The following is a 67,133-nucleotide window of genomic DNA, read 5'->3' on the forward strand; positions in this document are numbered from 1 at the left end:
CCCTTCATCCATCTATCTTCCCACCCAACCACCCACCTACCTTCCCATCCATCCACCAACTTGGCCACCCACCCACCCACCCCACCATCTACCATTCCATCCATCCATCCATCCTCCCACCCATCCATCCATCTACCCAACAATCCACCCACCCACCCACCCATCCATCCATCCATCCATCCATCCATCCATCCATCCATCCATCCATCCATCCATCCATCCATCCATCCATCCATCCTCCCATCCATCCATCCATCTACCCAACAACCCACACAACCACCCATCCATCCACCCACCCACCCACCCATCCACCCATCCCCTCCATCCCTCCTTCCTTCCTTCCTTCCTTCCACCCATCCACCCATCCATCCACCCACCCCCCACCCCCATCCCTCCACCCCCCCATGCACCCCCGTCCCCCCCACCTTTCCCCACCCCACCCTGGGGGTGCCCCCGTCGTGGCGCAGTCCCCGCGGTGCCACCAGCACGCACCACGGCTCCTCGGGACGCTTTATGACCGGCTGTGCCATGCCGCGAACACACTCGGGCGCCTTTTGCCATCTGCTGCTGGCATTAAAAAATTAAATTTCCATCTGCTTTCGCACACCAGCCTCTCGGGGGGGGGCGAAGGGGGCTTCTTGGCCAAGCTGCTCCCCAAAAAGCGTCGTCCCCGGGGTGATTTTGGGGTCTCCGGTGCCCCCCTGAGTGCTCAGCGCCGGCTGCAGGGTGGCGACGTCCCCCCGGTGGCTCTCCGGGTGTCCCGGGACAGCGTGGCCCCCGTGGGCGTGGGGGGCGTGACGATGATGGAGGGCACGTGTAGGTGTTTGTCGCCCGCTGCCGGGACCCCCCCGGCGCCGTTCCCGCTGCTCACGCACGTCTTCAAGCCTAGGGGAGGGGACAGCATGGTTGGCTCAACCCTATACGAGCCACCGGAGAATCCCCGCATCCCGTTTCCCCATTTGCCCACCCGCCCCGCTGGATGCAGATCGCTTTAATCTGATTTTTTCTTTTTTTTTTAATCATGAGCAAAGCCCCAGCCCCGCGCCCGGCAGCCAGGTTTTAACTCCTCTCCGAAGCAGGAAAACGCCCGGCGGGGACAAGCCACTGATATTTTTAATCTCTTTTTAATTAAGGATAAAGCCCTGCCTTATGTAAGGGAGCCGGGGAGGGGATTGAGGGAGGGGGGGGGATATTTTATTGCGGGCTCCGAGCCTGCCTGTTGGAGCCGAGGCTGGTTTGGGGAGTGAGGGGGTGTTTTGGGGCTGCGCCCCCATGGTTTTGACCCTGTTTTGGGGTGTTTTGGTGACCCTCAGCCCCTCTTTGCAGCCACCCTAAGGTTAGGGGGGGGTCTCTGGGGTCCCCTGCACCAGGCTGCCTGGCGTCCCCAAAATGGGGAGGGGGCACACGGGTGCTGAGGCTTCGTCCTGCTTTGGGGAGGGGTTAAATAGGCAGAAAACAGAGAGGGGTTTTGGGGGAAAACTTTATCCACCATGGATGGAGACACCAGGGTGGGGACCCCATGGATGAGGACCCCATGGACAGGGACCCCGTGGGTGATGTGTCCCCTCTCCTCCAGGGCTCTGAGGGCTCATTTTGGGGTGAAACATCACCGGGGACACCCTCGGAGCCCCGCTGTGACAACGGGGCCACTGCTTCCCAAATCTCCCTTGGTGCCACCCTGGACCAGGCAGGGGATGCGCCCCCACGGGTGCTGGTGCCATGGGGTCAGGAGGCGGCCACCACCCCCTGCCCGTCCCTGCAGCCCCTTTGGGCCATGCCACAGGTCCCCAAAACCACATCCCAGCCTCTGCCGGGCGGCACCAGGAGTCCCACATCCCCCTCTCTGAACCAGAGCTGAGAAAAGTGAAGTTTGGTGCAAAAAAAAAAGTGAAGTTTGGCGAGCTGCCCCGTGCTGGGCGCTGCCCCCGAGCACCCCGACCCCGAGCATCCTTCCCACGGCCCCACCTCCGAGCAAACCCCAAACCCAGGAAAACAACAGCGAGCTCAGGACCATGCCCCAAATCCTCCAGGGCTGGAAAAAAAACTCCGGAGTCCCCTCGCAGGAGCTGCAGCATCCCCAGCTCAGAGCCCAAGCCCCGTGCTTTGTCCTTTAGGAGCCAGCAAAGCCCCTTCGTGCGCGGCCTCCCCAGCCCTCCCCGCGCTCAGGGGACCCTCCCGGACCCACCTTTGAGGCAGGACAACTTGAGCCCCATGTTCTCATCCTCTTGGCGGGGCCTCGCCGCGGCGCACGGCTCTCCGGCCCCGCTGCCGGCCCCGGCTGCGAAAAAAAGAGAGGCGAGGGCTGCAGGAAAAACGCTCGAGGGGGGGGGAAACCGGGGCTGGAGACGCCTCGAGGAGGAGGAAGGAGCAGGAGGAAGGAGCGGGAGGAACGTGGGCACCCTCTGCGCCGAGGTGCGCGTGTGGAAACGTAAATAAAGAGAAATGTTGAGCGCGGCGAGCTGCCGGGGCACAACAGGAAGCCCGGGCGCTCGGCGGAGAAACCACGAGCTGATGTCACGGCCGCTGGCTGACTCAATCTCGGCCGCCGAGTTTCGGGAGGAACTTTTTGGGGTGGGAGGAGAAGGAGCCTGGAGCCCCACGTGGTGCCCTGCCCGCTGGGGGTGACCCCCGGTTCGCCGCGCGCACGCACCGCGAGGGTTTTGGAGAGGTGTGAGCAGGATTGGGATGGGGATTGGGGTGTTTTTAGGGAAAGTCTGAACCCACGTGCCAAAAATTGAGGGATGTCCAGCTGCAAAATGTGTGCCTGGGGCTGGGTGCGGGGATGCTGCACGGTGCTGAGTGCCACGGGGCGAGGGAGCGCAGGATCCCAACCTCACCAAACGCCTCGGTGCCACCACGGGGGTCCTGCGGCACCCCGAGAGCTCTGAGGAAAATTCGGGTGGGAAAAGCCTGCAGCTGGAGGGAACGGGGACGGCCCCCGAATGGGATGTAGAAGCAAGGTGTGAGGGTGCAAAAAAAAAGGACAGAGACTGAAATTTCTGAGCTGTCAGGCACCGCTTTTACAATTACCCTTGGCAAAATCCCTTCCCTGGGAAATCTGCATCGTGGCAGGGCCAGGATAGGAGCTGGCGAGGAGCAGCAGGAGCTCCTTGTAGGGTCCCAGCTGCCCACCCCAAAACCCAGCCTGGCAGTGGGGGCAGGCAGAGGGCTCCTGGTGCCAGCTCCAGCTCCCAGCCCGCTGCCAGGACGCCGGGGTGAGCGCCCTGAACGCCTCCTCCTCGCCGCCCTCGCCTGCATTAAAAGCAGCCCCAGGCTTTTGCATATCCACCTCCTCCAGCACCACACGGCCCCAAGCAGCCCCTTTGGAGAGCAATGAGCCTTTCACACCCAGGGTTTTGGGGGAATCCCATCAGGCTCCCCACGCTGAGCCCTCCTGGGCTTTCGCTCTGACCGATGCGCACCCCGGAGAGCGGAGAGGGGAAGTGAGCGGCTCTGCCCCGCTTTCTGCTGCTCGTTTGACACCAAACAGGCGCACACGGGGCCGATTTCCTCAGCTGCTGCAGGGCTCCCACCTCAAGGGCTCGGGCGGGCCCTGCAGCGCCGGGCGCGGGGGCTGAGACCTTTGCAATCCGCGGCTCGGTTTTACCCCAGAAAAAAAAGAAAAAAAAAGGCCAAACAAACTGGTTTATAAAATTTCCAGCCCGTTCAGCTGCAGAGATGAAGATCCAGAGGGCAGGGCCCTGCAGGCTCCAGCTTTCCACCTCCCTCTCCAGGCTCAGCATCCCTCGGGGATCCCATCCTCACCAGGATCCCATCCTCACCGGGAGGCCACCCACCCCAGCTCCGGTTTCAGCACACAAATGGAGCTGGAGCAGCAAAACCCCCCCTTTTATCCACCTTGCTGCCCCTCTGCAACCACCTGCTCGTGCTGCTGGGCGAGAACAAACAGCCCCAAACCCAGGAGCCCTGGATTTAGCCCAGCCTGGAGCAGTTTTAACTCCGTTTGGAGCTAAAACTGCACCAAGAGAGCGACTGAAAGCGACGGCCAGAAATAACAGCGGGCTGCGCTAGCTGTGGTTAGCTCTGCGGGCTGCTGCACGGCTCCGGCTGGCGTGGTGATGCCTGACACCCAGCACAGCATCCTGCGTCCCTTCCCCTCCTCCCCGCGGGGCTGGAAGACGACGGCACCCGTGGGCGAGCTCCCGGGGCTGGGCACGGGGCAGGGACCCCTTGGCACGGAGGAGAAAGCCCCACGGCCATCCCGGGGGCTCCTCGGTGGTGCCACGGGGCAGGGAAATGGGAAGGGGATGGGGTCAGCGAGGAGCTGGCTGCTTGGTGGGGAAAGAAAAGGGTCTGGGGTCTCGCTGGGGTCTCCTGGAGACCCAGGGCAGGCAAACGAGACGCTGGGTGTGGGAAGGGAGGAGGAGGAGGAGACGAGGAAGAGGAAGGCTTGGGGAAATCGGAGCAGCCCCAGCAGATGGAACAGCACACGGCCCCCAAGGGGGCACGGCAGCAGCCCCCGGGAGCGAGCGGGAGGCGAGCGGGGAGGCGAGCACCTACCTTGGGCACAAAGCCAGGGGGTGCCGGGCTCCCCGGCCACCAGCACATCCAGGACCCAGCGGGCAGCTCCGAGGCCTGGGCTGGGAACTGCCTGGGAGCCCTGCCCGCTGCTCGCCGGGCTCCAGGTTAATCTCAGCCCAGCTTTCCCTTTTATCCCCTCGTACAACCTCTATACGTTTGTTGTTTTTTTTTTTTTTTTTTCAATTAGGTCCCTCTCTCTCTTAAGCTCCAGAGTGCATTTCTAGGAAGGGCTGCGTTGTTTCTCCAGCCTGGCACCGCTCCCTCCGCCTAAAGCGCTGCCGTGATGCAGCTCGGGGGCGTTCGGGGAGCTCCCCGTCACCCCCAGCCCACCCAAATTTAGGGTTTTAGGGGCAGCGTGCCCTGCTCTTCTCCCCGCACCCACACCCAAGCCCTCTGCCAAGAAACCTGCAGGTGAGGGCGGATTTGGGGCCCTGGCTGCCCAGCCCCACGAGGAGGAATTTCGCCTCCTGCGCGGTGCTGCTGTGGAAAACCCCAGCCCGCGGCCAGCAGCCTGCCCCCGGCCTCCCCGAGGACGCAAACCCGAGCCAAAACCAAAGCAGATAGGCAGGCAGGGCGCGCTCTCGGAGAAGGCTGGGTGAAAACATGGTCTAAAACCAGGAGCAAAAAAAAAAAAAAAAAAAAAAAAAGCAATGAAAATCGATGGAGCCCTCGGCTTGGCACGGCGCAATCGCTGCCGGCTCCAGGAAGGGCGAGTGCAGGGCTCCTGGAGGAGCACACGGGGATTTTGAGGATGCTCGGCTCTACCCCGGGGGGCTGAATGGAAGCAGGAACCCAAATTGCAGCTCGGCAGCAGCAGGCTGAGCGCCTTTTTCCCCCGAGGACATCTCCTGAGCTGCAGTGAGCCGCGAGGCCGGGCGGCTCCTGGGCTCCTCCATTAGCAGCCCCGCGCTCTTTCCGCCTGGGTAATGCCTCCTCGGCCACGCATCTCCGGGCGTTTGCACCAGGAGCAGCAGCAGAGTGCAGCGATTAGGCCAGCAGCCAGAAAGAAAAGTGAGAGCCGGGGCTGCTTCCTGCATCCCTGCCCCTTGGAGGAGGAATTTAGGGGGCAGCGGGCACCTCTCCGAAGAAATTTGGGGGGCAGCACATGTGGAGCTGCTGTGCCCGTGGACATCTGCTCCAGGTGAGGAGGTTGTGGTCCTGCCAGCTGAGCTGCTCGCCTGTTCCAGCCCTTTTCAGCCCCAGGACAGGCTGCATGTGGCTGGGCTCTGCTGGTTTTAAGCTGGTGTGGGCTGGGAAGCATCCCAGGAGCAGCTCCGCTGGCACGGGAGCCAGCTCCGGTGGCATTGTTTCGCTCGCTGAATTAAGAAAAAAAATCCTCCCGTACAAAACCCAACAATGAGCTCAGAGAATACAACGTGGATACTGCGCCAGGAGCAGATATTTCACTTTTGAGCATCCCCAAACCTGCTGATGAGGCAGACACCACATCCCCATCTGTCCTCTGCATAAACTGGGGGAGCAGAAAGCGCTCCCACTGCAGATCCACCCCCAGAAACCTGCTGCTTTTCCTAGCAGCTCTGAAACGCTCTCACTTCTGGGTGAAATTTCTCATTTCTGGGTGAAAATAGCACCGCCAGGCCCCCAGGCTGTTCCCTTCTGGGTGTCTGGAGCTGGTCTCTGCGTGGTTTTTGACCCGGCATCCAAATGCTGGAAGCGTCCAGCCTCTCCCTTCTCCCCTTTGCGACCGAAGGATTCGAGGTGAGCACCGTGGGGGCCCAGCCAAGCACAACCTACACCCCCCCACGCAGAAACCCAAGTACTCTGCGCTGCTATTTTCAGACACTTCTGAAATATCGGGGTTGAGAGTAGAAAAAACCACACTGGACGTGACGTCTTTTCGATTGCTTTAGGTCCCATGAATGAGGTAAATTGCTGGGGGTCGGCTGCCCGGGCAGGTAAATGCTAAATCCCCAAATCTGAGTTAAATGGGGAAGGAAAAAATAAAAGTTTACACCTCTAGCTGCTAACCAAACAAAAAGGTGGCTCCAGGACAGCCTTCCCCAAGCTTTCTTCCCCCAGAAGATTTAAAAGGAGTTACCTTGGGTTCCTCTGAAGAGGCAGCTGATCTGCCAGCCAGCGTTTGTGCCTGCGGGCAGGGTCTGTACAGCAGCAGGAAGAGAAAAAAAAAAACCCAGTGGCTTCCTTATTTTTTTTCACGGGAGCCTCCGGGACTCCAGGTGCCTCGCCTTTATGAAATTATTGCTTTTTGTCCAGCCTTCAATGCAAACAGGACAGGTGAGATAAGATCTGAGCTCCGCAGCGCTCGTCCTTCGTGCTTAAAGCTCGCCTGGGCCTTGGCTGGGGGCAAAAGGCTCGCGGGGTCCCATTTAAAAGCAAGAAGATGGAGACAAAGCGTTAAAATCTGCCTCCCTCCCGGCAAGGCATCCCAATTTTTAGCCACAGGCACAGTTTCCACGTCTGGTTACAGGCTGAGGAGTGCATTTGTGGCTCAGGAGTCACCGGCCTGGGCTCAGCACCTCGCAGGGCTTGGCTAACACCTGTCCCTGCGGCAGCTGCCGAGGTGTTGGCACAAAGCACGAGCCCTCTTCCTGCAACAGGGTGCGCAGTTTGCTCCAAACACCACGCTGCTGAAGCAGTTTCCAGGATATAAAGATGTTAATATTTGAATACAGCCTTGGACGTGTTGTGTGACACACCGAAACGTGCTCCTCTCACCGCTTGTGAGCTCAATTTGTGTTTTCATGCAGCAAGTGAAAACATTTTCCTTTCCTGCGAGCGCATCTGACTCATGCTTCAGAGGCTGCTGACTGCGTGCCAACGCCTCTGGTAATGCCCAGCACACCTTAGCGGAGTAGGAAGACACAAAACCACTCAGGCCAAACCTTTTTCTCCCCCTTGGACATTTCTCTCTCCCTCACCACTTCCAAAATAGGACTTGGACCTTGGGACCTTCATTGTAAAAATATCTTTAGGAAGAAAGAAAAATCTAGAGAATCCAGAATCTCCACCACCAGCTGGTGACTAAGACTGTTTCCTTCCATTAGAAGCAGCTAGTGGTAAGAAGTGTTAAATGTCTTAATGGATTTGGAGGATAAATATTAAATTCATTGTTAAGTTGTTACAGAAATGCAGTGAAAAGCAGGCACAGGTCAGGTACAGTGCCTGTGGCGCACCTGATAAAAAATAGTACAGATAATAAAAATAACCTAAGAGGAAACAGAGCTACAAAGCTTCCTCATTGACAACTACGCTTATTCTTAGAAACAAATGGAAGTTAGAAAGGCAAAAGCTGGGCTAAGTGCAATCTAGAGTCCTCGACACAGCGTACTCAGACGTACTTGGATATTCACCTTCAAATTTAGGCTTACTTCAATGAATACCACGTGAACCAGATGAAAATTAGAGCTGTTTAAAAATAGACAACAAAAATCCATAATACGATCATATTTCGTGCTCTTTTTTGTAGTCTCCAACTGTTTTAGTACTTCCATTCAAAATCATTATTCCATTATTTTTTTTAAAGCATTATGCGAACATCTGATTTTACTTTGTGTTTAATTTTCTCAGTCAGTGACTGCGGTTGTATGCCTCAGGACAGCAGGAAAATCATTGTAGCATTTGAAAATGCAGCTTTAACATATTTTCTGTGGCTGTGCCATACATAACCACTGCAAACCAGGTGACAGGTGCATGGAAAAAGTCATCTTCAGCAGTTTGCACTTGCTGTACTGATACAATGCCATTTCCAAGCCACGAAAAAAACAGAACAAAACAGTTGGCCTTAGATTTTGTTTATGTATTTGACCTCAAAATACCCCATCTGAGGACAAAACCCATCTTTTGAAAGTTATTCTCAGAAATCTTTTAAAAATCATTCTCTCTAAGGAGTACAAAAGCTTAGTCAAAACTTTTAATATGAACACCGGGGGATAAGCAGAAGTAGTTCTGGTTTTGAAGGAACAGCAACATTCACTACACCGGGGAAGGCATCCACAGGGACAGCTGTACCTGACGGCGTGCAGCTCTTCTAAGGAATCTCAGGAAAAGGATTCAACAGCTTACGGACACGTCACCCGTGGCAACGCGCCGCACCACTCTTTTAATCAGCCAGCTTTCCACACAAGGTACTGAATATTACTCTATTTACATTCAAAAATATCATTTTTATGTCTTCAGTACATAGTGGGAACGCCCGTAAGTTAGTCAGTAGGAATCCCTCTAACACAGGTGGAGGACGGCTTTGTTGATCTCCGGATTTGTCCAGTCATTCCGGATGTCATCCAGGTGATTATCAAAATCTACAAGTGTTTCGTAGGACTTGCTGTCCAAGAGCGACGCAGCGATTCTCTGGGCTTCGTTCCAATCTTCGCAGAAATCGCTAGGATGGCAAAACAACCAGGAATTAATAACGATCACAAAGAAACCCCCACCACCTCCTCCATTTGGGAGGATAAAGCACACTCTCTGCAACGCAATCATGGCTAGGAGGCACACGGCTGCCTGGCCTCAGCAGCTGGCTGCTCTCTCCCTCCGTCTCCTCACCCTCCACCCCTTTTTCTCCCTCCCTCTCACTACAACGCAGGCCTCAAAGCACAAAGCCCTTCTCCTCCCCACCTCAACACAAACCAACGCTGCCGTTTACTCACACGTGTGGGTCTTTGCACCTCCACTTGTTCTCATGGAGCTCGTACACGTGGATGGCCGGTTCTACGCACTCCATCGTGAACTTGGTGTTATCAACCTGGCGTGCAGCAGGAAAACACTCTCGTAAGCCTCCCCCGAGTAAAGAGATGAAATTGAAAGCAAGGTTTGACAAGCAGGACACCTTAAAGTGATTCGTGCACCGGTCTGCTTTCATATGTGGCAGATTCTCCAGGTTTAAGCCACCAAGACTCTTTGGCAAGGACACAGAGCTCAATTTGTTTCATGAAAGACAAGAATTTAAGTCACTGGAAGGGGTCCTAAATAGGGAACACACTAACTGTGCTCAAACCCCATAATCAGAGAAGGTCTCCACTTCCTTTGAGGTGACAGCGAGCTAGCCACAGCCACTTACTGAGAACTACACGGGCCACAAGTCACTGTACCTCTTCCCCAAAGCACTTGTGGGGAAAGAGCAAAGTGGTTACTTCACTGCAGAACACTCAGAGCTGCACGTAAGTGGTTAGCCCAGCACCACAACCCCACTGTCAACAATACATAGAAAAAAAGAACACTTTACCATAATGAGCGCCGTGTCGTTAAAGCCCTCTGCGATTCTGGAGGCCACCTTTTCAGCCACCTGGTTCGGACTGCAGCGGAAGGTAAAGGGAATTGTGTTATTTGAACCGTGACGCCTCAGCCTGCAGCGGCAGGAAATGTGCTCGAGGAGCTGTGAGAATTACACGGCACGCTTCTAAACAGGAACAAGGTATCGAGCTGATGCTCCACTTGATTGAAGGCAGATGGCCAAGAAAGCCTCAGCTCCTCTCTTGCATGTGACCTGAAGCTCAGCTATGCTGAGGCAATGCATTTCTGAGCAGCAAAGTGCTCGTTGCAGGCTGCGTGCAGATTTTGTTACCTCCCACCTCCTTCCACCAGCCCAAGAACCACAGCCTCCTGCGCCCCAGCAGGCATTTAAAAAAGAAACTTCATCTGAGCCTGTGTTTGAATTCCCTCACTGGCCAGCTTCTCTACAGAACTGGATAATCTTCTAAAGAAAAGCCTTTACTGTTTCAAAGATGGCAATCTCTACGTGGTGCCAGAGTTATCTTCAACAAATGAAGTCTGGCTTTAAAAGAAACAAGCCCACGACAGTCCTTCAAACCCCGAAGGGAACAAACTGCCTCTTCTCCTTCAAAAACGTCACCAGCAGATCTGCATTTCCCTTGTAAGGAAAGGGCAACGTCCGCATCCCCGCCAGATACCCAAGCAATCCCAAGTGCTAGTTAAAAAATATACTTGAGGCTCCAAGATAGGCATCAGCAAAGGAGCTGGAACGGAGCAGAATGCTTTAAACAACTTGTTCAGAGTTATTTTAAATGCAACATGACGCGCTCTCATGAGTCCTGATACTGGATTTGTCTGATAGAGGGGCAAATATCTGATACATGCATCTAGAACTAGACTGCAGCTCCACACGAAGTTTATAATAAACACAGCTGTTTGTTTGGTGATTTGAGTTAGCTAGCAGGGGGGGAGGGAAAAGAAGGAGGTAAAAAAAAAGAAAAAAGAAAAAAGAGACTATTCCCAGGGAGAATAATAAGTGAAGAGGATCTCTGCTTGACTGACACCCTCTTCCATTTCAAGACTGCACCTTTACCGTGTCAGAAAGTGATTCAGAACGACAACCACAACCGAAACCAGAGACGGTTCAGCAGTTTAGTAAGAATTAGGTCACTTCTAAGACCTTCCAAAAAGATACGGGGAGTTGTTTGGGTTTATGAGATATTCACAGCGCCAGCAGACGCTGGCTATTGCCCTGACAGCCGCAGTTACACCGGCACCACGAGGACAAGAAGCACGCAGCTGGCAGGGCGGAGCAGCACGCAGGTTTTCTGCCCGTGATTGCCCTTGGCAGAGCACAAAGTGCAGCGCAAGAGAGTGAGCGGGAGGGAATGTGGCCCCAACACACCTGGCGTCTTTCACACGCTCGTTCGCCTGGTAGTAGCCAGCGATCACGTAGCTGTTCTCCTTGCACCACGAGTCAATCTGGAAAAGGAATGGGAACAATTAAGCCTGGGAAAGAAAAAAAAGAAAAAAAAAACACAGAAATAAGGAAATCCCCTATGGGGAGCAACTGGCAAAGACATCTCTGTGTGCACACAGACAGCTCGATGTACCTGGGCAGAGAAATGAAGCTGAACCTTTGGGGAATGACATAAAATTAACCCATTTCTTGCTCTTTTGCTCCATTTATCCCAGCCCAAATTTGAGCGACAGGACTGAGCCTGGGAGAGGAGCCCAGGTCCCACCTCTTTGTGGATGTTTTGCAGCACTTGGGGGCACAGCGTGAGCGTCATTTACCTAATGAGCAAACAAAGCTCCAAGTGAGAGGTAAAGTGGGCAGAAAAAAGGTTGTGGGCAGAAAAAGGTCGCGGCTTTTACCAGTTTTTCAACTCCCTCTGGTGCAAAAAAGCTTTTGCAACCCAAGTGTTTCTCTGAGAGGTCGCCTGCAGCAGCAATTAACCACCCAAGCCCCGGGGAGGACTTTCCACGCTTTAAAACCTTCCAGCCCAAACCCAACGCCCTGCTAAAAACACGCCCCAGCTCGGCCACCAGATCAGGGCTTGATAAAGGAGCTGCTGCTGTGCTTCTCTGCCCCCAGACGTGGCTGTGTTTTGGGAACAGGGACACGAGGGGATTCCTGATAACCCAGCACAGCAACAAGAAGGGAGAAGGCAGCTGGAACTTTCCTGGGCTGTCCCTAGAGAGCAGGCATCAGAAAAACCTCAAGGGCTGCATCGAAATGGATCCAAAAATGCATCCGTGGCATCCTGCAAGTGAAATCAATCGCAGCTTGAGGAATAATTACAGCATTAGGCTGCAGAAAAACAAAAGCCACGTAAATAATCCCCCTTCTACGAGGGATGACACGGATTTACGTGGTAAAAAAAAAAGCTACGTAGCCCTGCTAAAGCTGCGGGCCAACTGCTGTTTCAGTTACAACGCCATTTGGGGGCTTTTGGACTCTGATTTTAATTGGTAGTGGGGTGAAAGCTTGGCATTAAGGCCAAAAGCCCAGACAAGCAATAATAATGATGAAGAAATAACAATAATAAAGAAACGATTGTTTTAAAAATAATAAAATAGTCTTAGTTTTTGCTGCCTATTGAAAATGGTCTTAAAAAAACCACTATGCTTCAGTTCTGAGCTCCCTAAGTGACTTGGGGAGGATAAAAATAAAAGCTCCTGCGTCTGAGGCTGCCCTTACGGACCCCTCGCTGCCTTCAGGAGGTGCCACGGGTCAGTTTGGAAGCAAACACTGTGCTCCGCTGCATTATTTTCTGATGAAATACAGAGACTTTTGGTCCCTTGTGGTGTTCTGGGATAATTCAGGTCAGAGATGAGGAGGCAAAAGGCCTCGGGATCTTCTCAAACACTTCCAGGCATCCTAAAAGCATCAAAAATGCCTGCGGACTCCAACCTGTCTCAGCAGGTCCTAATGAACGTGGGCAGTGTCGCAGCGTTCCCCATCTTTGCCTTTTTCCACCCAAACCAAGGAGCACCGACAGAGCAGCGCCGTTTCTCTGGTCCCGCCTCGGATGCCCAGCGGGTGCAGGCAGCAGGGTTTATTCCCCAAAACACCCCGGGGAACCTCAGCCAAATCCCGCTGCCACTGGGCCGGCCGAAAGTGACCCACCCAGGGGCTGAGGACCCCCCCAGCAGCCCCCCTCTCCCCCTCAGCACTCCAGTTAAGGGTTTAGCCCCCCCCTACTCTCCCAGCACCCCAGCCAGGAGCTAAGAACCCCATCCTGCACCCCACTACCCCCCTCCTTAACCCCCTTACCCCCCCCCAGAAGCCCAGCCAGAAGCTAGGGCCCTCCTCCTACATCCCCCTACCCCCTCCAACAACCCCCTTACCCCCTCCAGCAGCCAAATCAGGTGCTGAGGACTCCCTCCTGCACCCCCCTACCCCCTCAGCAGCCTAACCAAAGCCTGACCCCCCCCTTTACCACCCTTTAACCCCCCCCAACCCTCCTGTACCAGGCTGAGGGCCCCTTCCTGCACCCCTCTACCCCCCACATCATCCCCCTTATCCCTCCAACAGCCCAACAAGTGCCTAACCCCCCCCCCTTAGCCCCCCCAAAACCCCCATACCAGGCTAATGACCCCCTCCTACACCCCCCTACCCCCTCAGCAGCCCAGCCAGGGCCTGAAACCCCCTTTAACCCACCAAAACCCCCCGTACCAGGCTCATGACCCCTTTTTACACCCCCCTACCCCCCCAGCAACCCAACCAGGCCCTGAAACTCCCCTTTAACCCCTCCTTTACCTCCCCCAACCCCCCAGTACCAGGCTAATGACCCCTTCTTACACCCCCCTATCCCCTCAGCAGCCTGACCAGGGCCTGAAACCCCCCTTTAACCCTCCCAAACTCCCCTTTATCCCCCCCAACGCCCCTGTACCGGGCTCATAACCCTTTTGTACACTCCCTTACCCACCCCAGCAACCCAACCAGGGCAGAAACCCCCCCATAACCCCTCTTTACCCCCTCCAGGTCCCCCGTATCAGGCTGATCACCCCTTCCTACACCCCCCTACCCCCACAACAGCCCAACCAGGGCCTGAAAACCCCCCATAACCCCCCTTAACTTCCCCTAACCCCCCAATACCATGCTAATGACCCCCTCCTACACCCCCCTATCCCCTCAGCAGCCTGACCAGGCCCTAAAACCCCCTTATAACCCTCCCAAACCCCCCTTTAACCCCCCAAAACCCCCCGTACCGGGCTCATGACCCCTTTTTACACCCCCTTACCCCCTCAGCAACCCAACCAGGCCCTAAAACCCCCCTTTAACCCTCCCAAACTCCCCTTTTTTCCCCCCAACGCCCCTGTACCGGGCTCATAGCCCTTTCGTACACCCCGTTACCCCCCCCAGCGACCCAACCAGGGCCTGAAACCCCCCTTAACTCCCCTTTAACCCCCCCAAGCCCCACTTTAACCCCCCTAACCCCCCCTTAACCCCCCCTACCAGGCTGAGGGCCACCTCCAACATCGGCGCCAGCGCCAGGGTGCCGTGAAAGAGGGGCACGCAGTCGACGAAGAGGGCCGGGCCGGCGGCCTGCTCCCTGGCGGGCCGGGAGGCGGCGGGGGGGGGCCTCTCGGCCACGAGCAGCCCGTTGACGGCGCAGTGCGGGTACTTGGCGCCGTGCAGCACCATCTTGCAGTAGGCCTGCGTGCTCAGCCTCATCCTGACGGGGCGGCCTCCTCCGCCGCCAAGCGCGCCGCCGCCGCCAAGCGCGCCCCGCCGCCGGGTCCGCCGAGCTGTCGTAAAAGGGCGTAAAGGGTGAGGGGGGACGGTTTGGATGGTGCCGTCTCTATGGTTCTGCGGCCGGCCCGGCGTGCATTGCGCTTCCGGTCCCGCGGCTCCTTCCGGTGGCGGCCCGGCGTAGAGGACGGTCGGCAGGTCGGAGGGGCGGCCGGGCTGGGGGGGGCCGCGGGCAGCGGGAGGGGGCCTGGGAGGGACCGGGAGGGACCGAAAGGGACCGAAAGGGACCGGGGGGACACGGGGAGGTCGTAGGGAGCCGCTCGGGGCCGCCCCGGGTGGGGCCACCCCGGTGACCGCTTGTGGGGGGAGGGGGTTGGGGGGGGGGTTGGGGATGGGTCTGCGGCTGAGGGGAGTGCTGGGGGGGTGACGTCATGTTGGCGTGACGTCACGTTGGGGTGACGTCACGCACTGAGGTTGTGGGTAAGGGTGAAGGGGGGTGCTGGGGGGAGCCGGGGGGGATCGGGGGGTGTGGGGGGGGAACGGGAATCCTGGTGGGGGGTGGGTGCGGGGCTCAAATAGGGGGCGCTGGGATAGGGGTGGGGGGGGTCAGGGGATAAATAGGGGGTCCTGGGGTGGGCTAGGAGGGGGTCAGAGCTCGAATAGGGGGTCCTGGGCTGGACCTGGAAGGGGTCAGAGCTCAAATAAAGGGTCCTGGGATGGGCGTGGAAGAGATCAGGGGTCAAATACAGGGCATCAATGGAAAACAGGGTGGGAAGGGGCTCGTGGAAGCATCTCCCTGCTAACCAGGAGCATCTGCAGACTAAAAATGGGCTCCCCCTGAACTGACTCTTCTATAGGCAAATAAAAATGGGTTTTATTGTTTTATTTCCAATTCCTGTGCTTGCTGACCTCTATTGTCAGTGATTGACCTGCTGTCGTTTTGCCCTGGCAGGATGTTGGCTTCAAGGGCATTCAGCCTCATCGGGAGAAGGGCCCTTTCCACCTCCATCTGCCTGAGGGCCCACGGGCACGGTAGGTGGCACTGCTCTGTTTTCAGTGAGGACAACAACAGGCAGAACATAAAACACAGCCGTTAGGGACCTCACAGCCGAGGAGAGCTCTGTGCCAGCTACGAGCCAGCTCCCAGAAGCATGTGGAGCTGCGCAGGGTACTGCGAGAAGCTATCATCATGCAGGGATCAATATATTTTTTGGCCTGCTTGCTCTGTGGCACTTCCTGATGGAGGATGGCACCCGCAGCTGGGATGGGGATAAGGGAAGGATGCAGGATGGGCAGGGCTGGCTCCTCGCCCTGATGGAGCAGCGCCAGTGGGGGAGCTTTGTCTTTTCCTTTCTGGGTTGCTTAACTGGCATCGTGGGATTTTTTGGGGTTTTTTAACTAGTAAGAGGTGTTTGTGCAGAAGTCAGGAGCTTGATTCTGTGTCTCTGTTCCCGATGGCAGCTGGTGTTGTCAAAGCCGAGGATTTCAGCCTCCCAGCGTACGTCGATCGCCGCGATGTTCCCCTGCCTGAGGCGGCCTTTGTCAAGCAGCTCTCTGCTCAGCAGAAGGCACTGAAGGAGAAGGAAAAGGCGTCCTGGACCGCTCTGTCTGTCGATGAGAAAGTCGAACGTGAGTCCTGAAATCACCTCGCAGCCAGCAGCGCTGTGGCCAGCACCTTCCTGCTGGCTCCCTCCCAGACAGCCCCAGCACCGCTCGAGGCCGCTCTGCTCAGCGCCTTTGTGGTCAGGCTGCAGCCACGACAGAGCTGTGTTAATTTTGTGCTAATTAATGTAGTGAGTACACAGGTGGAGATGAGTGGTAGGTGCAGCAGGTGTTCTAATTACACCTCTTGGTATCTGGAAGGTGCCTCGGGGCACGTGGTGCCTTTCACACAAGGAACTTAGCGGTAATTCAAGCTCAGCAGCCTCTTCCCTTTCCTCCGAAAATACCCAGCTGTTCCTTTATTGCAATCTGTTACCAACAGGCCAAAAAAAAATCCCTCTTCTTGGTAACAAGATGTAATCCTATTAGTCAAGCTGAATAAAATGAACCCCGTGTGCTCTAATGCAGGACCTGTGAGCAGCGCAGCGCCCACCTGCAGCAGACAGGAGGTGTAAAACCCTCAGGTGTTCATAAACACTTCATAAATCTGATGCTGCTCTGAACTCCAAAGCCTTTTAAACACACAATTCCTGCTCAAACCGTTTGAGTTAGGGAGCTGTGTGGTAAATGGTTGTACTGGGAATTGCAGGCAGGGAAGGAAATTTGTTTCTTCTTCCTCTTTGCCTCTTATGCAACCTTTGTACAACTGCATGGTCGTTTATAAAGTGAGACCAACACTGTCTTTGCTCACGAGAAGTACAGAAATGATGTGAAATACAGCTCCTTTATTTTGGCACTTGATCTTTTTATGGAAGAGGCCTGCTAATTCCAAAGCTATTCCAACATCCCTTCCGTTTCAGACCGCTTTAGGCCTTGGTCACCTCCCTCTAGCAGGCGCGGTGTTGCCTGCAAGATGCAGGAAAAGTAAAAAATAAACGATTTGCTTCATTTTTTCCTCAGTGTACCGCATCAAATTCAACGAGACCTATGCAGAAATGAACAAAGGAACAAACGAATGGAAGACCGTCCTCGGGGGAGTGCTGTTCTTTCTTGGCCTAACTGGTGTCATCCTCATCTGGCAGAAAATTTACAGTAAGTGGGCGCTGAGGGGTGTTCTGGCATGATTTGCGAGCTCAGTTGGCATCTGAGGTAGGAAACTTGCCATAAATGGGTTCAGGGTTTCAAAACGGTGTGTGGAACGGGAGCTTCTGTTTGGTAGCCTTGGAAAACTCAGCTCTGGGGTTGTGACCGGATGGATACAGGTGGGTACGGAGCGAAAATGTTCAGCAAATCGACTCGTGGAGAGTTAAATCTTGTGGAGGGAACTTTGGAGGAAAGGGAGGGGAAAGAGTAACGATAAATTAACAATCCCAGACCTTCCCTCTCTGTGAAACTTGCTGTTGCACGAGCTTATTGCCTTTCTGGCTGTAAACATTTGGGTTTCTGCCACCTTTGGCTTTGCTCCCAGCCTAAGGTCCTGCCGCGAGGGAGCCCCCCAGCGGCTTGGGGCAGCGCACGAGGTCGGGGTGGGCCCAGCCATATTTAGGAGGAGGATCTTGGTATAAACAGAACCGAGGTGGGAATCTGCTGAGCTGAAAGCTTCAAAAATTGAACTCGGGGAGCTTTGCTTTGATGGGTGATGGCGTGCAGGTGGTCAGAATTGATTGTTTTTTGGGGGGAAAAAGCGTCTCATTAACAAAATGTGTCCCCCCATCGCCCACTTGCTCAGCTTGTCTCTGTTCCTCCCCCGTGGCAGTGTACGGCCCTATTCCGCACACCTTCTCCGACGAGTGGGTGTCGATGCAGACGAAGAGAATGTTGGACATGCGAATTAACCCCGTGGAGGGCATTTCCTCCCAGTGGGATTTCGAGAAGAACGAGTGGAAGAAGTGAGGCGACTTCAGTGGAACCTGCTCTGCTTGAACATGAAATGATTCCATCACCTGCGTGTGACCTCGTTGCTCATGTACTGGAACAACCTCTCCACCTAAATAGATGATAATAAACTTCTGGTTAACTTGAAGGTTTCCTTTTTATTGACCTGCAGGTGCCTTTGGGACGGGAATTTGTAGAGCAGCGTGAGGGGGAAGGGTTTTTCCAGGCAGTCCTGTCGTGGCTGATGTGTAGGGAGCGTTAATTGGTAAAAGGGAGTGAAACACTCGTGTTTTTTGGGGGGAGATGAGTAAGGTGACAGTCAGTTTGCTTCAAATACAACACTTTTCATTGAAAACACTTCAGATTGTCAGAATTCAAGCAGCAAAAATCTCACCCAGCTCTGCAGGGGGTTGGTGCTGAGCGTTCAGCCCAGACGCTGCTTTTCTGGGGCAGGAATAGGTTCCTGGGAGGAGCGTTGCCTTTTCCCTCACCTCTTTAAGGGCATGATTCTGGGATCCTGCCAGGATTTGCGCTGCAGAGGCCCGAGCTACGTGTAAGGCAAGCGGATCCCAGCTCCGTGTCCCGTAACAGCCCCCAAAATAGCTCGGCAGAGCTCCGTGAGACAGTGGGGTGGATCAGAGCAGGGCACGTGGTGGGGATATTCCACTTCTCCCTGCGAAGGGAGCCTGGTTCTGTATTTTTTTTTTCTCCACCACTTTTCCAGCTGCAGCTGGGGAGGGACACAAACGCCACCCTTTTTGGGAGCACCCCAGGCCTTTTACTGAACGCAGAGTGAGCCCTGCTCTAGAGCTCAGGCGCAGCTTGGTGTTTTCAGGGCCTGAGCCATGAAGGCTGGCACCTCTGCTCTGCCTGGGGCTGCCAAATTTTACAGAATCACAGAATCTCTCTCCCTGGGGCTCCCCACCAACGCGTGGCCTGGCTTCCTGCAGGCAGGCTCCTGCCTTTGGCTTTAGAGCTGCCTCCAGAGATCAAAGCCATTAAATCGAATTAAATTTGCTTCTTTCCTTTTTTTTCTATTTTTTTTTTCCCTTCTTTATATAGCCTCTGACAGGCCAACAGCATTGATCTGGGAGGTGGGGGCTGGGCTGCTGGATAAATCTTTGAGGAGTGATTTTTGGAAGCGTGTGCTGGGGTTACGAGCTCTACAGCTCTCCCCACCTCCCTTGCTGCAAGGAGGGGGAGATGGGCTCGTCCCCAGTGCTGCTCCAGCAGCCTGCCACGCTCTGTTTTTTTTGAGGTAAGTGCCTCATTCTGCAATTTTTATTCCCATTCCTGCGACTGGAAGGAATTAGCCTGACTGGGAGAGAAATCCTGCTGAGCTCACCGCTTGCACCAGCTCGCAGCATCCCAGGCGTCCTCTTCTTCCCTCTCCCCAAAACACCGAGCCTCTGCAAAAGCCCTGGCGAGCCGGGGAGTCCGGAAGGGAAACCTGAGCCTCACCACGACCCCGGGTCCTTATTTTGTCCTCCCCTGCCCTACAGCAGCCGCTGGCCCCGATCCCTTTGCCCAGCAGCGCGGTGGCGAGGAGCTGGAGCAGCTCTCAGTGGGCTGAGCTCGGTGGGGCTCCCCGTGCTCCCCTCACCTGGGATTTTGGGGTGTTTATTTGCAGATAGCCCCGGATACCGAGAGGCCGCCCGAGTCCTGAACCCGGGGAGAGAAAAAACCATGGGGAGCGGGATGAGCAAGGTACTGGGGGGACTGGGAGGTACTGGGCCCTTCTGCTTTATTGGGGGGTGCCACCGTGGTGCCCTAAACGCATCCATTTCCACCGTCCCTTTCTCACCCCCCTTCAAACTTCAAGCACTTCAAGGGAATTCCCCCCACCCTCTTTAAAGCACCGACCCTGTTTTATAGCCCAGCGGTGAGCTCGGTGCCTCGGGGTGCCTAAAAAGCAGCAGCTGGCTTTGATGCTCGTCCTGCGGGTGGGAATTTCACGGCATTAACACCTTTGGGGCTGCCGGGGATCCCGGGGGGTGTGCAGGGGGAATTTTCCTCCCCTGGTCACCTCCTGGATGTATCCGTGCCCGGCTGCAGGGTGCTGTGAATGGGCAAAGGGGGGTTTTAGCTGGTGCTTGGTGCTCAGGGCCAGTGGAGAGGATCAAATTCTGTTTGTGCCCTTAAATAGCTGCTCGTGATGTGCCTCGCCCGGTATAAAATTAAACTCCGGGACAGCCACGCTGCAGCACGCGGGATAAATGTGATTTGGAAACCGTGGCAGAGAGCTGGAGACAAAACCTGAGTAAAAGGCACTTACCGCAACATCTCGGCCAGAAAATAACCACAAGCAGCCCGTGCTTTTGCCCGTCTGTCCCCAGCTGGCGGAGGCAACCTTTGGGACCATTTGCAGGAGGAGGTGGCCGTGGAAAAGCGAACCACAGCCTGCTCCCGGGGTGATGGGGTCCCTGCTGGAGCTGGTTTGGGATGAGCATTTGGGGTTTAGGGCCTCGGGAAGTAAAAATATGGTGTGGCACGTGGAGGGCCAGCTCTGCTCCTTGTCCCCTCTGTCTCCTCACAGGTGGTGACGGGTCTCTACCTGGGGAACATCCGCGGTGAGTGCGCAGCTGCCCCCGGGGCATGGGAAGGGGACCCCTGTGGGGTCCCCACAGCCGAGCGATGAGGACCCCACTGGCTGGAAGCCTCCCCTGCGTTTCGAATGGCCTGGCTTGGCTTGGAAAAGACCTTAAAAATCATTCAGTTCCAACCCCAGAGAGGGTTTTGCCAGGACAATATTTACAGCGGGGCTGACACCTGGCTTGGGTTCCATCCCACTCCAGGGTTAGGGCCATCCTGGGGGCTCTGTGCCATTCATTTTGGGTATTTTTCACCCAAGCCTGGCCTCCCTGCATCACCCAGGGATGAGGACGATGGCTGTGGGCTGTGTTGAGGGCTCGGTGGAGCAGCTCGGGCGGGAGGGCCACCTCTCACACCCCGCTCCTGCTTCCAGACTCGGAGGACGTGGCCAGCCTGCGGAGGCACGGCGTGACACACGTCCTCTCCGTGCACACCGGAGCCAAACCGGTGCTGGAGGTGAGCCTGGGGGCTCGGGGGGGCTGCGTGGCGAGGCCGGGACGCGGTGCCAGCTGGTGCCAAGGGGACGCAGTGCCCACCTCCTGCTGCACGCCGAGGGGATGGCGACGCTGCCTTGGCACCGAGCGGTGCCAAATTGCGCCCAGCGCTGGGAGCGGGGGGGCTGAGGACCACGGCTGCCTCCTGGCAGGATTTTGGGGAAAAAAATCCAGCTGGAGGCCGGGGGTGCCCGGCCCCGTGGTGCTGCCGTGGGCAGGGGCCACGAGAGGGCAGCGGTGCCCCGCGCACAGCAGCGCCGGGGACGCATCCAGCCCTAACAGCGCAGGATGGGGATTTTGGGGAGCCCCCGGGGCTTGTTGTGCTCCCCCTGCCCTGGGGCAGCCTGTGCAGCCCGTGGGGACCCCCCTCGATCCTGGGCTCCCACCCCACGCCCTCTTTTTTTGGTGCTGCTGTGGTTCTGGGGTCGGATTTGGGGCTGAGAGATGAGGATCCCTAAAAGCACAGCGGTGGCAGTCCTGTCCCCAAGGTCCTGGTGGCATCCCTGGGTGCCCCCACCCACTGTGGCAGGGCAGGTGAAAGGGTCTGAGAGGGGAAACTGAGGCAGGGGGGGATATGGGGTGGGTGCGGGGTGCTCGGCCGGGGCTGTGCGTGGGGGTGAGCTGGTGCATGAGTGAGAATGAGAGATCCTGGGGGCTTCGTTGCTCTCCTTGGTGTGGATCTGCGCGGTGTGCAGCTGGAGCTGAGCTCCATCCTGGCCCCGAAATCCTACAGCAGGCAACGGGGACGGCTGGGATCCCACTTTCCTGGGACCCCACTCTCTTGGGACCACCGAGGGCGAGTGCTGCCCGTCTCTGCCAGCTTGAAACAACACCTGGAGGCGTTGGGTAACGGGGAGAGGAGAAGGAAGATGCACCAAACGGGGGGCATGGGAACGGCTGGCTTGGGGTCAGGCGGTGCAGCTGGAGCTGCTGGGGCTCGGGGCACGGCCAGGCGGGCAGCAAACCGCACGGGCAGCGGGGCTGGAGGAAAGGGGAACAGGAAAAGCATGGTGGGTTGAGCAATGTGTCAATCACGGCCCCCGGCCGGGGACCGCAAACCCCAGCGCTGTTCCCAGGCATGCAGCACGGCTCCCCTCCCCGTGCCGGGATGGATGGGGGGCACCTGGGGGGCTGTGGGGAAAGGCGAAAGCTGCTGGGAGCCCGGGTGGGCTCTGTGGGTGGCTTGGCACGGTGACTTTCCTGGTGGCACCTCCCCAGGTGCCGGGAAGCCGCAGCCCGTGGTGGCTCATCCCATGAAATCTGCTCCCAGCTGCACCACGGCTCCTTTTCTCCTTCCCCTGTGTGCCCGAGAGCCGTGGTTTGCCCGGGGATGAGGAACCCAGCTGGCACGCCACGGGGAAGGGCCGGGCACACGGGTGGCCCCTCGGCTTCATCCCACTGGGGTGGGCGCAGGGAGGGTGTTGGGATGGAGGGGGGATGCTCAGAAAAGCCCCCACACATTTCTCCTCACAACGTGGGTCTTTCCAGCCTGGGAATGTCCCCACCATGGCTGTGCCTGTCCCGTTCTACCTTTCTCTCCTTCCCTTTGCTAATTCCCTTGGGTAATCAGCTTTTTTTCCAGCCTTCTCCTTTGGCCTGGGCTGGGGGGAAGCGAGGGCGGCCTCGGGTCGTGGCGAGATGGGGATGGGGATGGGGTGTGTTGGTGCTCGGCTGTGCCAGCCCCATCTGGCAGGATTCCCACCCGTTTTGCTAAGAAAAACAACAAAAAAAAAGCAAAGCTCAGATGAAAAGGGGCTAATTTTAGCTCAGAACAGGATCAAGGAAGCGACGTTTTCAAGCAAGCTGACCTACGGCGGGGTGATTTATGGTGGATTAAAAGGGACCAGGAGGAAATAACTCATTGATGAGGGTGACCTCATGAGTCCGTGCTGGCACACGTTGTCCTGCCGGGGCTTAGCAGCCACCGGAGAGGGGACAGGGACAGGGCTGGGGCCTGGGGAGGCTCCAGGGCATCGCTGCAGCACCCTTGGGTGCCTCTGAAATGTGGCTGGGTCCGGCCTGGTTCCTACCTGAAATTACGGGGAAGAGCTGGGGAAATCCTGCCTCTGAAAAATCCTCCCTCTTGAAAATCCCATTTTAAGCGGTTTTACCCCTAGAGTCACCTACTCCAAGCCTCACGTAAAAAAAAGAAAAGAGCAAATGGGCGAGGTTGTGGCTCTCCAAGGGGTTTCGTTGCCCTCACTGCCTTTTCGTTGCAGGACATGAGCTACCTCTGCATCTCGGCCTCGGATTCCTCCAGCCAGAACCTGTAAGTCCCCGGCACCCCCTTTGCCTCCCAGGGTGGCGTTTTGGGAGCCGTTGGTCAATAAAAGCCCAAATTCTGCACCGGGTGTGCTCGGGTCGGTCACACTGCCAGCATTTTTGTGCTGAGCCTGGTGAAAGCCACGGCTCGTGGTGTGTGTAGGGGCTGAATCTGATTCTCAGAGTGTTCACAGTGCAGTTAATTTTCCATCAAAAATCAGAATTATTTTATTAGGTGGGGCCTGAAATCGGAGCATGCTTCGCTGGCGTGGAAGGGCAATGATTCGTATCAATTACACAGTGATTTGTGTCGCTCTCCCAGGTATTTTCCTTGGGAGAGAAAGGAAATTTTGATTAAAATGAGTATTTCCCCCATCCAAACTCCTTTAAGGATGATCTCAAGAAGCGGTGACGCTGGGGCCGTGCTGGCTGCAGGCGCTGCGTGCTGCCCACCTGGGGCAACGAGAGAACCCCCCGCTGCCCCCAGAAAACGGGTGATTTGGGGGATTTTTTCTTACCACCCCACCCCTAAAAAGCCAAAAGGTCCCCGTGCCGTGGCCCCGTTCGTGGAGGTGCTGCTTTCCCAGCGCCGCGGGCAGGATTCTGCTTGCTCACGCTGAGCAGAAAGAGAAGCTTTACAAGAAAGCCCTGCCTCAGCAGGAACACGGGGCTGGGGTTATTTTATTTTATTTTATTTTTTAATTTTTTTTCCCCTCTTCGCATTTGCGGCGTGGCTCCTGAAAGGGGCCGGAAGGAAGGCTTATTCAGGGAACTATTTTCTGCTCCTCGCTTTGCGCCGGGGGTTTCACAACCCCGGGGAGCCTGGCGGCCCGCGGGGGAGAGCTGCTCGTGACTCGGGGCTCGGCCTCACCAGTCCCGTGGGCTGTGGGACCAGTGGGAGCTCTCCGCTGGGCGACCAGTTTGGGAAGAGCCCCCAAACTGGTGAGGGTGGGGAGGGGGTGGCTGAGTGCGGTGGGGATGTGCCCAGCACCAGCCGGGTCCCAGCCAAGGGGTGAAGAAGAGGATTGGGATTTGGGGCTGTGAGGGTTGAGCAGGCGGTGCTGGCACGCCCTGGATTCTCTGTGAGGATGAATAGGATGAGGAGACCCCCCCCGGGTCTCGTTTTGGCCCCCCAGGAGGTGCTTCACTGCCTGCGGGGGTGGACGGGGAGGCGCATCCAGAGCCCACAGCGAGCGGTGGATTTGACATCTCCCTTTAGGGCCGAGAAACCAAACATTTTTCTTATAACCACAGCCTCAGAGAATCCCCCGGGTGTCCTCCTGCTGGGTGTCGGGCAGCAGAAAGCCCTGCTATTTTTGGGTATGTCCTGGGTTGGCTTCTTAGAAGGCACCCGAGCCCTGCGCTTCCAGAGAAGGGCCGCGAGCATCCCCGGCGGGCAGGCGGGAGGCAGGGGGGAGTTTTTGGAGGCTTCTGCCTTGCTCCGAGGGGGTCTCAGGAGGACGCCGCGGGGGCGAGAGGCGAGCCTCTGAGCTTCTGAGAAAGCAGGAAGGCTGCGTGGGCGCTGCCCCGGCCCCGTCACGCGGAGGCAGCAGAGGAAGTCCAGGACCCAGCACCCACGGCGGGGCTGACCGGGACCCCGGGGCTTGGTGCCAGCAGGATTTGTTGCAGATTTGTGTCAGGAGCCCAAGCAGCAGCTCCGTGGGCTCTGTCCGAGGTGCTCTGCGTCCTCAGAGACAGAGAATTGCACCCACCTTTAATTCATTTATGTATAAAGAGTGATTTTAACCCGTTTTCCATCGCTGGGTCTTTCGGGAATGCAGGTTTTGGGAACGCACCTCTCCCCTGCAGGGTGGTTTTAGCATTGGGGTGTGCGCCCCATGGGTGCCAAGGGGGGGACTTGGCCCTGCAGGCAGAGCCACCAGGTCCTCCCCGGGCTGGCTGAGCTGCTGGCATCACCCTGCTCCATCCCAGTGCCTTGGGAAGCAGGAAATCCCCCCCAAAAAGCCTCTCAGGCCTTTTCCTTCCTGGCTGCTGTCCCTTCCTCTGGCGGGGGAACCCTGCTGTGGCTCCCACCCTGCGCCAGCCCCAGGGAAATCCTGGGGAGGACTGCGGCTGCTGCCGGCCTCACTCTGCTGCCTCTCTCCCCGCAGGATGCAGCATTTCAAGGAGTGCATCAAGTTCATCCACGAGTGCCGGCTCCGCGGGGGAGGCTGCCTCGTTCACTGGTGAGAGCCTCCAAACGGCCTCGAGACCCCGCTTTTGGGGGAAAAGGGTCTCTGCCTGGGGAGGTGCAGGAGGGAGGGAGGGTTCCCGGTGCTCACGGGGGCTGCGCAAGGGTTGTGGGGCTGGGAGGTGGGGTCCCAAAAAGCATCCTGGGTGCGGAGCATCGCTGGTGGTGGGGAGGGAAGGGAGATGAGGAACGGTGTTAAGGCAATGCTGGGGATGGTCCGTGCCCCAAAACCTCCATCCAGAGAGATGGGCAGGGCAGGGGACACGGGGATGTGGCCTGCTTGGGGTCACCAGATGGGACGGGCACCTCCAGTGCCACCATGCCCGTGCGCCTCCATCCCCTACCCACAGCTGGGCAAGCATCCTTGGCTCTGCGAGGACGCACCCCATGGGCATCCCTCACCGTGGGGCTCCGGCGGTGGGGACACCTCCTCCTGACACCTCTCCACCGCCCCTGGCAGCCTGGCCGGGGTCTCGCGCAGCACCACGGTGCTGGTGGCTTACCTGATGACGGTGACCGAGCTGGGCTGGGAGCGCTGCCTGGCCGCCACCAGGGCCGTGCGCTCCTACGCCAGCCCCAACCCCGGCTTCCAGCAGCAGCTGCGGGACTACGAGAGCACCCTGCTGGACGAGGTGGGGTCCCCCTCGCACCAACCTCGTGCCAAAAGCTGGGCTCCGCAGCTGGAGCTCCCCTCGTGTGCTTTGCAAATAACCGCGGCTGCTTTGCCTGCGCGCTATTTATTGCCTGCGGGGTTTGTTTTTGCATGCATGCAAAATTAAAAAGCGCCCAGGCATTGTGTGAGCGTGCTGGAAGAAGCTGCTGAAAGCCCCAGTGCTCTTGTTTTATTCGGGGTTTTGCTAGGGCACGGTGGAGGTGGCGCTGAGCTGGCACCCGGGGTGCACGGGGCAGGGGGCAGGAGACGGGGGGAGGCTCCTGCAAGCAGCTTTGGGGTGCTTTGGGCGTCCTGGGATGGGGCTGGGCATCCTCTGACAGCGTGCCCCCTGCTTTTCGAAGCAGCTGAGAGATGGAGACGTCAAAGGGATGGTTAAAAAGTTCTCTCTCCTACCCCAAACGAAGCACATCATCGGGATTTAGTGCAGCAGCACCCTACAGGGTGGCAAAACCCCGATGTCCCCGTCTGCTGCAGCCCAGGGCCAGCACACGAGGACGAGGAGCGTCTCGAGGGGATTTCTGTCCCCTCCTCCCAGGCCGGACAGCATGTGACAGTGGCCCAAGCGTCAGCCCCTTCCTGGCGCTATCACATGAGGGACGTGGCCCTGCGGGGCTGTCACCGCCTTGCAAAAAACGCCCTGTGGAAGGGGGAGAGTGGTCCAGGGCATTGCAAAACCCCCGGAGCTGGAGATTCCCTGCAGGGCTTCCCCCGGCCGGGCCAACGCTCCCCGACCCTGCCCTGGCCACGTCCCAGTGCCCGCTGTGACACGGGGCGCGCCGTGCCCCCGGGCCACTTATTCCTCCTGCTCCTCAGCGTTTGGGTGGCCTCAGCAAACACCCCTTGCCCTTCCCCTCCCCTTACAGGTCACGTTTTCTTCGGGTTTGTTTTTTTTTTTTGACTTGAAGTTTCACTGCGGGCTTTGCAAACATTTCCTGGGAAGCACCGGCGGCTGCGTCAGGCTGCGCGTTGGTGAGGTGCAAAGTTTAAAAAACGGCATTTTCCTTGCAAGGGCTCCTTTTTTATTTTATTTTATTTATTTATTTTTAAGCCAGCACCTGGCGGCACCGTGGGGCGCTTCCTGCTGCGCCCTCCGAGCTGCCCGGTGGGTGCCAAATCTCGGTGGCCAGGCTGCTCCCCCCTGGGACCTCCATCCCCGTGGGTGCTTTGTCACCACCAGCACCGTGCACGGATGCGTGCCCCTCACCACTGTGCCACAGCCCGGGCTGCAAGGCACCAAGGCACCAGGAGCTGTCCCGGTGGTTGTAGGGCGAGCAGGCAGCTCCAGGCACTGCCCAGGAGGAGGAGGAATCCAGTCCGGCCTCTGGGATATCCGCCCTGGGAAGCACTGAGGTTCCCAGCCACTGTTTTTTAGTAAGGAAATCGTCGCTGGCCCCCACCCCAAGCAGCACCGGGGCTTCCTGCCCCCGGCACGCAGTTGCTGGTGAGTCCCGCTGGCGGGGTGAGTGGATTTGGGAACTCCAGGCATTCCCGCTGGAAATCCCCCTGCCCGAGCTGATTTTCCCCAGCTGTAGGAGTGGCGAAGCCACCGGGGTTGCTCTCAGGCTTTCTCCTGTCTTTCCCCGGATCCCAGGAAGCCGGAGCTGTTTGGGGGGCACCGAGGCCGGGGCACGTGGGAGCTGCCAGCCCCAAAAACCAAGGATGTTTTAACAGCCCCCTGAAGCTGATGCCTGTCCCAGTGCTCCCAGCTATTGAATGCCGGCCCTGCTGGCGGCACCCATGGGTGCTGCTGGGTGCCGGGCACTCCACCCTTTTCCCCCTGCAGCTTTCCCATCCCTGGCCGCTCGCTCCGTGCGCTTTGCAGAGCGTTTCGCACCGCTGGGCACGAGCCACCCCTTTCTGGCCGCTCCTCCCCGTGCGCCCTGCTGGCTGGGTGCCTGCTGGCCGGGTCCCCGCTCCTTTGCCATGCCCTGAAGCCGTTCCCAGGCGCGGGGCAGCAGGCACAGCGGCTCCAGCCGAGCTGCCCTCCCCTGCCCACGCTTCTGGGCAGGGATCCCGCAGCTCCGTGCCGTGGCGGTGTCGGGAAGCCTCTCCACGGGGCCATCTCCTGCTCCGAAGCCGCCTCCGGATCTCCGCCGGGTGCCAGCTGGCCCCAAGCCACCCGGACGCCGGCGCAGCCTCTGCGGGGACGGGAGAAGGGCTGAGATGAGCAAAGAGCTCTGCAAACAGCCCTGCTCAGCCTGCAAGAGCCGACCTGCCCGTGGTGTTTGGGGCCGCGAGGCCGGCCTGCCCCAGCAGGGAGAAAGCGTGGGGACGCTTCGCTTCTGGTAACTCAGCCCTGCAAAGAGCCGAGCAGCTTCCTGGCAAGGGAAAGGGAATGAAGCTGCTGGAGGCTGCACCACGGGGGGGAAAAACGGGGCTGCTGCCAGCTCTGTGGGTCTGGGGTGCTCCGAGGGGCTGGTGGTGCTCCCGTAGGGTTTGCTGTAGGGGTTGCATGTCTCATGTGATGTGTGGACATTGCATGGTGTGGCTGCTCCTGCCAAACAGGGACTGGGTCTGTGGCCACCCCGTGTCCTGGCTGGGATGCCCTGCCTTGATTTAGGGCTTTGCACCATACCAGGGGGCTTGGCACAGCCCCCGGTGACCCTGACCCCTCACCTGGCTCTGTCCCAGCAGTACCGCGCCTGGATCCGCCGGGACTACGGCAGGAACCCCTTCAAGGACCAGGAGGAGCTGCAGCGCCTGCTGGCCCTACAGGAGCAGGGGGAGCACAGGGAGAGCTCCTGGGCCACCCCCCTGACACCCACCCCTCCGCTGCCCCCCAGCCGAAGCCGACGGATGAGCAGCTGAGCTCAAACGTTGGCCCTGGGGCTGGCAAAATTCGGTATCCACCTTGCCAGACGCTCGTTTTGGGGCTCGCAGTGCCACGGTGAGCCCAGCTGCAGGGCTGGAGCCGGGGGGGAGCAGGACTTGCAGCCCCCCCTTTGGCTGCTGGCTCTGTCCTGAGGGATTGGTGGCATTGCCCTGAGCTGAACCCATGGGGATAGGGAAAAATTCATTGGGTTCCGTGCTGGAAAAGCGTTCACGTTTCCAAAATGTGTGCTCCCCACCTGCTTTTGCCAGGGGAGCAGCCCCACGGGGGGGCCATGCGGGGCTGGAGCTGCTCCGCATGGCCTCGTGTCCACCGGTCCCGATGCACGGGAAGAATAAATCATTCCCAAACCAAACTGTTCCCGTTCACCCTGCATTAATCCCTTTCCAGGGTCCTTTTCACCCCAAGAGGACCCGGTCCTTTATTTGCTGTGGATTTCCAGCCGTCCCCCCATCTATCCATCGACACAGACGCTCTGTGTCCCAGCAGCCCTAAACACTGTATTTTATTTTTTTCTATAATTCCGTTGCTCAGCTTCTTAAAAAATCGGTTCTGCGAAAAAAAAAAAAAAAAGCATTTCAAATATTTCCGGGAATTCCCTTAACGACAAATTCTGGGTACTGGAGTCTCCAAGGGTGACAGCGTCAGGGACAACTTGCCAAGCTCGTCCGAAAGGGGAGGCTGATTAAAGCCAGGGATGGATCGACGTGGCCGCTGCGCCCTGATTTCCATTTTCTCCATGAAAACCACCAGAAAAAATTACAAATTTTGAAGAGCTGCTGCTCAGCCATAGCACGCGGGGTCCTGGGAGAAGAATTATGATTTTTTTCCCTATTTTTTCACGCCGAGGACAGGGCTCCTGTTGCTGCCTGGTGCCCTAGAGCTGCCACGGTTTGTAGGGGGGGCCGGTGGGGAGCCGAGCAGACCTCGCAGGTATCGCCTCCAGCGCCTCGGCTGGCATTTTAGGAAGCAGAAAAATGGAACCGGGGCGCAGGAAAACGAGAAGAAAGCCGCTTTCTGGTGTCAATAGGAAGTCATCGGAGATGTGAGATAAGCAGAGATTAGAGGTGCAGGAGGTGAGATAACCTCCCAGCCGGCGCTGCGTGCGGCCGCTCCAGCACCTGCCCCGTGACTCCCACCCACCCCAAAACCATCCTGGGACCCCAGCATCTCCCCCAAATCACCCCAAGCTTTGGGAACCGCGGGGGACGCCCCCATTAACTGCAGCAGGGCTGTCCCGGTGGGATATCGCATCTCCTGCACCCGGGCCGTGCCAGGACCACCAACCCCCAACTGACCCTAAACCCCCTGACCCCAGTGACCCCTGACCTCGGTGATCCCAGCCACATTTCCCCCTTTATAACCCACGACAGCAGCCCCGGCGGCGGCTGCGGTGCCGCGACAGCGAGCAGGATCGGGACGGGGATCGCGACTACGCCCGCTATCGCGACTTCGCCCGCTATCGCGACAGGGATCGCGACAGCCCCGCTCTGTCTGCCCGGGCGCCGCCCCGCCGCGCCGCGCCGATTTCCCGGAAAGGCGCGCGCTTCACAGAAAGCGGCGCGAGATCCAGCGCGCGCGCTCCCACTGGGCGGCCCCTCATTGGGCGAGGGGCGAGGCAGCGCGGCCGCCCATTGGTTGAGAGGAGAAGGGGCGGGGCTAAGAGGAGGGCGCGCCCTGCAGGGGGGCTATAAGGGCGCGCCGGCGCGCCCGGGTGCGGATAGCGCGCAGCGGGGCGGCGGCAGGTATGGGGCGGGGGTGTTTGTGGGGCCGTTTTGGGGCTTTAACGGGGGTTTTGGGGCTTTAACGGGGGTTTTGGGGCGTGGGGCGGTGAGGGGAGGGGGGTCGTAGGGTGGCACAAAAATGGGGGTTTTAGGGGAGTGGGGGTGTAAGGGGATGGGGGGTTTTGGGGTTGCACCCGGATGGGGGTTTTAGGGTCGTGGGGTGCAAGGGATTGGAGTTTTAGGGGTGTAGGGGTGCACGGGAAAGGGAGTTTTAGGGTTGCATAGGGATGGGAGTTTAAGGGTTGTGGGAGTGCATGAGGAAGGAAGGTTTAGGGTCATGGGGTGCATGGGGAAGGGAGTGCTGGGGTCGTAGGGGATGGGGCTTTTAAGGTCGTGGGGTGCAAGGGAGTGGAGTCTTTGGGTTGTGGGGGTGTATGGGGAAGGGGGTCTTAGGGTCGTAGGGGATAGGACTTCTAGGGTTATGGGGTGTAAGGGATTGGAGTCTTAGGGTTGCGGGGGTGTATGGGGAAGGGAGTTTAAGGGTTGTGGGGGTGCACAGAGAAGGAAGGTTTAGGGTCATGGGGGTGCATGGAGAAGGGAATTTTAGGGTTCTAGAGGTGTACAGGGGTGGGAGCCTTAGGGGATGGGAGCTTTAAGGCCGTGGGAGGCATGGGGACTGGGAGCTTTAGGGTTGTGGGGAGTGCAGGGGATGGGAGTTTCAGTGTCATGGGGGTGCACGGGGAAGGGAGTTTTAGGGCTACAAGGGGGTGCAGGAAATAGGGTTGTGGGGGTTTTAGGGTGCTGGGGTTGCAGGAAAAAGGATTTTAGGGTGCCGGGCAGCAGTCCTGATGCTGAGCAGTTCCGAGGTCCTGGGCAGTGCTGCCCCTGTTGCTCTGGGGCAGAGCCCTTGGAGCTGGCTGGGGTGGGTGGAATTTGGGTGGGGGCAGTGTGGTGGCCCCAGCCCCATGTGGAGGGGGGGCAGAGCCCGGCCTCTGCTGGTGCTGGGTGTGGGGTTTTTAGAAAACGGGCTGAATTTGGGCCCTGTGTCACCGAGCGTCTCCGAGGGGGGGCTGTGTGTGCCCCCAGGGATGGGGTCCTGAGGGCGCTTTGGGGTGCGTGGCTCTGCTCTGACCCCCTAAAAGCAGGGGCTGCGCTGCGTGTCTGTGCCTTATGGGGTGGCTGTGACGGAGAGGGGACAGGAGGTGGTGGCATTCGGCTGCTGTGAACCCCCTGGGGGAGCAGGGACCGGGTCCCCGTGCTGGGAACACCCAGATCCTGTCCCCCAAAACCCTCCCGGATAGGATGGGTCCGGCGCTGGGCTGTTGGAGCTTTCTCACGGGTGCTCAGCCAGGTTTTTTCTGCTAAAAAGGAGCCGAGAGCAGCAAGGCTGACCTGAAGCGAGGCCACTTCACCCCCCCCGGGTCCGTCAGCACGGCCGCTGGTCCTGGCTGCGAGAGGATGTGGTCGCACAAACCCCGCTCCCTGCGGTGACCCTGGCTGCTACCTGCGCCTGTGGCCGGTCCCCAGCCAGCGGGGCTGTTCTCACGCTGCCTTCAGTCTCACTTTTATTTTATTTTTTTTTTTGCCCCTCGTTATAGCGGAGGGGGCTGCCAGCCCGTGCGGTGTCCCTCGGTTAGGTGGTGGCACAGCCCTGGGCTTTAATTCCCAGCTGTGGGGTTTGGATGTGACCAATCTGTAGCCAAAAAGGGGAGTGATGGGGCTGTGCTCACGGCTTTGCTTGGAAGCTGGAGGAAGGGTTTGGAGCAAATCGAGGAGGATTCCTCTAAAATCGCCTCTTTTCCATCACAAAAAGGGAGGTTTTGGGTACAGACAGGCACAGGGGAGCTGCTGGGAGCTGTGTCCCTGCAGGCAGTGCTGTTCCAGTGGTGGGAGCGCAGTGGGGCTGCTGGAACCCCAATTGCCTTTTTCGTTTTCATTTCCCTGCTTGGAAATATCGCAGTCCCATGGCTCTCCAGGGTAATCACCACTCAGGTGCGGGACTGCTCATCCTAATTAGATGCAGCAATTAAGACCAGTCTGAGAGCCCAGCTGCTGTTGGAGCAGGCAGGGGGGTGCGGGGAGGCTGTACTTGCGGGATGGACGGACAGATGTCCCCCTGGGATGGACAGACAGACGTTTTCCCCCCCTTTCTGATGGGGCTCCCACCTCTCGCCCAGGATGTGCGACCGTAACGGCGGCCGGCGGCTGCGGCAGTGGCTGATCGAGCAGATCGACAGCGAGCTCTACCCGGGGCTCATCTGGGAGAACGAGGAGAAGAGCATGTTCCGCATCCCCTGGAAGCACGCCGGGAAGCAGGACTACAACCAGGAGGTGGACGCCTCCATCTTCAAGGTAGGGCCTGCCCTAAGCTTCTCACCGGCTTCCTTCTGAAAACACTGGATTGACTTTAAAAAAAAAAAAAAAAAAAAAGCCTTTGAGGGAAAGAAGGAAGGAAATCCTGGCTTTTTCCCCCAAATGTGAAGTCCCTCCTCTCTAGGAAAACTGGAAAATTCGGTCTTGAACTAAAACGGACTGAGAAAGTCAGGGTCTTCCCCAGGAATTCCCATCTTTCTGTCCCCATTTCCATCTGTTGCTGTGTCTTTTGTGGCACCACCCTCAGTGCCAAGTGCAGGAGCAGCAGGATATGAGGCTGGCGGGGCTGTGCTGAATTCAGCCACCTGAAAAAAATAGAATATGTGGGGAAAAAAAATCAATATAGGTAGCTTTGTGCGTATTTGTGTGCTTTAATAGATAATGTTTTATCATCTCCAGTAGTAAAATGTGCTCTCCCACCTCTCATGAAAGCACAGCTGGCGTTCTGATCTTCAAAAGAAACCAGCTGTCAGGTATTAGCCAGCAGCTGGAAATGGGTTATTTTGCTGTGAGTTTGGGTATTATTAAGAATATCACAAGTTTGGATGCGCATCCCCGCATCGGTCAGCACGGAGGCGAAGTTGCACGCTTCAATCATGGCTCTGAAGCTGGGTGTAAAGGGTGTGGGGCCAAATCTGGGTCCTGTAGCTTGGTGTGTGGCTGGCACAGATGGGGAGCATGACAAATATTGAAGTTTTTTGGGGTTTTTACATCGATGTGTGGTGCATTTCCCACCAACAGATGTGCCTGAGCCAGGCTGCGGCCCCAACAAAATGCTCGCTGCAGCCCCAGCGTGTTCACCCCTTGGACCAAGGGGGTTTGCAGAGCTTGCACGGAGGATTATTTTTCTATTTTTTCTGTTTTTGTTGTTTTTTAGGCTTGGGCTGTTTTCAAAGGAAAGTTCAAAGAAGGCGACAAAGCGGAGCCGGCCACCTGGAAGACGCGGCTGCGCTGCGCCTTGAACAAGAGCCCCGACTTCGAGGAGGTGACGGACAGGTCCCAGCTGGACATCTCGGAGCCCTACAAGGTTTATAGGATCGTCCCGGAGGAGGAGCAGAAATGTGAGTGCCCTGAGGAGGGCACGGGGACGGGCGCAGCCCTGGCTGGTGCTGACCTACATCTGAGCGGTGCTTGTGGGGCTGACCCCATAACTTGGGGACGTGCCCCGTGTCCCTTTTTAGGGCCGGGAGGTGGGGAAGGAGCTGCTGGGCTGGCAGGGAGTGAAGGTGGGATTTCCCCTTGCTTAGGATACGGGGAATAACTGGAGCATCGTGTGAGCTGCCAGGTTGTGACGCTCTAGGAACAAACCTGAATCCTTCTGCTGCTCTGGGGGATGCTTGAGCCCCCAACCCTTTGTCCTCCTGCCCCCCACCCTGGCAGGGAGCTAAATAAATCCCTTTTCTTGGCACTGATGGGAGTAACAGCAGCTCAGCAGAGCAGTCTCTGGTGAGGTGCAGGTCACGCTAAGTATATCTCTGCTTGTGGTCAGGCGTGCGTGCGCTTTTCCTTTTTTTTTCTTGCAAGTTTTGACTTAAGAAAAAAAAAAATAATAATCTTGCAGGAAGCCTGCCTCTAGCATCTCCTCTCCTTCGTGTTCACACGGGGCCCGTATGCAAATGGTGCTGCAGGTTCCCACCGGCAGCGGGGCTTGGGGGGGAAAAAGGAGAAGCAGCAGCAGCAGCCCCGGTCTCTGGGGTGCTCCGAAAACCCCCTCTCCTGTGCTCGAGCTCCCAGCCGAATTTGCTTGGCCTCGCTTGTAGTCCCCGTGTGCCGGTGCTGTTTGTCGTGAGCTGGTTTTTGGCCCCAAAACGCAGCTGCTGGGGGTGCGCTGGGTGGCTGCGGTTCTCGGTTTCGTAACTTTCGCGGGGCGAAGGGTTTCCAAAAGCTGGTGGCGTGGCGAGCTGCGGGTGGGTGCCCTGCCTGCAGCCCTGCCCTTCTCCCCAGGCAAAAGCGGTGTCGGGACCGGGAGCGGCCTGGCCGATGTCACGGACATGGACTGCAGCCCCTCTGCCATCGACGACCTCATGAAGGAGGTGAGCCCTGAGCACGGGGATGGGTCTGAGGTTAAACAGCCGAAGATTTTGGGAGCTTGGCGTGTGCTCTCGTGACCGTGCTTGTTTGTCTGAGGTCTCAGCGTGTGTTTTCCGCATGCATTTGGGTTGTGCGGACACTCGCTGGGGGCTGCAGGCTTCTTGTGCCTCTGTTCCCCTTCTCAGAGGCTCTCAGGGTATTATTTGGGTGTACAGCCTGGGGAATCCCGCTCTATTCCCACCCAAAAAGCATTCACGAGTCTCTGCATCCTTGCTTTGCCTCTTTGGGTGGGATCCCACATGGGGTGCATGGGGGCAGACCTGCTGGGATCCCATCCCTGGCTGATCTGATGGGTTTCCTGTCCTCTGCCAGCCCCCTTGCGTGGACGAGTACCTGGGCATCATCAAGAGAAGCCCCTCGCCCCCCCAGGAGACCTGCAGAAACCCGCCGATCCCAGACTGGTGGGTGCAGCAGCCCAACCCCAGTAAGTAGCTGGTGGCACTGGGGGCGTTTAATGGGACCTAGCTCTTTGTCCGGGGTGGTGACTGCAGCGAGGGGGTGGCAGCTGGGGATTGGGGTTTGGGAAAGGATGGAAGCTCCTGGATGGAGCTGGGCACATCTCTGACATCTCTGCTCTCTCTGCCCACAGCTCTGCCCCTGATGAACGGGTACACTGGCTACGAGCAGCATCACTCAGGTGAGGCAGCTCCCATTCCCCTGCGTGTTTCTGGGCTCTGGGCATCACGCTCCTCTCTGGGGCTTGGTCTTGCTCATGTATGTGTGTGCCATGGCAGAAGGCTGCTCTGATGATGCATGCTGAGCATGACATTATCCCCTGCAGTGGGATAAAGGGGTTTGGGAACTGGAGCTCTCGTGTGCTTCCAGGCTGAGTGCTGGAGGTGTCCTCCAACAAATAAGAGGTCTCCTCCAGGCTCTCCCAGGGGACTTTTTGCAGCTCCCTGGGGATTTGGGCCCTGCAGCAGGGAGCAGGGAGGGTTTGGCTGCTCCTCCTGACGGGCTGTGTGCCTGCCCTTCCCCTCCAGGCTACTCCCAGATGGTGATCAGCTTCTTCTACGGAGGGAAGCTGGTGGGCCACATCACCACCTCGTACCCTGAGGGCTGCAGGATTTCGCTCAGCCAGCCCTCGGGCCCCAACGAGAAGCTCTACGCCCCCGATGCCCTGGAGCACGTGAGGTTCCCCTCGGCCGAGGCCATCCAGAATGACCGCCAGAAGCAGATCACCAAGAAGCTCTTCGGGCACCTGGAGCGGGGGGTCCTGCTGCACAGCAACAAGCAGGGCATCTTCATCAAGAGGCTGTGCCAGGGCAGGGTCTTCTGGAGTGGGAACACCATGGTGTACAAGGACAGGCCCAACAAACTGGACCGGGACGAGGTGGTGAAGATTTTTGACACCAACTTGTTCTTCAGAGGTTTGTAGGAGCGTTCCCTTCTATCTTCAGCTTCTCTAGGGGTTGTTTTTCTCAGGTGGTCTCTCCTTTTGGAGCACTTTGGGGTTATGACTGGCCATCATTGAATGGTCTGAGTTAATAACCGATCATATAGGGTCTGGGAAGGAATAATTAATTGTGGTGTTGTGTAGCAAACACCTCCTGGCTGCTCTTGAGCGTTGTGCTGGGGCAGGGTGCGAGGTCCCCAGGCTCGCGGTGTCTGACCGTGCTCGTGTCCCGGCAGACCTGCAGCAGTACTACAACAACCAGGGCCGCTACCCGGACAGCAGGGTCACGCTGTGCTTCGGAGAGGAGTTCCCTGATCCCACGCTGAGGTGTAAGCTCATCCTCGTCCAGGTACGGTGGCTGCCCATCCAAGCCCTGCTCCTGACCCTGGCACTGAATTTTTCCTCCTTGCTTTTTCCTATAAGGCTCATGCTTCCATCCCTGGGAGGCACAAACATTGCTTGTTGGACCCCTTAATCTGGCTAAATCCTATTTGCAAGCACAGCCTCCACATAGCACGCACCTCATAGCTTCTCGAAACCAACAGAAAATCTGTTTTCTGCCACTTCTCTGTGCCTCTGCTTTGCTCTGCTGCTTCCTCCTGCTCCTGCCTCTTGGCATTGGGACCTCTGCCCCCTCCTGTGGGGGAAATAAATCCCTGGAGTGGCTGTATGAAGTGATACACACTTCACTTGAAGTAGTTGAAGCAGGGCTAGGAGCCCAGAGGCAATTCCCGGGGTATTTTTGGCATCCACACCTAGCACAGCACCCGTTGGGCCTTCAAGGTGTTCGTACCAAGGACATGAGATCGGGGCGTGGAGGGTGTGGGGTGGGCACTGCAGCAAGCAGAGGCCCCACTGAGTGTCTGTGAGGCCCTGGAGGACTCAGCCCTGCTCCTCCCTGCCCAGCTTTCTGACAGGGCCACCTCTTGTCTGGCACACAAATCTGAGGCAATCTGTGTGTGTGGGGATGTCACCCAGCCCATTTATCCTCCCCCATTACAGAGGACCACCAGTGACACGTGCTAGGGGTGCTTAGGACGAGGTGGCTTGTGGAATTCGGGCCTGGTGGCCTGGCTGGACATGGCCACAGCTCCTCTCTGTGCTGTCACTGCGGTGGGTGGCAGCAGGACACCTCCAGGGCGGTTCCTCTTCCTCCCTCCTCCTCACGGCTCCCTTCTGGCCTAGGTGGAGCAGCTGTTCCTCAGGCAGGTGGTGGAGGACGCGGAGAAGGCCTACAGCAGCAGCAGCAGCCCGCTGGTCCCCGCGGCCAACGAGACGCAGCACGAGCAGGTGTACAGGATCTTCCAGGACATCTGCGGCCCCCACCAGCGGCCCCTCTTCAGAGAGAACCAGCAGATCGCCGTCTGAGCCGCCTCCTCCGCTGGTGGCAGTGGTCTGGGTCGCTCCAGGCCGGTTTGGTCCCATTACTGCCCCCAATTCCCCTTTTTTTGGCATGTTGGTTCGTGTTCTTTGCTGTTCTCAGTCCAGAGTCTGTGTAAGCACAGAGGTAAAAATTGCCACAAGAAACTCAGCTGGATGCCCAGTGGTGGTGCTGGGGGCTCTTCACTGCTCACAAAAGCTTTTGTACCAGATGTGACAGTCCCTGTGTCACTGCAGCTAGCAGACCTGGAGCTCACAGCTCTAACAACCTGCCCCAGCCATCTGCCACCCGGACCTTGCACAGTATAGCGTTTTGGAAGGAGATAACTCTTGGAAAAGCCTTAAAATTCTCAAATGTAGTAAGTTCTTCCCCAAAATCAACCCCCTTCCCTGCCCCTCCCAAAGTGTTTGCAGTCCTGCTGAAGGCTGTGATATGATCTGGTATGCCTCCTGAGGTGTACCTCAAATTCTTGTTTTTTGCCATGAGGTTTATATTTTTATTTGTAATATTGAAGTATTTTTGAGATTTGCAAAGCAATGCAGAGATTCTATATGTAAATGTTGAATATAAGAATGTAGAAATCCTTAATTTTCCTAACCAAAGATGGAGTTTATACGAGTCTTTTTATTTTAAAGATTGCAGCGTAGTGTTCGTAGGTTGGCTTCACCCTCCCCAGTGCACGTGTTGGTCTCTCCCAAGCGTGACCAGGCGGCAGCATCCATGTGGAAATCCTCATTAACACGCTTTGTGTGCCCAGCACCGGGGAGCTGCCTGGGCACGGGGCTTGTGCCTTGCAGCTGCTGCAACCCAGGACCGTGCATGTGTATGTGCTACGAGGCTGCGTATTTATTTTATGCCTAAACTGTTTGTGAAAAGTTTTTGTAATTTTTTTATCTGCCTGCGATTAAAGTGCTATATTTTGTATTTCTCTTGTGATGTGTTTTTGCTGTTGTGGGGTGGCAAATTTCTGATGGGCAAGAACAAATGGGAGATATCAGGCTCTCCCCAACCCTTCCTTGTGGTGTGGGGTCTGTCATTCTGTCACCTCCCTCCTGCTCTGTAGCTTCAGCTGTGGGGCAGGGGAGGAACAAGCCAAAACCTTGCAAAGGAAGGAAGAAAGGGGCCCCACTTGTAGAGCCATCTTCTGCAGCACTGAGCTGGGTGCTCACAGATCTGGCCCTTGATGCTGAGGTGATGGGAAGGGGTGGTCATTTGTGGTCCTGCTCCTTATTGTCTGCAGGATCCCTCCCCAGTGTCCCTCAATCCACCTTTCTCATGAGGGAATTGGTCTATTTGGGGGTGGTGGTGGATGTCTGGGGGCAGAAAGGGTCCGTCAATGAAGTCCATGTTGTAGGAAAGGTGGCTGAGTATGCACCATCACCTGCTTTTTTGGGCAGTAACACAAGAAGCACTGGACCTTGTTTGGTCTGGGTCCTGTTCCCCCACCGAAGGACAAACACCAACACACTGTGATGTGCTCAGGGTCAGCCCTGCCAAGGTTTTTTGGAAAAAAAAACAAAAACAAAAAACCTATTCATCAGTCTCCAGATCCAGGTAGCTGGAGACTGGGTCCCTTGGAATGGGCAGAGGAGATGAATGCAAAGCTCTCCCCTCTGCTTGGGTATTAAAGCAGATCAGCCCCTATTCATTTGGATTTGATTTATTTTATTTTTATTCATGAGAGAGACTTCCAAAAGCATAAATGTGGGCATGGCACAGCTGTGGTGACCTCCCTGTTCTGCATGGGGTGTATTGACCAAGGCTCCCCTCTGTGCCAGGTTGTTCTGGCTGCAGGCTTTCTATCTGTTTTTTTTTTGGGGTAAATAACAGCCTTCCATAAAATAATTAATTGCTCAGCTGTCATGGGACTTGCAGCTGACTGTTGTATCCTTCCTAGCTGAGCAGCTACAGCCTGTCTCTGTTCTGTCCCAAAGATCAGCTTACCCTGCAGCTCCCCAAAAGTGCTCCAAGATGACAGACCCAGCTGAAGTGTGGCTATGAGTTAGGGTTGAGGGACGGCCCTACATCCCATGGTGTCCTGAGCTGTGAGCCCTTTGGCAGTCTGTCCTGCCAGGCCATGTGGGGTGGGTATTTACACTACGTGTTGGCTAAATGGTGCACTGGCCCCCCATGTTGGGGGGACACTCGTGGTCCTCTCTCTGCCCTTGTGCACATCTCTTGCAGGCGTTACAGCCCGTAGCTTTGGTGCCTGTGAGGAGAGTCCACCCCACATTGCTCGTCCCTTCCCCGGGGAAAATTTCCCCCTGGTGCACAAGGAAGCCTCCTCTCTGCAGGTGAGGCGCTGGAGGGGGAGGCGGGCAGGGGGCAGTGGGAGCGAGGTGCCTGCTCAGCTGCGATGGAACAACACGTGCCCACTTGTGAAACACATGATGGGCCGCGGGCTTGAACACCAAAACACCACTTGCGGTTTCCCCAGCTGTCCTGGAGCAGGTCCTTCCTCAGAAACCACCATATTGTGCTCGCCTGGAGCCACCTGCTATGTATTCAGGGCTCTTTCAATTTCCACCCCAAGACCGCGGAGGAGCGGTGGGGAGCAGCAGCACCTTTAGCTGGAGCTGGTTGTGCAGTTTTTTTTTTTTTATTTTTTTATTTTTAGTGTTACCAAAGTGCCTCAGAGCCCGGGGTGCGGTTTGGGACCGCCGCTGCCTCTTGCTCCGTAAAACCCGCAGCAGGGCTCCCACCCCAAACGGCTGCCAGGCCACGAGGAGACAAGGGGGGGACGTGGAAGGACTGGGGAGGACACTGTGGGATGGGGGCAGAGGAGGGTTGTAAGGGTAACGCGGGGGGCTCCGTGGTTGCTTGTGGGGTCCCCTTGCTGCTGAGCGCTTCGTGGTGGTGTTGGGTTCGTGCTTAATGCCTGCCCCAAGCGGACATCCCTGGCTCTGACCTCCTCTGAAATCCATCCCAGGAGAGGCACCCGAGGCTGGTGCTCGCCCATGGGCAGAGGACCAGGTGCTCCAGCAGGTGGGAGCAGGTTCCCAGACACCTGCACCACATCGCACAAAGGGATGCTGGACTATCAGTGGCATCTCTACAAGCCCAGAGTGATTTCTGCCCCCAAACAGGGCTTAAATCCTAGACCAGGTTGTTATTAACAGGGTGTGCCTCAGCCATAAGAAGGAAAAGGCTTTTTCCAGGCTGTCCCCAGCACGCTGTTGGGGAGCAGATGCTGGTGGTGGCATCGACCCGCAGGCACATCCCAGCCTGGCTGAGCCCGACGAGCCGCTCACTGCAGCTGTGCTGAATCTCAGTGGTTTGGGGCTCAAATACTTTCGTTGGTTTCTGTTCACTTGGGTTCTTCTCCATGCATGGCCTCACTGAAGTGAAACCTCGGCGCCTTGGCTTGGCTCTTAGTCATCAATGGCTCGTCCCCAGCATGTCCCCAGCTGAATGTCCCTGGAGGAAGGCTGCCCTGGCTGGGCAGGAGATGCACAACCAGGTGTGTTTGGGAAGGAGCAGTGAGCTTACTCACGTTGGCCAGAGGAGAAGGGTGGACCAAGGCAGAGAATGCAAGGGAACTGTTTATCGACTCCTTCTCTAAGGTCTTCCAACATAATGACAGCTATCCATAGGATAGACCAGAGTGCTTTGATTTCTGGGTCCTGGGAAAGACCTGGTAAGCATTTCAACCCCTCACCTGCTGTTGGAGTGTTGCATGGGTTCAAAGCCAGCCGTGCTGTTGAGCTATGCCAGCCTGGAAGGCTTTTGTGCCACCGGGAGTCATTTTCCTTGGGAGCAAAATGAGCCCGGCCCTATCCTGCAGTGTTACCAGTCTCATTCCTTAACGCTGGGTGTGGTGTTCCCATAGATTCCCATAACTTGCCCTGTAACAAACACCAAAAGGACCACTGCCCATGTCTTCAGAGGCACAATTCAGTGTCTGTGAGTCGAACCAGCTTCTGTCCATCCCTACTGCTCCGTGGGCCGAGCTCTGCGCAGAGACATGGCCCCAGCTCGGTGGCAGGTCCGAACTCACGGTTGAGCTGCTGAGGAACACAACACAACCCGGCTCCAGCTGCTTCCTCCAACCCACTGCTGCTTGGCGTGGGCCCCCACCGGCCCCTCTAGGCGTTAGAAAAACAGTCACTTTTTATTTCTAGACACATAGGGTTTCCAACTGGTTTGATTGCTCAACGCCCCATTTCAGCACAGCAGCGTGTCCACGAAGAGCATCTCTGGGCTCTTCCTGCGGGCGTGTTGTAATATGGGAAGCACCCTCCGTCCTGTGGTCACCGGCAGCAGGACATCTCCTCCCTGCCCGAGGGGGCTTGGCAACCCTCAGGGATGCCTTGTGAAGGGGATGACTCCCCTACTGGTGGGACAAGTCTCCTACTGGTGGGACAAGTCACCTGCTGGTGGGACAAGTCACCTGCTGGTGGGACAAGTCACCTGCTGGTGGGACAATTCCCCTACAGGCATCACTGTTGGAGCCCAAAGATTTGGGTTTCCACCCCGTCTCACGTGTCAAATCACAGTTGTCACAAAACCAGCCCCGTGCAGGCACTGGGAGATGTCTGAAGGCATCTCATCAGCCCTGCGCATCCCGGCTATCCCGCAGCTGGCTGAGAAAAAGGGAGAGGAGGCGATGGGAAGAGCCAAGGGTGAGGGCTGAGCCCCGGAGGCAGGCAGCAAGAGGTGCGTGCAGAAAGCCGGGGCTCACCCAGAGGTAAGGAGATCCCAAACTGCGGGCACTTGTCATTCTGACTCCATTTCTGAGGGATGACCTCTTCCTCCTGCGACTCTTTGCCATAACGCCAGACACGAGGTCATAAAAACAGGCTCCACCCAAACCCCAGCGGCAAAAATACAGAGAGAGAGAGAGTGATGCATGTTTTGTTTTGTCAGCCCATCAGGTTTAGTATGAGACCAGCCCTGTGAAACCAAAGTCCAGGCTGAAATCCCCTCCCTTCCCCCCGAGTTTGCATGCGCCTCGATGTTGTGTCCTTCTCGGGGGCTATTTCTGATGCGAGCGATTTGCTTGCAACAACACCCAGCTCTGCACCACGGCCATCCAGCAGCAGGGCAAAACGCAGCCAGGCAGCGCCCCGCGTCACGCCTCTCAGATACCGGGGAGCTTTTGTGGAGGAGTGACACCAAGAACTTGCACTTTGGTACTCAGGAAAGTGGAAAGATAAAGGGCATTTCGGGCTGGTGCACAGAGATCTTGGTAACGTGGCAATTTAAAAACAAAAACTCAAAGATGGAGAAACATTTGGTTTTCTCTCTCTTTTTTTTTTTTTTTTTAATTTTTCCCCCAGTGTGTGACAGCAGATGGATGTTCAGAAGTTTGTCCCAGTTCTCGCTGGCGTGGCATACGTAAATTCTCTGCTTGATGGTTTACAGGAAAAAGGCTAGGAATCCCAAACTGCAAAGTGATTTTCAATTCTGAAGCAAGTAGGTTGTGGATTTCAATAGTCCCAATTGCCAGCAAGTCGTGGTTCCTCCTTCTGATGATGATGAGCTTCAAAGAGAGGCCGATCTTAATCTTTTTTTTTTTTTTTTTTTTTTTTTTCCACTGCAAAAAGCCAAGAGAAAAGGTGCTGGAGGAGCCCTACGTAGGTTTTGCTGCAAGATTGAGCATTGCTGAGCCAAACTGTGAACTCTGATGTCTTGGGAAAAACTGTCTTGTGCCTGGATGCTGGGGGAGAGCAGAGGGCAGCAGTCATCCCCCTTGTGCTGGAGAGCAAAGCTGTGCTCCTGGCAGCTGCGGTGTGCCCTACAGATGCCTGCAGGGTTATTGTATTTGGGCAGGGAGAGGTGTGTGGGGCAATTCCTATAACCCAGCTGGAGGGCGAGGTCAGCTCCAAACAGCAGTCGCCCGGCAGCCTCCAGCTGTAATCTGGGATCGTGTCCAGCTCTTAGCTTATTAATACCGTCTCCAGCTCCGAAACTGGAGCTGTAATTCAGGAATGATCTATTTGCTCGCTGCAGCCATAAAGGAAACGCGCATTTCCTGGACATCAGACACCTCGGTGCACTCGAGCCAGGTCCCCATCCACGCTGTGCCCTTCTCTCCTGGACCTCTCTCATCCCCAGCATCTCCATTCCCTGCCCAACCTGAGGAGCCCCTCAGGACAAAACCATGAGCTTCATTCTCAATCCACCCTGGGACCCGAAACCGCCGGAGGTCCTCGGCGAGGTTCCTACCAAAATCAGCGTTTCCCCATTTTTGCAGCACGATGCTGGATGGAGGGGGGAGCCCCTCCGGCACGGTGCTGCAGCCCCCGCTGGGAAGCAGCACGTATGTGGAAGCAGCGCTGGGGGTTCGAAACAAGTGATTCCCTCGCCTGGATCTTTCTGTTCTGTATTTCTCTCGAGCAGTAACCACTTCTCCCCGAGATAAATCTGGCTCACGGACATGTCCAGCGGGGGTGGGAGGCGGTGTGTCTGCAGGTTGGTCTTCCCAGCAAGTGGGCTTAAAAAATGGAAAAAAGGGTCAGCCTAGGGAACGGTGTCACCACTCCGCCTGGTTTTATTTTTGGGGGGAGGTCTCAGCACCTTCTCTGCAGAGATTCCAAATATTTGAAGGGATGGGCAAAGCCTCGAGGCTCTGCCTCCTGGGGCAGACGGCTCCCAGGTGGAGAAGGGCAGGGACAACGTGATTCCTCTTCAGGCAGTGAGGGAAAAGGCAATGTGAAATGTTTCCTCCTGGTGTCCCCAAGTCCTGAGCAAGGGCGAGGAGAGCCAGGAGGAAGGGGTCTCACGGTCGTGTTGCTGGGAAGGTGGCTGTGGGGTTCCCCACCAAGCAGGGGATCGAGAAGGCGAAGGAAAGGGGGCAATGAGGACAGACGGAGGGCAAGGCTCATCCCTGAATCAGCCGAGGAGGAGCTGGTGGAATAAATCAGCAGGCAGGGGTGAACCTCTGCCACACCAAGGCCAGCCAAATGCCCTGCGCCCAGCCTCAGCCCACGCTGGATGTCTGCAAGATGAAGGGACAAGCCTGGCAGGAGAATCTTGCTGTGGTGATCCCAAAAGCTGAGGGGCAGCCTGGACCAAAGGTTGTACCTATAAGGTGGTGGCTCATGACACCAGGACCTCCGGGGACTTGGCCAATGACCTCAATGGGTTCATGGCTCTGGTGGCCATCCCCATGAGAACCCTGGGGTGACAGCCAGGAGGGGACTGTGGGCAGAGAGGAGGGAAGAGAAGGGACAGGGAATTGTCCCCGTGGGGCTGGCGATGGCACCGGTGCTCCTGGAAAAGAGGGAATCTGCTGGGTTTCTTCTGACGTGCCCAAGAGTGGCTTCAGCTCAAGGTGCTGCCTCGGTTCCTCTTTCTTGGCCGTGACAAGTGGCAGTGCTGCCTTCTCCCTGGTGGCTGCGTGGCAGGGAAGGAGGCCAGCGGCGGGCTGAGCAGGGGGAAAATGAACCTGCCGTGCCCGCTGTGCTACGGCTCTGCCCTCGGGGTGGATGTGGGAAACTCTCGGTCTTCACGAGGGACTGGAAATTCTGGGGTAATTATAACCTCGCCGTGGGTTGTGAGAAACCAAGGGGCTTTACAGGTCGCCGTGCCGGGCAGTCAAAGTCACGGTATGCAACTTCCCCAGGAGAGGCAGCGAGACACAGCGGGGCCGTGGTGTGATGGGGATGAAGGTGGCACAGGGAGGGCTCGGAGCATCGGGAACAGCTCTGGGGGATGTGCTCCAGGGCTACTGGGGCTGAAGGAGCCTGTCTTTTCCATTCAGCCTTTCTGGGTGAAGCTTGCTGTCCTCCAACAAAGCCAGGAGCTGGCATTGAGGGAAGGTTTGGGCAGCAGGCAGGCACCTGGCCGGGCTGCTTCGTTAGCGCCCAGCCTGCCCAGGAGCTCTTCTTTCTGCGTCCCTAAAACAGTTGCATTTCTTTATCCTGCTCTGCATCGCTCTGAATTTCACTGTGGGGCCCCAGGGAGGGCCCTGGCCGAAGGAGAGCGGCAGCTTTTGCTTTGTTCAGAAATTATTTCACATTTACTGCCAAGTGGCAGCAGCAGCACCCCGAGCTGCAGGAGGAAGCACAGGGCGAGGTCTGGTGGCAGAGGTGATGTGCTGCTCAGGGCAGGGATGGGTGACAGATCACAAGGGCAGGAATGGGTCAGGACATTGATTCATCCCTTTTATAAGCGTGCTGTAAATTCTTGCTTCCAGCCTGACCGCCGGCGAGGCACCGAGGGGTGACCCCAGCTCTCCGGGCATCGCGCTGCGTCTGGCAGCACCGGGACGCACCCTGTGGGAGCTGCTCTGCCCTTGACCCTTGGTTGCACTGACTTGAGTACGCCTCTATCAGCTTTTTCTTGAGATTAGGAATATTTGTGAGTCAAGGTTCCTTTCTTTTCTGTGTTTTAGCCTTTTTTTTCTATTATTTTTTTTTAACACGTAAATCATAGAATATCCCAATTTGGAAAGGACCCACAAGGACCATCGAGTCCAACTCTGATCTCCACCCTGCACCATAACTCGGTCTTTTGGTCTTTTTTCATGAGGACAGACCTGATTCTCCCCCAAACCGGTGCCTTTCCAGCTCTCGTTTTATCATCTGAAGCTGCAGGTGCGGCTATCTCAGCCGGCTCCGAAATAGCCCTCCGAAAGACGAGTGTTTAGGCTTTGAAAATCCACAAAGCTACAAAAATCCCCGGCCCCTTCCCCCCCCCGGCCCCCAGAGCTGCTCTCAGTTTTGTACACTGGCAAAAGTGGGGTTTCGCTGACACGAGCTGCCCAAATGCCTCGGTGTCCGCCCGGAGCCGCTCTCCTTTCTGCAGCTCATGATGCTTTCCTTTGGTACAGCCTCCTCGTGGACCAGAGCCGGCCTTTTGGGCTCAAATTGTCCATATTTAGTCAAATCCGAGCAACGGCCTTCCGCAGAGGGGCGATGTCACTTGTACAGCGCCAGGCAATAGTTCTGCAAAGACTTTGAGAAAAAAAGGTTTTTCCCACCCAATTCCCACTGGTTTTGGTGCCCAGCAGCTCCGAGCACTGGGCAGCTTGGGAAGTCTGAGCTGAGCCATCCACTTCCAACTGGGAATTTTGCATGCCAGCGGTGGAGATAAAAACAGATTCCAGTTTAAGACCAGATTTTCAAAAGCAAATTAAGAAAAAGTTAAAAAAAAAATAAAAAAAAAAATAAAAAGGAGATCTGGCACACAAAACCTGTGGGCACAGGAAAGTAAAATTCACCAAATAAATGTTTTCTCTGCTTGGCTGAGCTCGTCCTGTTCCTCGCAGAGCTGGGATGAGCCACATCCATTGAGACTCACTGCCCTGACGGCAAACCGAGCCTTGGGGCTGAATTTGGACTTTGGCCCCTGCCGGGAATTGATTAGCATGCACTGCCCTGCTCTTATCGAGACCTCAGCTATCTGGTTTTGTGTTTGACTATGCGAGACGCGGCGAGGGGATGGGGAAAAGCAAACACGGTGCCACGGCTGGGTGGCTCCGTAATGCCGTGCGTGACATCGCTTCAAATCCCTCCTGAATTCAGGGGGGGCCGCTGCGAGCCGCGCCGGGGGCGCCCCTGAGTGAAATCAGAATTTCCTTCCATGCTTTCGCTGCTGGCGTTACTGTAAGCGCCTCGCAGCAGCAGTGACGGGGTGAAACTGGTGCTGGTCCCATCCTGGTGGCCCCAGCCTCATTTACATCGGGCTGAGAGAGCACCGAGCGGCTTCTCAGGTGTCTGCTGGTGGGGTTGGGCGTGCGCCTCAGCCTCGCCATCAACGGGGTCTCTCATTTTGCTCTTTCCACGAAGCCTGGAAAAATTTGGCATTTCCAAGGCTGCCGACCAAGTTTGGCATCTTCCAAAATCCCGGTGGGGCAGAGCAGAGGCGGGATGTTCAAACCACTCTTGCCCCACACCTGCCCCCAGGAGGCAGCTCGCCTCTCCCACTCTCATTTAGCCCAGCTCTGGTCGCTGCCACCGCTGTGCCACTTGCTGCCTGCCTGGACCCCCACCGTGCACCCAGGAATGTGTTTAATTGAGTTAGCAGTTAATGAAGCATCCTGTCACATCCCATGCTTTTATTTCGCAGCCTTATTCAGTAGATTCGGGGAAACCTCACTGCACCAGACAAGCTGCAGGGATGGGGAGAGTGTTTTTTTTTTGCCATCTGAGTATGACAATGAATGAGGGATGCGTTTCCTTTCTGCTGCCATTATTAACGCCATTGGGCTCATTTCTGTGTTGCTTTATTTTTTTGCCATTTTTTTGGCTCAGGAGGCTGCAGCACGGGGCGAGGCATTGACCCTTCTGCTCCTGCTTCTGCTCCTGCCTCGCCCTTGCGCCTGCACCGGCCCCGTGGCAGCGATAAGCCCCATCCCCAGGGATAAGCCATAAAAAACGAGAGAACTGGGTCAGAGATGAATCCAGCCCTCGGGGCTTTGCAAAAGCGCTGGAAATCTCACCAGGCCGGGCTGCATCTCATGAGATTTCTGACACTTCCCACTTCTGGCTGGGCCAGAAATACCACAAGAACAACGCTGCGTCATCACTCTCGGCGCTGGCTGCGCTTCCCACACTCCCGGCATGGATCATCCCCGCGAGCATCCCTCGGGCACCGCGAGCATCCCTTGGGCACAGCCCCCAGCACCCCGGGCTGCCCGCCGCCCCTTCTCTTCCTTCGAGACCCATGCGCCGAGCAGGAAGGTATTTTTGGCCGAGAAATCAAATGAGTCATCTGTGGATCCGAAGAACTATTTTGGGAGGGGAAGGAGGCGCAGTCCCAGGCCGTCGCCTGCAGCGGCTCCTCCAGCAGCCCCGGCTGGGCGGCTGCAGAAGGGACATTGCACTCCCAGCCTGCCCAGTCTCCCCAGATTTGGAGCCCCCGACGGCCAGGGAGGTTGTGCAATCCCACTGCACACATTTCAGCTCGGTCCTTACCCTTTCCGCCCTCCGGCCGGGTTTGTTATACAGAGGAAGCTTGTTAGGAGCCTTGACAAACAGACAGGAAACCAAATCTTTCGCTGTGCGTACACATTGTCTGCCGGGGGCTAATTTTGAACAGAAAAAAAAAAAAAACAACACACCAAAAACTAATTTATTTCTTTTATTTATAAATCCCGAGCCTTTCGCTTTGAAGGCAGACGCACTCTCTTGTTTTGCTAGGAAGTGCACAGGGCAAGGGGAAGAGCAGCGTGGAGTGGCCGTACGAAATCCGGGCTCTGGAGTTGCTGCGGGGTCACGCCAGGCTCGGATGTCCCGTGGGACACCATGGGATGTCATCAGGCAGCACCAGGACAACACAGAAAGGTGGCACTGAAATGGTGCAGACGCCAGGGCTCAAGTTTGGATGTGGTTGAAGATTCTGGAGGTGGAGACCCCAACAAGGACCTCACGGGCAACCCAAAGTGGTGGCGGTGTGAAGGTGATGCTGGGCACGGACCCACATAATTTACCTGAGCCCTAAATGCCCTTGGAGTGTTTTGTGATGGGGACGTGGCACCTCCAGCCCGCGGCCACCTGCATGCCATGGTGGTGAGGTCTGGTGGCCACCAGGTCAACACCTGGGGACATCACCACTGGCCAAAGTCCATCACAGCTGTAAAGTCACTCAGGTTCCCCGTGGTGCCAAGACCCTGGGGGCTTTGAGACACTCAGGAAGATCAGGGGCTCCTTTGGAGATGCTTTTTTTTGTTTGTTTTCCATGTGCTGGTGGGTATTTCCAGAGCAAGGTAGTGTGCCACGGGCAGGCAGATATTAGTCACCGCAGCAGACTTTAAAAAGTGAAAACGCGAAGTTGAAAGCAAACGAACCTGCGGCAACTTCCCAAATCCCACCCGAAAAGGAGCAAAACTCACCTAAAAAGGCATAAAAATAAAAAAAGTAAAAGCTCCAGCATCACTATTTTTGTTGTTGTTGTTGTTTTTGGAGAAACGCCATGCTTTATTCCGAGAAAGGGGAAGCGCCGGGGCCATCGGCTCTGCGGGGCTCTGCGTCCCCAGCCTGATCCCCCATGTCCTCGCCCCCAGAAATTAAAAATGGGGCTGAGCCCCAGCACCCCGCTGGTGCAGAATGAGACACGTTGGTGATGGAGAGGAAGAGAAATGTCCCCTTAATCCCCTCCCTTGCCCCAGTAGGGTTTTGCATGGATGGAGCTGAGCACGGGGCTGCTCCATCACTGCACGGTGATGTCCCACCACCCTGCTTGGTCTCAGCTGCACCCAAAGTCCCCCCTCCAGCCGTGGTGGCTCTTTTCTTTATTTAACCCTCCCTGGGCGCAGGATCGAGGAGCCACTTCCACATTTCCCCCCACCCCAGGCAGGGCTGAAAAGCCCTGGAGCCGTTTCTGCCTCTCTTGCCCGGCCGGCCTCGCTGCAGATGCTCAAACCACACTGCGTGCCTTCGCCCATCCCGGCCCCGGCAGCTGGACACGGCTAAAAATACCGCCTGGCCGCAGGGTTTCCATTCGCCTAGCCAGGGTCCTGCAGCTGGGACCGAGAGGACAGGCTAAAAATAAGGGCACGGCGCGAGTTTCGGCAGGTGCCCCGCCGTGAGCTGAAACTTGGTCCGGGCGAACAGAAGGGCTGAGCCTGTCGAGGGGCTGATTTCTGCTCGGGGAGGCTCAACGGGAGAAATAGGGGAGCCTTGTGCATGGATTTATTAGGGCATCACCACTGTCTCCTTGCATCACTAGTGTTTGCAATTTGGGGCTCGTGGCCAGCAGAGTTGGGGAGCAGAGTTGCTAAATCCGTGCCATACCCACAAATTTCTCGTTGTAGGTGAAAACCTCGGGGTCTGGCCCCTTTTCTACAGCCCTGCAGCATTTCCCAGCTCTTTGCCTCGTGCACCAGGTGCAGGCTGGTGACTGTAGAGCAACCCCCCCATAACCGCATGCATGTTTTAAGAGCATCCTTGCAACCCAGCTGAGCCCCGTCCCACCCGAGAGGATGCTCCAGCCCAGCAGCCCTTTATCAATTTGGTGGAACATCTCTCTGCTATTTCCAGCCGGGAACACGAGCTGGTGGCATGCCTGAAGCTGTGTGGTCACGGATGGGTCCCCTTTGCTCTCCACCGAGCCCGGGGGGAGCCCGTCACGGCGCTGTCCCCCTGCCTTGCACAAGCCCCGCTCCTTCTCCTTCCTCACGCCGGGTGAAATCAGAGCTGTTATTTCAAAGAGCAGCTTGTGATTTATCGCTGTAATCTCAACCACAAGTTGAGCTGGCAGGAGTTAGGGGAGCCACGAGGAATAAGCGAAGGGTTAGCTATTTATTTCTGCATCCTCTATGCTCTTGAGGTTTTTATTTCTTCAAGACAAGAGCAAGGAAATATGGGTTTCTGCTGAGTAAAGGGGAGAAAATTAAAAGGAAAAAAAAAAAATGCCCGGGATTTGTGCTGAAGCAGCTCGCATTGGGCAGTTTCTGTGCATTTTTTAAAAAAAAAAAAAAAGCAACTTTCTGAACTCTGAGAAGCAAGGTCATCGTGGGAAGCAGAGGCACCGACCCCTTTTTGGCAAAGAAATGCCCTGGGAACGAGTGCGGGGCTGTGCTGGTGGGATCAGGAGCAGATTTAGGGGCTTGCCTTCTCCCTTCCTCCCCTCTCTGCTGCCCCATAAGTTACTTTTATGGCTCTCAGCTGCGAGCCTACCGCAGCCGTTTGGGAAAGCCCAGCTTTGCGCTGATGCTAATGGGTCTTTAAATCAAGGGCGCAGCTGGAGGGGGGAATTTGCCAAATCTCTCCTTGCTTCTCCTTCCAGGAAGGGCTGGGCTGTGGCTCTGCAGCCCAACGTGGCCGAAATTGAGAAAGCTCACGTGCAGGTCAGAAAATCCCAAACACCAGCAGCCTGTGATGTGACAGCGTTGTCATCTTGGTTATTACTACCGTTATTTAGTTTGGTCTTTATTTAAGACTTGAAATTCTATTTTCCCCGGTTTTTCTTTGCTTGATGGAGCCCCGGAGGTTTATTTTATGCTGAACGTCAGTGACAGACACGTTATCTCATGTGATTTCAGAGCCTGGAGATGCAATAACCCCCCAAATTTCCCAGCACGGGAGCTGGTAGAGCCCTTTGCACGCAGGGCTCTGAGCTCCTGACCTGCTCAGAAGAAAACCCATCGCTTCCTGGCTCCTTTTCCTTATCTTGCAGAAGAGAAGGACATTGTCCAGGCCTGCTGCAGACCGTGGAGGAGGCAGACAGCATTTTAACCCAGGCTGAGGAAATGACAAAGCACTAACTCCCCTGCAAGGTACTGGAATAGTTTTCATTAAATGCAATCTTTGCAGCAGCCCTGCAGTTATTTTCCGAGCCAAAAAATAAAGAAGAAGAAAAAAAAAGTTGCTCTTTCTCGGCCTTTCTGGTTTGCTAATCTATTTTGACATTTATTAACAATTATTTATTTCCTTCCCCGTTGGCTGTTTGTGGTGCAATTTTTCAACCAAATAGGCATTACTCAATAATAACCCCTGCAGAAGGCAATTATGAAATGCGAAGGAGTGCATTGCAGGGGCTGGGGAGAGGGGTCGGGGGCCCCTTCTCCTGCACGAAATCTCCTCTTCTGGCACCGACAGAGCCGCAGAAGCAGGGTCCGGCCGGGTTTGGTGCCCTGAAGAGCTCAGTCCTTGTCACCATCCCTTCTGCAAAGGGCACGGGGGCTTCTCCCTGTTATCTGCTGCATTGCGTGGAGCAGGATGAGAAAGGCAGGGTTAGAAAAATCTTTTTATTTTATTTTATTTTATTTTATTTTATTTTATTTTATTTTATTTTATTTTATTTTATTTTATTTTATTTTATTTTATTTTATTTTATTTTATTTTATTTTATTTTATTTTATTTTATTTTATTTTATTTTTATTCTTTTTGCCTCTCCTGGGTAATAATTCTCTTTCTCCCCCTTGGGTTTGTTGATGAGGAAGGTCGTAAGAAAACAGGACTCTTGTTCCTTAATGAAGACGCTCCGTGCTGGGAGACTCCCACGAGTTCCCAGAAAGCCACGAGGAAAGGCAGAAATGAAAACCAAGCCCGGGCATCACCCAGCACAGCGTGGCAGGAGTGTTCCCCATTTCGCCCAGCCGCGGGGCAGAGCTGCTCGCCTGCCCTGCAGATTCCCTCCCCCCCTCCCGATGGTGACTTTCCTTAGAAAAGATTTCATACAGCCCCTCGCATGCAACAAGCCGCAGGTTGTGGGGGGGAAATAAAAAGCTTTTTGTTGAAATAATTGGGTTTGCTAGGAAATAAAGCTGGCATTTGCACGCGGTGCCACCACCACGCGCCTTTCCCAGTGGGTGCTGATGGGGATTTTGGGCATGTTGCTGGGGACCACGCTGGGGACAACGTCCCGGATGATGCTGGGGGCAATGTTGGCCCCTCTCATCCCACCCAGCTGGGGAAAAAGATGCAAAACCCATCCCAGAAGCAGCCGGGGTGGGGGGAAGGCAGGAAGCAGCCGGCGAGGGGTGCGAGCGCAGCGTGTGCTGCTCGAGGGCGGGGGACAGCCCACTCCTGGTTCTGCTTCGCTGCAGCTCTCACCTAAAATAATCAGCCCCGCTGCAGTATTTTTTGCTGGTTTGGGCAACTTCATTTTCATTTTCCGAGCCATTTCCTGGCGGGGACCCACGCCAGGGCTGTGCACGGTGGCGGTGCTGGGTTATTCAGCACCAGGCGCTGCAGAGCTGCAATTTGGGCTGGTTTTGCTGCTTTCACCCATTTCCCTACGCCAGATCTGTCAGATCCAGAAAGGCTGGAGATGGAGCACGGCGCTGCTTGCTCAGCACTATGAATTCTTACACCGTGCATGCTGTGGGACCGGCACGGCTGCGGCGTATCCAGCAATAGCACGGCGCCAATTATGCAATAAAATCCCTCTGGGTTATGATAAGCTTGTTAAATTATCTGCGCTCCGGCAGACAATATGCCCAAACCTTCTGCAGGCACCACATGCTCTGTGAGACGAGCTGGAGCTCACCCACGAGCAATCCCACGGAGCTGCAGTGATGCGCACAAGCCCTCGAGGACTGCGGGGCCATTCCCTGTTCCTTTCTCTCCATATGCCACGGATCCTATATTCCCCAGGGCAGCGCACGTACTGAGCCAACCCCTGTTTATATTCCAATTTTCTCAGCGCTATAAAGGTCTGAGAACATTTCCCTTTGGATTTGCGGATTCTTTTAAATTGTCCTCCCCAAACAACTCTTTGCATCAGACGAAGCGCGAGCATTTGCGCCAGGCATCCTACAGACAGCCTAGGATTTATTTCACCATTATGAATTTTTCTAATTTCTTACCAAAATTCAAAAGATCTTAATATTGCTTCAAGGCAGAGCTGAGATACGAGGAGCTTGTTTAGTGCCTGGATTTCTTTTTGGCCAATTATTGTTACTAACTGCCGTTGAAAAATGTGCTTTTCTGCCTGTACAAAATATAGTGGCAAGAGGAAAAGGCATTTTTTTAGCAAGCCAAGGCAATCCCTGAAATTAGGAATGTCAGATCCTGCTGGAAGGTGTGCCTGGGGAAAATACCCAAATGCTGTGGCTTAGAAGGTGAGCAGTGGAAACATTTGTGCGTATGAACAGGAAGAATCCACAGCCATCGAAAGGCTTCGTGGTGTTAATTAGGGCAGATTGAGTAAAAACTGTGTCCGGCAGGAGCTTCGCTCCGCTCACAGGGCTGGTCGCGGGCCGGGACTGAGTCAGTGTGAGAGCCACGTGCTGCAAGGCTAGAGGAAAAAGAGTAAAGGTTAGAGGAAAAAGAGCATTTAACGGCAGGTGGGATTTTCCACGGCGCTGGGTGATGGAGCAGCGGGGCGGCCAGCATTTAATGGGGACCTGGCTGCCTTTTCCCATGCAGAGATGGCACCAGCACCATCTGCAGCTCCTGGAGGATGCTCAGTGGGGTGGGAGCCACTGAAACCTTGCTGGGGTTGCTCTCCCAAGGGCATCCCGGGAAATTTGGAAATACAAACATGGATGGAAAAGCCACTGCTGGGTCAAGGAGCCGGCATCCTTGGAAGGTGGAAAATAGAGAGGGTGGAAACCCAGCCTCCTCCGTCCTACGAGAGGTCCGGCTGTGCCAGGGGTGCGCACCTTGGCACGGCAGCGAGGAGCCCTGCCTCGGGGTGCTCGGCGCTTTGGAGAAAGTTTGAGGGCCGTGCAAACCACTTCCTCAAAATTGTGACTGCTCTGTCACCATTGGAAGTGATGAAGGCCCCTGCAAAAAATAGATGCGTGCACCGGTTGTTACTGGGGGAAACGCAGGGAAAGCGGGGCCGGGGCCTGCCTGCCTGGAGAAGATGGTGCCCCCAGGTCCCCACGTGTGGCTCCATCTCCTTTGGGTATCTTGACCCGTTCCTGAGCTCTAATTAAGGAGCTGCGTCCTCCTGATGCACTTGGGATAAAGAAATAGGAAGGGCCCATACCTCCCTGTGCCATCAGTGCATTTGGGGCACACAGGGCTGGCTGCTGGCTGCTCTAGCAGCGCTTCCCTTAGCCCTAGCGCTGCCCTGCCTCTTGCTCTGAACCCCAGCATGTCCCTTACCATGCTCTTTCCATGGGTTTAATTTGCTATCATAAATTCAGGTGGCTTCGACAACCTCGCTAGCGAGATGAGTGTGCAGCCCTGCCTGGGTCTTATGGAGCTGTGGCCTTCTGCAGGGAGAGACAGGGAGCTGGGGCAGTGCACGAGGGAACATCTCCAGCACCCTGCTCTCATGGTCAGGAGCTGGGGAAAGCAAATCCCCGCTGCCTCTTGCTGCATTTCTTTGCAGTGGTGTTTTTGGGACCCATCGCTGCCTGCCATCCAGGCGTGTGCTGGAGCTCCCCTCCAGCAAACCCGGTCCCGTGTACAAAGGACACAAACGGCAGGCACTTTGGGCTCGGCCACAGCGGGTAAAAGCCAAAGGAAACCCAGCTGCACCTTGGTCCTTGGAGCAACCCTTCCCTGCCCTCCGTGCCCAGTGTGCTCGGGGAAGGAGGTGGCTTTTCTCCACGGGCACACAGGTTGGGGTGCCGGGGCAGGAGCACCCCATGGCACGGCTGCAGAGGTGGCTGGCACCTCCGCAGGGGAACAGAGAGCGCTCTGCATTTAGGAACTTAAAGGGGTTCCCTAAAGGAGTGGCCTGAGAGCAAGAAGGACAGAGCAGTGAAAATTGGGGCAGAGCTGCAGGGGCTTGGGGCACCTCTGTCCCCGCTGTCCCCGGGGCCAGGAGGAGCGTGGCCGAGGCACCCGGGGCTGCCGGCACCCAGGTCATGCCGAGCCACATGATCTGCGGGGTCGGAGCAGCGACAACAACAGGAACAATCTGTGGGAGAGGAACTTAGGATGAGCCCAACTTCCCTAAAAGTATAAAAAGACCCCGGGGCCGCAAAGGCATCAACTGCACGTCCCCTCCTCCCCTCCGCTTGCTGCCGCCTCGCAGCCCTGACGGTTGGAGCCGGCGCTGTCCTGGCGTTGTGCAATCTCTCTGCTCTGCTCTTGGCATCGGCTCGCCCCGCTGCTCGCCTTCCCTCCCCGAAAAGGAAACGCAACCGCACCGATGTGCGAGCGCCCTTGGCCAGGGAGCAAACAGCTCACGCAAAAGGAGGGAGCGAGCCGGCTAAAAAACCCCCCCAAATCCCATTAGAGAGCATCAGGGAAGGGAGCTGTGAGGGGTACCCCTGCTTCCTATCCAAAGGTACTCAGGCAGCTCAAGGCAGGAATGGAGCCAATTAATTCTGCCTGCTGAAAAGTCAAGCAGGTTTTTGGCACCTTGCTGGTTAGGCAATTGCTTGCAGCAGGTTTTCCTGCGGTGAGCGCTCTTTTTTTGTAGAGAAATCCCCCCCCCAGGTAGTGTACCAGGGAAATGACAGCCTGGAAAGACCAAAAATCCCGTCCTTTGAAAAATGGAAAAGCGATTTTGCTCCGCTGCTGGGTGGAGATGAGAGGGAGAGGAGAACGGGGAGGGGTAGCGCATCCGAGCACCTGCAGCGTGAGCCGCGAGCTGCTCCAAGAGGGAGAATTTCCTTTTGGCTGCAGAAGGAAGAGCTGGGAAATGCTCCTGGCTGGGTTGCTGCAAGCCCAGTGCTTGTGTGTGGAGTTTTTCCTCCGTTGGCAAGAGAGGTGCAGCCCTCGGGAGCTCACCTCGCCGCACTCCCTCTTGCTCAGAAGCAAGAAGGGAGCAGCTGAGGTCCCCCGGGCACTGTGCCTGCAGGGTGACGGCTCTGCCAAAGACTGTGCATTGGCACCAGGCTTTCATTTTACCCTTGAGAGAAAAATCTTTCTCTGAGCAGGCAATAAAGAGGTGAAAAACCTTGATTGTGAATTCTAGCTTACATCTGGCGGCGAGAAAACTGGTGCTTGCCATGGAGGCAAAGTGATGAGAGCAGGGAGGAGAAAACCTCAAAACGTGAGTGTGATTTCAAACCGTAGCCCACGGCCACAGGCGAGGCAGCTGTGGCTTGTGTGTTACAACACTCCTGCTCCTCCCGGTGAGTCACTCGAGCCAGGAGCAGAGATTCCAGGAATTTTGGGTTTTAACTGATAGGAAAGGGGGGAAGAAGCAGGCAGAAGCTTAAAAATGACCTAAAAATACCATTTAGAGGTGGACATCTGCTACAAAGCTTTGAGTGGGGAGGTCCCCAGCGTTCGGGCTGCTCTCCTCCAAGTGCCACCTTGGGAGAGGTCCCAGGACCGAAAAGGAAAGTGAAAGGTGGCAGCCGTGCCCCTTTCCCCCTGAGCGATACTTTTTGCCCTGGCCAGCTTGCAAAGAGCAATGGACTGGAAAGGAAACTTCATCTCCTGGTGGCGGTGCCGGGACGGGGACACCCCGAGCTGCCCCACGTGCTGCTGCGTGACCATCCTCCTCCCGGAGCCCCCTGCCTGCATCTGGACCCGTCCCAGCTGCCGGGGGCCCCCGGGGGATGTGGGGTTTGCCCAGAAGTATGAGCAGGCATTCATAAAACTACTGGGAGGTGGGGGTTGTGAAAGCCCAGCACTTTTTTTTTTTTTTTTTTCTTCTTTTTTCATCTAACAAATGACCTTTTTCTTTCCTTTTATTTTCACTTTCAATCTCTCGCCTTCCAGAGGTCAAGTGCTTTAAAAAAAAAACAACTTGGCAGAACTAAAGAGGCAGGATTAATCCCCCTAATTACTTTATCTTCCTGGCCACCGCGTCATCTTCCTCTTGCCAAGGTCAGTAATTTTCCTAAACCATCCTATTCCAAAACAACACAAGTCACACCCTGGAGAGCCCGTGAAACTGGAGTTAAAAAGCACAGCCTTTACACAAACACCCTCATGTCTCCTCGCTGTTGTCTCTCCGTTCGGAGAATCTTCACAGTTCTTGTTTTTTAAAAAAGGAAGAGCGAGTCTGATGTAAGGGCAGGACTCTGGGAGCTGGAGATTTATGGGGGAAAAAATACCGAGTATCATACAACCCCTGGTAAAGAAACCACCTTGCCAGCAGCCCTGCGGTGAGCATCCGTCACTTTGCTGCTTGAACATGGCTCGTTGCATAGGGTTGTACCCATCTGGGGCAAGGAGCAGGCCATAAACCCACCAGCTATACATGCTGCTCTCATTAATTAGCCTGCCTGCCACCCTGATTAATTAACCCCTGCAGTAGGATGCGGTGCCTCTTATCAGGGCTCGCTGGAAACACATCCTCCCCTCTGCAGTTAAACAGTAACGAGCTGCCTGGGCAGTGGATTTCCAGGAATCTGACGGGCTAAGGTCATCCCGAGGGATGTGGCACAGGGCTTCTGCTCCGTGCCATGGGACAAGGCTGAAGGGGAAGTTTTGTGGGGGTACCAGCTGTGGCTGAGCTCCCCTAGGGCCAGGTCCCGTGCAGGGGATGCACCTCGGGCTCCTGCCTGGGGTCTTGCAGCCCCATGGCTACATGTTTATAGGGCAAATCAAGACGCCTGTAGCATTGACTGGAGGGGATTTCAGCCTCCAGGTTTCTGAAAGCCCTTTTGTTGCTGCTAATGGGATGGCAAGTGGTGTCCCCATCACCCACCTGAACCCCTTCAGGTCGTGCCTCCAGCTCAGGGCTGATGGCAGCGAGCTCTGCCTCGGGAAATGCTGCCCTTCAGGGTTTTTTTTCCCATCCATCCCTCTCCTTCCATGGCTCCTCATGCTTGTGAAAACAGCTATTAATCTACCTCCAGCCTTCTTCCAATTATTTAATACCTGTATTTTATTCCTTCTCGTTTGTCTTTGTAACAACCCTATTTTTTTTTTCCCCCGGTCCCTCTCATCAGCGTTTTCCCAAGCTCTTGATTGTTTTCTGATTGCTGCAATCCTGCACTATCTTCTGGCCCTGAAGCACGGCTCCCCAGAGGGGGAGGCTCATGAATTTATACAGCGACATCACACAGGCTGTGTAAAGCCTGGGGCACGATTTTTGGAGGCTACAAGCTCGGTGTCCCCCAGGTTTCCCCCTCCCTGCACCTCTGACTCGGCAGGGCATTTCTCTCTTCGTTCGTCAAGATGAGTTTCAACCTGGGAGGAAATTTTCCCCATGGTATTAGTTTCTTCTTCTTCTTGCAACTGAAGCACGGTTGAGAATTCGTTCCCGAAACTTCCTTGGTTCTAATTTTACATGACGGGGCTGTCAGAAAGAGCGTGCAGAGAACCGAGCTCTTTGGGTGGCTGCTCTGCCTTACAGGGGGTTTTGGGCGAAGGGAAACTCAGCGCCCGCTCCCCTGATCATCAGCCCCACATTTCCTACCTCGGCTCTGGGGTATTTGTGTGGCACAGACTCAACCTGGGCCCCAAATGATGTCATTTCGGTTCTCCCCAGGCAGCTCCTCCACTCCTGTCACTTGGCAAGGACGCTGCCTGCAAAGCAAACAAACGCTTTGGTGAGCTGGTGTCCGGAGAGGCGTCTGAAAAGCAGTCAGTATGAGGAAACGCACCGGGGTGCTGGGAAGGAACGCGTTCCCTGGCAGCTTGTTTATCTCACAGAGACATCCTGGACCGAGGTTTGGGATCGGGTGAGGTGGGAGCCAAACTTAGCTCTGTGACAGGTCCCTTCAAGCACCCCATTGTTCTCCTCCAATGACTTGTTCCACTTTCTGCCCAGGATTAGAATTAAAAGAGTCACAAAATGTAATGAGAGAGCTCGTTTGTGAAATACTCTGCATTTTTTGAAGGGCAGAGCTGTGCAGTAAATACCGATGGCTGGATCGAGATGTATGCACCCGTGTCAGGTTTGGCTATGGGTCAGGGCTCTGGTGGGATTGCAGGGATCCAGATTTGGGGCTGGGGCCACTGATTTGTCCTGACTTCTTCCCCTAGTTCATCCCACTTGAAAAGACCAGGTAATTGCAAGTTCTGCTGCTGGTTAGAACAAAAACCAACACTCCCTTAACAGGTTCCCCAGGAAGGATGCTCAAGGTCAGGATGGGAAAGTGGTTTCCTCCGTGACTCATTCTTTATCAGTCTCATCTACCTCCCCTCGGTGTAGGATAGGGCAGCTCCCTCACCGAGCAGCAAAGACCGACGTGGGCTGGTTGGTTGGCCATCAGGAGAGGCCCAGAAAAAATAAATGAAGATGCAAACATCTCCTAAAGGGTTTGGCACCTGGAGGTGGAGTTTGACCTCTGCTGTATGACTTCTGCAGCGTAAATTACCTGGAGAGCCCCATCCCTCCATGCTGGGCTCAAGTCCTGCTTGCAAGGTGTAAACGCAACTTACTGCCTGCAAACAGAAATCAGTGTCTGTCTGCTCCCAAAATTACGGGTGGGAGGAGGAACTTTCCCCATTTGGACTGCTGTTTGGGGTGATGGTCAGCATTTTTCTCCCATGGCAGTAGCATGACAACACCAACACGGGTCTGGCTCCATTTTTTCAGCCCAAACCCTGCCCACAGGAGATGTCCCCTCCTGCCCGATGAGTTTTGTCCCCTTTCCTGGCCCCGTGGTGCACCAACGGCACGGGTCACGGGACGACCTGGCACAGGAGCACACCCACAGCATCTCCTTGTGGTCCAGTTTCACCTTTTATTTTTTTTCGGAGAGGGCAGATTATGACCATAAAAGGGAATAACGGAATATCGGGTGCGGAGCCCTGCCTCGTTTGGCCGAGCACCAATTCGCGATGGTTTCGGGGGAAATAACCAGGTCGGAGTCATTTTCCTCTCCCCCCCAGGCCGAGAATGAAAACCATGCGACAAAACCGCGTGGTTCACCATTGAAACCAGGGCAGGACTTTTTTGTGTCGGCACCTCCTGTTGTTCTTGGTTCCACCTGCCTGAAACTGCAGCGGGGCCCTCACTTCTGCCTGGGCACGGCCGCACGGAGCCGCCGGTTCCCATAAAACCAGCTGGTGCTATCTAGGGTGACATCTCCCAGTGGTGAGCTGGGGGGGTCTGGTGGTTGGGTTGGCCAGGAGCCACAACCTGGTGGCCTTGGAGACCCAAGAACCTGCTTCTTGTGCTTGTGTATCCACACCTCCGTGTCCTAAAGCCAACAGAACAAATTCCCTTCGTGCTTGAACCATCCCTTCCACCCAGCTGCCTTGTCACAGCCCTCGCCAGACCATTCTTGTGGTTAAAACCAGAACCTTAATCTCCGGAGGTATTCGCCTAAAACGTGCCACCGGCACTGAATTACAGCCTCTAATACACCTGATAAAAAGGGCTAAGAGGGTTTCCTGGAAACCTTGACAGCCTTGAATTGGGAGCAGCTGTTGGCGACCAGCAGAGCCCTGGTAAGCAATAAAGCCTTCTTCCTGTTTAATGATTACCCTTCAAAATCTCACGGCTGACTGAGAGCACTTGTGACCGGGAGCTTAGCTAGGTATCAGCTTCACCCTTCTGGGAAGGCCACACCCAGGTAAATTCCTCGCTCCTCGCCTTCTCCTGCTGAGACCAACGTGGCGTTAGGCCCCACGCTGGGTCCTGTCTCGTTTCCAAGAGGACAGCCCCGGCACCACCCTGAGCACACAAGGCAGGGCAGGAGATTGCCACTGGTGCAGGGCGAGCCCCTGCCTGGGAGATGCCTCCAGGGATGAGGCAGCAGCCACCAGGCTGGTCTGGCTGCTGGAGGAGGTTTGTGTTAATCACCCTGCAGAAGAAGTGGCTCTGGCAGCCTTGGGTTCCTTCCTTAAACTGCAATGGGATTTTTTGCCCCCCTTCCCAGGCAGCGTCGTGCTGATCATCTGCTCCTTTTGGGATCAGCGAGGACGGCCGGGATCAAGGGAGATGCACCGTGCAGGCAGCTCATGTGCATGTATAACACATCATATATAATATATAACACACAATATAACCCCAATCCTCCTCGCCTCCACCCTTCCCTCCCCTTCTCCCTTCTTTCTGGGCAGCTCCTTGCAGAAAAACCACGGCTGCTGGTCCTGCACCATCACCCCCCCCTCTCCGCCAGGCTCCTTCCTCTGCTCTTGCCCCGCTCCCGGGTACCTTTGCTCTCCCGTGGCAGCAGTGCCCCGGTTCTCCTCGCTCCACCACCCGCTACGATTCCTCTCACCGTTACCACTGCAGCTATTTCTTCAAGCTGCCACCGCAGCGGTGAGCCCTGGGACCTATCGCAGCATCGCAAGCCATGGCCCCACAAAACCCGAGGGGAACCACAGCACCTTACTCATTGGCACCGGGGCGGTGGTAGCTCATCGCCTCCTTCCCGCTGGGCAGCGGTTTGGGGAGAGGAGGAAGAGATGTCTGTGCTCATTTTGGGTGTCTGCTCTGGGGGATGCTCGTCACCGTGGCCACCAGCCCAACAGCTCGGGTTTATGGGTTATCTGCCCAGGTTGTTTTTGGAGAGCCAAGATTTGAAGATAGCATCTTCTGCACGGGAGGGACAAAGGTAGCATTGAATGTTTGTTATCAGTGTGGTTCGGGGTAACACCGCTGGTAAAGTGGCTCCGAAAACTGCAGCAGGAGGCTGGGGAAGCCAACGTGACCAAAGGTTTGTGCAGTGGTTTGCTGCCGGCTGCATTTTGGTACGTAGAACTGAGTCATCGGGTCTTTGGGTTTAAGCTACGCCGGTCTGCAGGATGCATGAAAACACCTGCTGGGAGAGCAGCTGAAGTCCTCTGGGAGCTTTGGATACATGCAAGTCCTCACAGTATGCCTGGGGTAGGGTTGTGCTGACGTCCCCACTGCGCAGGCAGCAAGACGAGGTGGGAGGACACAGAGGGGCTCACCCACGGCTGCAAAAAAAGCCCATGGCAGAAGCTCAGCTCCCACTGCAACCGGGCTCCAATCTCCCAGACCATAGATTTCCTTCCCAACCCATTGCTCCTCACCCCAAACCCGCTGCAGGGAGCAAGAGGGGATTGCACAGATGCCTCGGCTGCATTTTGGAGACCCCCCAAGGACACCTGCCTTGGTGCCCCATGATGCCAACAAGCCCAAGCCCTGAGCACAGCAGCTTTCAAGGGTAATTCAGAGCTTGCCAAGGACAGCACTTTGTTGCAATGGGTTGCTTTGCCCTGCTGGGATGGGGACATCGCCACAGCCCTGCAGTGACAGAGCCGAGGAAGCAGCAGCAGGGCAAAGTACAACAGGCAAATGAGCATCGAAAAAAAAAAATAATAATTAAAAAAAAACAAAACCCCAAAGGCTAACTACACGGCAGCGCGGCTGGGCCCCTGTTCCTGTATTTGCCTCGCTGGGGGCTATCTTTACAAGTCGCCCTGCTGCCAGATGTTCCCCCATTTGCATGCGGGGTGAAGGGAAGGGATGCTCGCGGGTCCCAGGGGTGCTGGTGCCGGATGGCGATTGCCACCCAGTGGCTGTGCTGTGCTGGCTTTCACCCTGTGAGCTCCCTAGGAAAAAAAAAGCCTCATTTCTGCAGGAACCGAGCTTGGGGCAGCTGATTCCCTCCATCAGGGATCTCTGTGCAGGGCTCAGAGCTATCTACTGCATTATTGGGTTGGTATTACCCATAAAAAGCGTTCATAATAAAAAGATTTACTCCTTTCACCTGCAGCAAAGCTGCTCTTAACCCCCACAGCAAGCCTTCTTCCCCTTGTTTCCCCTATTAAATGGTAAACAAGCCTCACCTTCACACAGACACCTCCCCCAACATGCTTAATTGACCGTGGCCCCTTTCAAATCAGTGGGCTGCACCCTGCTCTCGTTAATGAAGCTCATTAAAGAGAGGGTGCTGGGGAAGGAAGTGCTTTTGCTGTGTTTATCTGATGCTTCAGTGGCTGGAGCAGGAGGTCGTGCACCTTGCAGGTCCCGTAACCTACGTGCTGGGGCTGTGTGTGTTTACCAAGGGGCCAAGCTGCTTGTTTGTTCCTTTTTATCATTTCTGCTGTAGCTACGGGGCCAGCCTATTCCATAGTGTGGTTTGAGACGTCTGCACCGCATCCCTTGAAAACGGGCTGAGTGGGCTGTAGCTGTCTGAGCCTGCCTGCAGAATTTCTCTAAGGCTTGCTATGGAGCAGAAATTACTCAATTCCCCAGCTGTGGAAAGATAATTGGGGAATCGAGCTGTCTGTTCAGGTGCAATATCAACTTTTTTATTTATTGAACAGAATTTGGAAGGACCCCGGTGCTCTCTGTGGGTTTAACCCTGTGCCCAGAGCCACGAGGCTCGGCTCTGCTCTACCTCCCAGCCCACACCCTGGTGCTGGTCCTGAGCAAATGCCTGGATAAGATTTTTTTTTTTATTTTTTTTTTTTTTCTGTGCAAAGCTCCCCGTGCTCTGCAGCAGAGCCTGGTCCCTCCTGCAGGACAGTGTTCGTGGGAACTGCTCAGCCACTGCTAAACTTTCTCTCAGTGCAAAGCTTCTTCCCTGTTGCTCCTTCATGTCAGCATTTAGTTTACGCTTGGTTCATCTGGAGGAAAAAAAAAAAAAATAAGACAGTAGCAGTCTCCAAACCATTTCCTCTTTCTGAGATGCGTTGCTGAGCCAGAAGACAAACACTGCTGGTTGGGTTTGACAGAGCTCTGACCACGCATCTGCTCCAGCTCCTGCGGGCTGGGTTTTTGGGGGGGGGTGAAATGAAGATTTTTGTTATATAATAACCCAGGGCTGCTAGAAATGTGAACCAAAGTGGTAGTGAGGAAAGCAGGAGCCCGTGTGTGCTGGCTGGGGCTGGCTGTAGCATTGCTGGCTGGGGAAATGGGACCCGGGCACTGTCCTGTGCTCACTGGGGAGTTGCTGGAGATGTCTTTTTGTGCTGTCCGGGCTCAGCTCCATTGTCCCAGGGGAGTGAAAGCTCTTTGGTGGCTGCAGATTGGGCCTGGGGTAACTTGGCTGGGGTGCACAACAAGCTGGTGCTGGTCACACTGGGACCAGAACTGGCAAGGCTGGATCAGTGCACACACCCCTGGCCACCTCGTGCAGAGGGTTTTATCTGCCTGGGACAGGCTGGAGGAGTTTGTGTTTGTCTCAAAAGCAAGCTCCTTCGTGAAGCCTTTGTGCCAAAGCAAGCACGCAGCAGTGCTTAAAGCAGGGGGATGTGGGCGAGACAGAGAGCTGTGGACAAAGCTGGGTGAAAAGATGGAGAAGAACATAGGGAGAAAGCTAGGAAGGCACCACTTGGCTTGGATGCACGTCTTGGAAAGTGTCTTTCAACAAAAGAGCTTCTTGGGCACGGTGCAGGCTCTATCCAGGACAGACTGGGCACCTCGGGCAATATTTTCTGATGCGCATGGCCAGGAAGGCAGCCCCCCGTTGGTGCACAAGGGTAAGGATACAGCATCCCCAAAATATTCCTCTGCACAGGGACAGCACCACCATCCTCACCAGCAGCTGGGGTTGGTGCCTAGAGCAGCAGAGGGGAGATGGCCTCGTGAGGCTGGACCCAATTCCCAAACCCCATCCGCATCGGGAGCCCTGCGCCATCCTCTTCCCATGGGACACGGCTCCTGCTCCAGGGGACGGGATGTGAGCTGGTTCAAAGAGCTGCTGTGGCCAAAAATAACCCTTCCAAAAAGGCCGATGATTTTTTTTCAGGGGCTGGATCAGCTCCCCAGGGTGGCTCGGAGCAGGCAAAGGGATGGGAATGTGCTGCAGAAGGGCTGTGGCAGCCCAGCTTCAACTGCAATGGATTAAGTTTATCAGAAAGCACACCCAAAGAGAAGCTGTTTTCCCTCATTTGATGAGTTTTGCTCCAAAAGCCTTTTCTGGGCCTGCACCTGGAGTTGGGTGACCAAGTGATTTTGGGGTGGGAAAGTGAGGGGCTACAGGCAAGCGTGGAGCAAGCCCTGCTTGGGTTCCTCCTGGACTTCTGCCCCAAAATACCCCAAATTGAGCCAAACCTCTGCTCAGAGAGATAACCCCCTTCACAGCCAGGAGACTGAGCCTGAATCCACTTTGAATTTTCGGAGCTGTTTCTACTCAGCCTTGCCTGTAACAGATGGATGTTTAAATGCAGTGATTTAGGTGAATATTGCATTAAAACGCCTCGGGAGCCAGAAAACGCAGCTTCTGTGGGAGCCCCTTGTCAAGATTAAATCAGATTTCCCCACTTATTGTTGGTGGTTAGCACTGCCACATTTACAACCCCTCTCTCCCAGGGAGATATTTGGGATGCTGGATATGCAGGAGATTTGCTCAGGCACCTCCAAGCTGGGGGGGGGGCACAGCCCTCAGCCTGCAGAGACGCTGCCCCAGCAGCTGAGCAGCAGAAATGTCACCGAGTGCTACTGAGAAAGCAGAAACTCAGCTTTTTCCCCTAAATCAGCCTAAGGAAGGCTCTCCGGGGTTTCAAAATTGAACCTTTTCTCAAACTTCCTTAAAAAACTTAATTTAATCCCTCACTAGACTTTCTTTCCCTAAGGCGAGAGGGGAAGTGGAACCACCTACCCCTATCGATTTCAAAGTATCTGTTTTAATTCCAGATTATTTTAGAAAGCATCAAAAAAACAGAGTTTAGATGCAAAGTTGAAAATTTAAGAAAGTGCTTTTGGACCAGGTCTTTGTAGCTGTTTATGCTGTACCCTGTGGTGTGCCTGTCTGTCCATCAGGTAATCATTAAATGGCTCTATAAATTTCATCACCTAACAGTATTCTTCTAAATACCTTAATATAGAGATTATACTGACTTTTAAAAAGTGTTCCCATAGGCTTAAAGCTCTGTTAAGAATGGTGACATTTATGTTTAATTTATATTTCATTTCTAGGCACAGCTATGCTGTAGTTTGTGTATGTCTGCCTCTTTACCCAAAATATGCAAGCATATAATGTGGGTCTAACTAATGCTCCTCACAAATATATGAAAAATGATATTGTCCCAGTTAAAACCCATGCCAAATCAAATTGATTCAAAGGAAAAAATGATGTAAAAACAGCCTGAATTCACTGCTTTTCTGCCTGTGCTGCCCTTGGTGACTGCCCTCTGCTCTCAC

The 67,133-nt window shown here is 55.8% G+C and overlaps 4 protein-coding genes and 2 long non-coding RNA genes across 7 annotated transcripts; 4 read left to right on the forward strand and 2 right to left on the reverse strand.

Annotated features, from left to right (window-relative positions):
* Nucleotides 1–496: 496 nt before the first annotated feature.
* On the reverse strand, nt 497–4,512 carry LOC137861730 (uncharacterized). Its single transcript, XR_011099800.1, has 2 exons — nt 2,186–4,512; nt 497–885 (listed from the first exon to the last, which is right to left on the reverse strand). It is a non-coding gene; the product is annotated as an uncharacterized lncRNA (long non-coding RNA).
* Nucleotides 4,513–8,420: 3,908 nt separating this feature from the next.
* Nucleotides 8,421–14,476, reverse strand: EMC8 (ER membrane protein complex subunit 8). The gene is made up of 5 exons (XM_068693134.1): nt 14,198–14,476; nt 11,138–11,214; nt 9,746–9,815; nt 9,171–9,265; nt 8,421–8,902 (listed from the first exon to the last, which is right to left on the reverse strand). Exons 1-5 carry the CDS (start codon nt 14,414–14,416, stop codon nt 8,743–8,745), a joined length of 621 nt encoding a protein of 206 aa, XP_068549235.1. The 5' UTR covers nt 14,417–14,476; the 3' UTR covers nt 8,421–8,742.
* A 43-nt stretch (nt 14,477–14,519) lies between these two features.
* COX4I1 (cytochrome c oxidase subunit 4I1) lies at nt 14,520–18,059 on the forward strand. Its single transcript, XM_068693135.1, has 5 exons — nt 14,520–14,632; nt 15,387–15,466; nt 15,896–16,063; nt 16,997–17,128; nt 17,793–18,059. Exons 2-5 carry the CDS (start codon nt 15,388–15,390, stop codon nt 17,927–17,929), a joined length of 516 nt encoding a protein of 171 aa, XP_068549236.1. The 5' UTR covers nt 14,520–14,632; nt 15,387; the 3' UTR covers nt 17,930–18,059.
* A 1,341-nt stretch (nt 18,060–19,400) lies between these two features.
* LOC137861727 (dual specificity protein phosphatase 22-A-like) lies at nt 19,401–29,495 on the forward strand. Of its 2 annotated transcripts, XM_068693132.1 has the most exons (8): nt 19,401–19,618; nt 20,448–20,481; nt 20,877–20,959; nt 23,217–23,266; nt 24,514–24,579; nt 25,371–25,445; nt 25,911–26,082; nt 28,758–29,495. In XM_068693132.1, the coding sequence occupies exons 1-8, from the start codon at nt 19,598–19,600 to the stop codon at nt 28,929–28,931; spliced, it is 675 nt and encodes a 224-aa protein (XP_068549233.1). In that variant the 5' UTR covers nt 19,401–19,597; the 3' UTR covers nt 28,932–29,495. The 2 variants fall into 2 exon arrangements, with proteins under 2 accessions (XP_068549233.1, XP_068549234.1); XM_068693133.1 differs by lacking the exon at nt 24,514–24,579 and having other exon boundaries at nt 19,402–19,618; nt 28,758–29,483.
* A 1,099-nt stretch (nt 29,496–30,594) lies between these two features.
* IRF8 (interferon regulatory factor 8) lies at nt 30,595–38,842 on the forward strand. Its single transcript, XM_068693131.1, has 9 exons — nt 30,595–30,698; nt 32,855–33,029; nt 33,928–34,111; nt 34,995–35,083; nt 35,454–35,565; nt 35,731–35,778; nt 36,125–36,511; nt 36,774–36,886; nt 37,723–38,842. The coding sequence occupies exons 2-9, from the start codon at nt 32,856–32,858 to the stop codon at nt 37,903–37,905; spliced, it is 1,290 nt and encodes a 429-aa protein (XP_068549232.1). The 5' UTR covers nt 30,595–30,698; nt 32,855; the 3' UTR covers nt 37,906–38,842.
* Nucleotides 38,843–61,439: 22,597 nt separating this feature from the next.
* LOC137862012 (uncharacterized) lies at nt 61,440–62,250 on the forward strand. Its single transcript, XR_011100002.1, has 2 exons — nt 61,440–61,859; nt 61,951–62,250. It is a non-coding gene; the product is annotated as an uncharacterized lncRNA (long non-coding RNA).
* The last annotated feature ends 4,883 nt before the right edge of the window (nt 62,251–67,133 follow it).

Source organism: Anas acuta, chromosome 10 (assembly GCF_963932015.1).
Source record: "Anas acuta chromosome 10, bAnaAcu1.1, whole genome shotgun sequence".
NCBI lineage: Eukaryota > Metazoa > Chordata > Aves > Anseriformes > Anatidae > Anas > Anas acuta.

Excerpts from the sequence above, each read along its gene's own strand:
- COX4I1 (XM_068693135.1), top strand. The coding sequence starts at position 15,388 with ATGTTGGCTTCAAGGGCATTCAGCCTCATCGGGAGAAGGGCCCTTTCC. Across the intron at positions 15,467-15,895 it reads CCTGAGGGCCCACGGGCACG|CTGGTGTTGTCAAAGCCGAG; the intron begins GTAGGTGGCACT and ends TCCCGATGGCAG. Across the intron at positions 16,064-16,996 it reads TGTCGATGAGAAAGTCGAAC|TGTACCGCATCAAATTCAAC; the intron begins GTGAGTCCTGAA and ends TTTTTTCCTCAG.
- LOC137861727 (XM_068693132.1), top strand. The coding sequence starts at position 19,598 with ATGGGGAGCGGGATGAGCAAG. Across the intron at positions 20,960-23,216 it reads GAGCCAAACCGGTGCTGGAG|GACATGAGCTACCTCTGCAT; the intron begins GTGAGCCTGGGG and ends TTTTCGTTGCAG. Across the intron at positions 26,083-28,757 it reads AGAGCACCCTGCTGGACGAG|TACCGCGCCTGGATCCGCCG; the intron begins GTGGGGTCCCCC and ends CTGTCCCAGCAG.
- IRF8 (XM_068693131.1), top strand. The coding sequence starts at position 32,856 with ATGTGCGACCGTAACGGCGGCCGGCGGCTGCGGCAGTGGCTGATCGAG. Across the intron at positions 33,030-33,927 it reads TGGACGCCTCCATCTTCAAG|GCTTGGGCTGTTTTCAAAGG; the intron begins GTAGGGCCTGCC and ends GTTGTTTTTTAG. Across the intron at positions 36,512-36,773 it reads CACCAACTTGTTCTTCAGAG|ACCTGCAGCAGTACTACAAC; the intron begins GTTTGTAGGAGC and ends GTGTCCCGGCAG.
- EMC8 (XM_068693134.1), bottom strand. The coding sequence starts at position 14,416 with ATGAGGCTGAGCACGCAGGCCTACTGCAAGATGGTGCTGCACGGCGCC. Across the intron at positions 11,215-14,197 it reads TGGAGGTGGCCCTCAGCCTG|ATTGACTCGTGGTGCAAGGA; the intron begins GTAGGGGGGGTT and ends TTCCTTTTCCAG. Across the intron at positions 9,266-9,745 it reads ACGACACGGCGCTCATTATG|GTTGATAACACCAAGTTCAC; the intron begins GTAAAGTGTTCT and ends GCTGCACGCCAG.